The sequence below is a fragment of the Cherax quadricarinatus genome, chromosome 75, assembly GCF_038502225.1.
Source record: "Cherax quadricarinatus isolate ZL_2023a chromosome 75, ASM3850222v1, whole genome shotgun sequence".
NCBI lineage: Eukaryota > Metazoa > Arthropoda > Malacostraca > Decapoda > Parastacidae > Cherax > Cherax quadricarinatus.
In genome coordinates this window covers 1,539,354-1,611,442 of record NC_091366.1, presented here as the reverse complement: position 1 = coordinate 1,611,442, position 72,089 = coordinate 1,539,354, and the positions used below count along the sequence as shown (strand labels likewise).

The following is a 72,089-nucleotide window of genomic DNA, read 5'->3' as shown; positions in this document are numbered from 1 at the left end:
TTTTTTTTTTTGGGGGGGGGTTTACCCTAGGTAATTTACACTTCGTATGATAAACTTGTGTACCTGTGCCTTAATAAACTTATGCTGTGAAGCTTTGGCCATTTCCACTAAGTATGCCTTGGATCACTCTTGTCCCAAAAGACCTCTGTGTTCTTAGCAGTATATTAGATTTGGATCCATTAGTGTCCACAGTAGCAGCTGTGGTTTATCTGGAGTTTACCTGGAGAGGGTTCGGGGGTCAACGCCCCCGTGACTCAGTCATGACTGGTTGATTATGCTGCACCACTACTTGCTCTTGTATCAAACTGGAAGCCTGGAGAGCTGGAAATATTGCAGAAGGAAGCAATAAGGATCATCCTGGGATAATCCCGTTGCACCCAAATTCTAAACATGCAGAAAGAACTTGACAGTGCGACCACTTAAACGTAATGAACCAACATACTGTGTTCCATACCTGGTTAATACCATTTACACCCAGACTATTATACCATGACTGAGAGAGAGAGAGAGAGAGAGAGAGAGAGAGAGAGAGAGAGAGAGAATAAAGACATAACGCAACACATAACAGTGAAAGTGAGAGGCAGGACCGAGACCTGACTACACACACACACACACACACACACACACACACACACACACACACACACACACACACACACACGCACACACACAACCACACGTACACAAAAACAGACACGAACGCACATAAAATACTGACAGGAACTGACAAGGTGGATAGGGACAGGATGTTTGAGAGATGTGACACAGCAACAAGATGCCACAATTGAAAGTTGAAGACTCAGATGAGTCACAGGGATGTTAGGAAGTATTTCTTCAGTCATAGAGTTGTCAAGAAGTGGAACAATCTGGAGAGTAATGTAGTGGAGGCAGGATCCATACACAGCTTTAAGAAGAGGTATGATAAAGCTAATGGAGCAGGAAGAGAGTGGACCTAGTAGCGACCAGCGAAAAGGCGGGGGCCAGGAGCTGAGACGCGACCCCTGCAACCACAATTAGGTGAACACACATACACACACAAAAACATATGCACACAAAAACAGACACAAACACACACAATACACAGACACATACCCCATACACAGCTTTAAGGAGAGGTACGAAAAAGCTCATGGACCAGCGAAGAGGCGGAACCAGGAGCTATGAATCAACCCTGCAACCATAAATAAGTGAGCGCGCGCACACAGCTGAAATAGTGACGAGAAAGTGAGTCAGCAGCACAATAATTAACACACTGACCCACAAGTGCCATAATTCAGATTATTATAATCAAAACAAAGCTCTAACCCCCCATAACTCAGAGCAACACTCCGGCACACACACAACATTAAATCAAGGTACCAGGAATAAAGCGTTGTCTAATATACATTTGTCTTACCTTATATTTTTATTTCATCCCTCAAGGAAGGTTCCTTGATGTTGGAGAGGGGCTCTTGATTTAAGGAATTGGATCTGTGCTCCAGTTCCCCGAATTAAGCCTGAATGCCTTCCACATCCCCCCCCCCCCCAGGCGCCTCCGGGTTTAGCGCTTCCCCTTGATTATACTACTAATAATAATAATATATTTTCTTCCAAAGCCTCGACATTAACATTTTTCCCAGCATTTCACTTTATGTAAATCAAATGTTTGATATGTGAGTTACCCAGAAACACGAGTTAAGTTAGTTTATTAGGTACCCAATACCCATTCTGTGGGCGGTAGTCAAAGAAATTACAGGTACATAATGGGTCCAGGGACTGTACCTCAACATTACAGAGGTACATAATGGGTCCAGGGACTGTACCTCAACATTACAGAGGTATACAATGGGTCCAGGGACTGTACCTCAACATTACAGAGGTATATAATGGGTTCAGGGACTGTACCTCAACATTACAGAGGTACATAATGGGTCCAGGGACTGTACCTCAACATTACAGAGGTATATAATGGGTCCAGGGACTGTACCTCAACATTACAGAGGTACATAATGGGTCAAGGGACTGTACCTCAACATTACAGAGGTACATAATGGGTCCAGGGACTGTACCTCAACATTAGAGAGGTATATAATGGGTCCAGGGACTGTACCTCAACATTACAGAGGTACATAATGGGTCCAGGGACTGTACCTCAACATTACAGAGGTATATAATGGATCCAGGGACTGTACCTCAACATTACAGAGGTACATAATGGGTCAAGGGACTGTACCTCAACATTACAGAGGTACATAATGGGTCCAGGGACTACCTCAACATTAGAGAGATATATAATGGGTCCAGGGACTGTACCTCAACATTACAGAGGTACATAATGGGTCAAGGGACTGTACCTCAACACTACAGAGGTACATAATGGGTCCAGGGACTGTACCTCAACATTACAGAGGTACATAATGGGTCCAGGGACTGTACCTCAACACTACAGAGGTACGGATGGAAGCATAAACACATATGCAGTTTAATGTGATCCTTTGTTGACAACGTTTCGCCCACACAGTGGTCTTTTTCAAGTCACAAACAGAAGGTACGCGAGTATTTATAGTCAGGGTCAGAATGTTGTGGTCAGGTGGAGAATGCTGCATCTGATGATCTACCGAGTGAGGTTATAGAGTCTAAAATCTTGGGTAGCTTGGCAGGGGTACAGCGCTGTATAACCCTTGTGGCTTAGCGCTTCTTTTTGATTATAATAATAATAATAATTGGAAGGGGTATTGGACAAGTTGTGAGTAGACCTTCTGCAGTGTTCTATGTTCTTATGTGGGATAGCGATGAAGAAGTTTCTTGGCGAGTGGTTCAGCTATGTTATAGAAGCCGTTGTTCTGGTTGAAATTGTTGGCTATAGAGATAAGTGATGATTCCAGGATTCTTCGGTATTGAGTGTTGTCTTCTGTGGCGATAAGTCCTCTGGCGAACGTATACATGGAACATCAGTGCCGTCCTGGCTAACTTATACATGGAACATCAGTGCCGTCCTGGCGAACTTATACATGGAACATCAGTGCCGTACTGGCGAACTTATACATGGAACATCAGTGCCGTCCTGGCGAACTTATACATGGAACATCAGTGCCGTACTGGCGAACTTATACATGGAACATCAGTGCCGTCCTGGCGAACTTATACATGGAACATCAGTGCCGTCCTGGCGAACTTATACATGGAACATCAGTGCCGTCCTGGCGAACTTATACATGGAACATCAGTGCCGTCCTGGCGAACTTATACATGGAACATCAGTGCCGTCCTGGCGAACTTATACATGGAACATCTGGAAGCCGAGCGTTTCTCCACCATTATTCCTTCGACTGTCACCTGGCTCCGTTATGTTGACGACATTCTCCTCATAACTCCCAGGCGGTCAGTCCCTTAGCCTGGAGAAGAGTTCAGCTCCATGGTCTGGAACAAGGTGGTCAGTCCCTCAGCCTGGAGAAGAGTCCAGCTCCATGGTCTGGAACAAGGTGGTCAGTCCCTCAGCCTGGAGAAGAGTCCAGCTCCATGGTCTGGAACAAGGTGGTCAGTCCCTCAGCCTGGAGAAGAGTCCAGCTCCATGGTCTGGAACAAGGTGGTCAGTCCCTTAGCCTGGATAAGAGTTCAGCTCCATGGTCTGGAACAAGGTGGTCAGTCCCTCAGCCTGGATAAGAGTCCAGCTCCATGGTCTGGAACAAGGTGGTCAGTCCCTCAGCCTGGAGAAGAGTTCAGCTCCATGGTCTGGAACAAGGTGGTCAGTCCCTCAGCCTGGATAAGAGTCCAGCTCCATGGTCTGGAACAAGGTGGTCAGTCCCTCAGCCTGGAGAAGAGTTCAGCTCCATGGTCTGGAACAAGGTGGTCAGTCCCTCAGCCTGGAGAAGAGTCCAGCTCCATGGTCTGGAACAACATAGAGCTGAGCCTCTGTAGAGTTCACCTCCATGGAGCTGAACTCTACAGAGGTTAAAAAGGCAATATATATAGACGGAGAGTGAGATGCAAGTGACAGATGGTGACCCCCTATGTATGTTAGAAGTGATCAATACCTGGAGAGGATTTCGGGGGTCAACGCCCCCGCGGCTCGGTCTGAGACCAAGCCTCATGGTGGATCAGGGTTTGATCAACCAGGCTGTTACTGCTGCCGCATGCAAACTGACGTAGGAACCCCAGCCCGGCTGGTCAGGTACCGACTTTCGGTGCCTGTCCAGTGCCTTCTTGAAGACAGTCAGGGGTCTATTGGTAATTCCCCTTATGTATGCTGGGAGGCAGTTGAACAGTCTTGGGCCCCTGACATCGTGTCTCACTGTACTCTATAGACAACACAATAAGTGTCAGGGGCCCAAGGACTGAAACTTTTCTAATATATCCTAGTGTCTGCTTACATGTCATTCTAAAGAGTAAACAACAACAAAATCTGAAATTTAATTAATAACCCTGAACAATAACCAGGCAAGACACTGCTCTGGGCAATATACCTCGTAATCAAATCATTAATTTAGAGCTACAGAATATAAGTAATAACTAGGCTGCCTCACGTCAAAATATAGCTCAGGGTTAGTTGCTTTCGTCTCCTTTTTTCTTATTTTCACTTTAAAACTGGTATTGATGTAGATTGTTAATATTTTCTTTTTATGATAATTTCCTTGACCCATATAGTTAATCTTGTTATTAACGGATCCTTGGCCTGGATGTTCTTTATATACAAGATATATGAATACTTCAGTAGGCCTATTGCCTCATGCTAGGTAGGTCTAACACCCACTTATATACCTGTCCAGAGTTCCTGCATCAATGACGCTACCTGGGAACTAGTTCCACTTAACTACAACTCTATTGATAAATTAGACACATGTGCAACTCTTGGGTATCTTTATTGAGGAAACGTTTCGCCACACAGTGGCTTCATCAGTCCATACAAAGGAGAATCTTGAAGAATAGGAGGAGAATGAGGTAATCAGTCCCTCAACCTTGAGTCGATGTGGTCAGTCCATCAATCTATTCAAGATTGATGGACTGACCACATTTATCAACATGTCGGTTCTCTGAACCATTCATCTACAACTCTATTGCCAAACCAATACTCCCCCTACATTCATTCTAAATCAAAATTTGTCTAACTTGAATCTACTGCTGTGAGTCCTGTCATAAATAGATACCTAACACACCATTTCAGTGATAATCCTACAAACTTGGAACTTTCGTGGTTATGTTGCACATGTGGTTAAATTATTACATTATTCCTGTACCTTGAAAAACTAGGTGTCAGTGTAGATATATATTAATCTTGTAGCTTACTACACTAGGTGTCAGTGTAGATATACATTAATCTTGTAACTTACTACACTAGGTGTCAGTGTAGATATATATTAATCTTGTAACTTACTACACTAGGTGTCAGTGTAGATATACATTAATCTTGTAACTTACTACACTAGGTGTCAGTGTAGATATATATTAATCTTGTAACTTACTACACTAGGTGTCAGTGTAGATATATATTAATCTTGTAACTTACTACACTAGGTGTCAGTGTAGATATATATTAATCTTGTAACTTACTACACTAGGTGTCAGTGTAGATATACATTAATCTTGTAACTTACTACACTAGGTGTCAGTGTAGATATATATTAATCTTGTAGCTTACTACACTAGGTGTCAGTGTAGATATACATTAATCTTGTAACTTACTACACTAGGTGTCAGTGTAGATATATATTAATCTTGTAGCTTACTACACTAGGTGTCAGTGTAGATATACATTAATCTTGTAACTTACTACACTAGGTGTCAGTGTAGATATATATTAATCTTGTAGCTTACTACACTAGGTGTCAGTGTAGATATACATTAATCCTGTAACTTACTACACTAGGTGTCAGTGTAGATATATATTAATCTTGTAACTTACTACACTAGGTGTCAGTGTAGATATATATTAATCTTGTAGCTTACTACACTAGGTGTCAGTGTAGATATACATTAATCTTGTAACTTACTACACTAGGTGTCAGTGTAGATATACATTAATCTTGTAACTTACTACACTAGGTGTCAGTGTAGATATACATTAATCTTGTAGCTTACTACACTAGGTGTCAGTGTAGATATATATTAATCTTGTAACTTACTACACTAGGTGTCAGTGTAGATATACATTAATCTTGTAACTTACTACACTAGGTGTCAGTGTAGATATATATTAATCTTGTAGCTTACTACACTAGGTGTCAGTGTAGATATACATTAATCTTGTAACTTACTACACTAGGTGTCAGTGTAGATATACATTAATCTTGTAACTTACTACACTAGGTGTCAGTGTAGATATATATTAATCTTGTAACTTACTACACTAGGTGTCAGTGTAGATATATATTAATCTTGTAACTTACTACACTAGGTGTCAGTGTAGATATATATTAATCTTGTAACTTACTACACTAGGTGTCAGTGTAGATATATATTAATCTTGTAGCTTACTACACTAGGTGTCAGTGTAGATATACATTAATCTTGTAGCTTACTACACTAGGTGTCAGTGTAGATATACATTAATCTTGTAACTTACTACACTAGGTGTCAGTGTAGATATACATTAATCTTGTAGCTTACTACACTAGGTGTCAGTGTAGATATATATTAATCTTGTAACTTACTACACTAGGTGTCAGTGTAGATATACATTAATCTTGTAACTTACTACACTAGGTGTCAGTGTAGATATATATTAATCTTGTAGCTTACTACACTAGGTGTCAGTGTAGATATACATTAATCTTGTAACTTACTACACTAGGTGTCAGTGTAGATATACATTAATCTTGTAACTTACTACACTAGGTGTCAGTGTAGATATATATTAATCTTGTAACTTACTACACTAGGTGTCAGTGTAGATATATATTAATCTTGTAACTTACTACACTAGGTGTCAGTGTAGATATATATTAATCTTGTAACTTACTACACTAGGTGTCAGTGTAGATATATATTAATCTTGTAACTTACTACACTAGGTGTCAGTGTAGATATATATTAATCTTGTAACTTACTACACTAGGTGTCAGTGTAGATATATATTAATCTTGTAACTTACTACACTAGGTGTCAGTGTAGATATATATTAATCTTGTAGCTTACTACACTAGGTGTCAGTGTAGATATACATTAATCTTGTAACTTACTACACTAGGTGTCAGTGTAGATATATATTAATCTTGTAACTTACTACACTAGGTGTCAGTGTAGATATATATTAATCTTGTAACTTACTACACTAGGTGTCAGTGTAGATATACATTAATCTTGTAACTTACTACACTAGGTGTCAGTGTAGATATACATTAATCTTGTAACTTACTACACTAGGTGTCAGTGTAGATATACATTAATCTTGTAACTTACTACACTAGGTGTCAGTGCAGATATACATAAGATAAGATAAGATAAGATTTCGTTCGGATTTTTAACCCCGGAGGGTTAGCCACCCAGGATAACCCAAGAAAGTCAGTGCGTCATCAAGGACTGTCTAACTTATTTCCATTGTGGTCCTTAATCTTGTCCCCCAGGATGCGACCCACACCAGTCGACTAACAACCAGGTACCTATTTGCTGCTAGGTGAACAGGACAACAGGTGTAAGGAAACGTGTCGAAATGTTTCCACCCGCCGGGAATCGAACCCGGGTCCTCCGTGTGTGAAGCGGGAGCTTACTACACTAGGTGTCAGTACAGATATACATTAATCTTGTAACTTACTACACTAGGTGTCAGTACAGATGGTTTAGAAAGACACGTAAGCAAACACTATGACATATTTATTAGAAAACGTTTCGGTCCTGGGACCTTGATCACTTCTAACATGTGATCAAGAAGTGATCAAGGTCCCAGGACCGAAACGTTTTCTAATAAATATGTCATAGTGTTTGCTTACGTGTCTTTCTAAACCAACTTGTCGGTATTTATTACCAAGGTTTATACCGTCAGTACAGATATACATTAATCTTGTAATCTGAGGCAGTGAGTGTACTCTAATACCTGACATTAATCTGGTAGAGTGAGACAGTGTGATGTCAGAGGTCAAGGTCAAGGTCAAGGTGACCACAGAGAAACACTTGACTGAGGTATAAATTGTTAGTGAGAGAGTCAGTATAACTCGTGGTGGCGACGAGACAATTACTGTTCTCCACATTCTCTGGTATTTATTGTCAGTGTCTTTATAGTCATCCCTGGCTCTTGTTCCAGTGTTCTGGTATTAACTCTTAGTACCATCATACACTCTTATTTAAAGTCATCCCTGGTTGTTGTTCCAGTGTTCTGGTATTAACACTTAGTACCATCATACACACTTATTTAAAGTCATCCCTGGTTGTTGTTCCAGTGTTCTGGTATTAACACTTAGTACCATCATACACTCTTATTTAAAGTCATCCCTGGTTGTTGTTCCAGTGTTCTGGTATTAACACTTAGTACCATCATACACTCTTATTTAAAGTCATCCCTGGCTCTTGTTCCAGTGTTCTGGTATTAACTCTTAGTACTATCATACACTCTTATTTATAGTTATCCCTGGTTGTTGTTCCAGTGTTCTGGTATTAACACTTAGTACCATCATACACTCTTATTTAAAGTCATCCCTGGCTCTTGTTCCAGTGTTCTGGTATTAACACTTAGTACCATCATACACACTTATTTATAGTCATCCCTGGCTCTTGTTCCAGTGTTCTGGTATTAACACTTAGTACCATCATACACTTATTTAAAGTCATCCCTGGCTCTTGTTCCAGTGTTCTGGTATTAACTCTTAGTACTATCATACACACTTATTTATAGTCATCCCTGGTTGTTGTTCCAGTGTTCTGGTATTAACACTTAGTACCATCATACACACTTATTTATAGTCATCCCTGGCTCTTGTTCCAGTGTTCTGGTATTAACTCTTAGTACTATCATACACACTTATAGTCATCCCTGGTTGTTGTTCCAGTGTTCTGGTATTAACTCTTAGTATCATCATACACATTTATAGTCATCCCTGGTTGTTGTTCCAGTGTTCTGGTATTAACTCTTAGTACCATCATACACTCTTATTTATAGTCATCCCTGGTTGTTGTTCCAGTGTTCTGGTATTAACTCTTAGTACCATCATACACATTTATAGTCATCCCTGGTTGTTGTTCCAGTGTTCTGGTATTAACTCTTAGTACCATCATACACATTTATAGTCATCCCTGGTTGTTGTTCCAGTGTTCTGGTATTAACTCTTAGTACCATCATACACTCTTATTTATAGTCATCCCTGGTTGTTGTTCCAGTGTCCTGGTATTAACTCTTAGTACCATCATACACTCTTATTTATAGTCATCCCTGGTTGTTGTTCCAGTGTTCTGGTATTAACTCTTAGTACCATCATACACATTTATAGTCATCCCTGGTTGTTGTTCCAGTGTTCTGGTATTAACTCTTAGTACCATCATACACTCTTATTTATAGTCATCCCTGGTTGTTGTTCCAGTGTTCTGGTATTAACTCTTAGTACCATCATACACTCTTATTTATAGTCATCCCTGGTTGTTGTTCCAGTGTTCTGGTATTAACTCTTAGTACCATCATACACTCTTATTTATAGTCATCCCTGGTTGTTGTTCCAGTGTTCTGGTATTAACACTTAGTACCATCATACACTCTTATACCAGCGCCTTTATAAACAATCTATTGTTCTCGGTCTTATAACCCATCTAACTTTTTTCTCTTCAAAGTTTATTCTCTATAAGGATTACAATGCTGAGTTTACAGAAATTTGGTTATTGTTTGGTTTACATGTAGTAAAATTGAGATTACAGAGTGTACCACTAGAACGCTTAGCATGGCTAGGCATTTCGGGCATACTTAGTTTTATTCTTAAATGTAAAATATTACAAATTATGAGGTAAGTTGGTATTATGGCTAAGTGACTAAATACTATTTTGTGAGTTTAGCAATGTGAATGCTTTTGTTTTGGCACAGTATATAGTTTCAGTATTGGAGTATCACAGGATTCATTATTTTAAGACTGAGATTAATATTTCTGTTTATGGTCAAATGAGTGAGCGATTGTAAGTGTGAACCACCAGGTGGTATTCGTGAAGTTAGTTGACGGGGTGTATCAGGGAGATAAGATGTTTTCTAATGGTAGTTTTGAAGGTGATGAATGTGTCTGCAGTTCTAGAGTTCTCAGGTAGGGTATTCCAGATTTTAGGGCCTTTGACATACATTGAATTTTTGTAAAGGTTTAGTCGGACACGGGGAATGTCGTAGAGATGTTTGTTTCTGGTGTTATGCCTGTGGGTTCTGTCACAACTATCAAGAAAGCGTTTTAGGTCAAGGTTGATATTAGAGTTTAAGGCCCTGTAGATATAGATTGCACAGTAGTAAGTGTGGATGTACTGAACTGGGAGTAAGTTTAGATCTTTGAAGAGTGGGGGGGGTGTGCTGCCAGGGATGGGATTTAGTGATTATTCTTACTGCAGCTTTTTGTTGGGTTATTATTGGCTTTAGGTGTGTTGCTGCAGTTGATCCCCAAGCACAAATAGCATAGGTGAGGTATGGATAAATAAGTGAGTGGTATAGTGTGAGAAGGGCATTTTGCGGCACGTAGTATCGTATCTTGGAGAGGATCCCAACCGTTTTGGATACTTTTTTGGCTATATGCTGGATATGGGTGCTGAAATTCAGGTTATTGTCAAGGTATAAGCCTAAGAATTTTCCCCCATTATTTCTGGTAATTAGAGTGTTGTCAATCTTAATGTTAATTTGTGCATCTCCTGCTCTGCTACCAAACATAATATAGTAAGTTTTGTCAGTGTTAAGCGTAAGTTTATTGGCTGTCATCCAAGTCGATATTTTAATCAGCTCCTCATTCACAATGGTGTTAAGGGTGGCAAGATTAGGGTGAGAGATGACATAAGTCGTGTCATCAGCAAAGAGAATGGGTTTCAGGTGTTGGGATACGTTTGGAAGGTCATTGATGTATATGAGGAAGAGCAGGGGACCAAGGACACTTCCCTGCGGAACTCCAGTATCAAGTGGCCGTGTTGCTGATGCTGTGTCTTTAATGGTGACGTACTGATACCTATTAGTAATGTAAGATTTGAAATAAGCAAGCGCATGGCCTCTTATACCGTAGTGGTCAAGTTTGTGGAGTAGGATTTCGTGGTTTACTGTGTCAAAAGCTTTTCTTAGGTCAATAAAAATTCCTAGTGGATATTCCTTATTTTCCAATGCTGTGTAAAGCAGATCTAGCATTTTTATGATTGCATCATTAGTGCTTTTATTTTTCCTGAATCCAAACTGGCAGGGGTTGATGTTGAAGTTTTGTGACCCATAACAATATATTGACTTCTACAAGTACATGTACAAAAGCTTAGCTGACATCAGTGACATACTACTATATACAAAGTCACTTGTTATGCTGACCATTTCAGGCAAATTAGGCCAATTTTTGTACCAGGGTGCGACCCACACCAGTCGACTAATACCCAGGTACCTATTTTACTGATGTGTTAACATGGACAGTAGGTACCTTGAGGAAACACCTAATGTTTCAATGCTATGTAGTTGTTTTTTTATATATCACCATTATCACTCGTAATTATCCAGCCTATATTAGAACTTTTCAGGGTATTTGTCGGCCCTATAAAACCCTCAGTGACTCTGTCAAACTTTTGAAATTGTTCATTGTACATGTCAAACATTATATCAAAGTTGACCAGTCACTTTCAGTCAATTATCTAAATCTAAAGTTTTGTGATTTCTAATTTCGATATCGACACAAAATTATTATACCCTTTAGGGTACACTTACATTATTATTATTATTATTATTATTATTATTATTATTATTATTATTAGATATTTATGAAGGAGCACTAAATCATGGGGAGATAATCAGGTTTGATCCAAGGAAGGGGAGGGGAGGTCTAAGAGATGTTTCAGAGCACTAAGGTAAACCGTGGCCTGGTCATGGACCGGACCACGGGGGCGTTGACCCCCGGAATATCCTCCAGGTAGACTCCAGGTAACCTCTTTGAGAGAAATAATGATAATTAGTTTTAAAGTTGTGGTCTGGAAAAAAGTTATTAATTACTGTAAGTTGGCATTAAATATTGTTAGCAGATGATAACAGTTGTTTGAGGGTTTAGGAAGAGAAACTGGAGGTTGATGGGTGAATCTCAGTGTACACAAACTAAGGAATGGAAAGGAATATTGAAATAAAGATGATTATAAAAATGACTGGAACTGTAGGGAATCTAAGGATTGGCAGATTGGAAGGCATGAACAGGGAGTGGATTAGGTTAGACACATGGCTGCGATTGTGTCAACTTATTCTCCACAGACTCATCTGTTAATTCATGGTATTGATGAAGGTTGAGTAATGTGTGTAAAGGTGTCAGTGAGAAGTTTGTGTGACATTAAAGGATAGAGATTGAGGGAGGCAGGAACTGGAATATCCATATTTGACGTGTTAAGTGGGAGTTTATGGACGAGTGGTTCGTGGGAGTTAATGTGCTGTTGGAGTGTCAGCAATGTTATATCTATAAAGGGATTCAGGGATAGTGCTGGCAGTATGTAAATGGGTCAACAATAGTGTAATATCCGAGGCCTTTTAAGACAGCCAATAACTACCACCCACAGGATGGGTATGGGGTGCATAATAAACATGTTAAACTACTACTAAACTTTTAAGACAGCCAGACGACGAATTATAGTGAAAGTATTTTCTTCTCTGGGGTGATTCTCTTGGTGTTCAACTGTCGATGTAATTACCAGAAAAACAACAATTGAGACTGAAAGGGCAAAACATTGATCATAAACGATAAAAATCAGGTATAATATACGACCTGAACCATGACCTTACCACTACAGGTACCATCTTCATTAACCAACGTTAAAAATAACAAAAAACCAGTTAATAAATAACAAAAAGGCACAATACCGTGACTGGAACGATACACAAATAACCCGCACATAAAAGAGAGAAGCTTACGACGACGTTTCGGTCCGACTTGGACCATTGACAAAGTCACACAGTGTGACTTTGTCAATGGTCCAAGTCGGACCGAAACGTCGTCGTAAGCTTCTCTCTTTTATGTGCGGGTTATTTGTGTAAAAAACCAGTTACCTGGATGTAAGTGGCCTCATGTGGGAGGTGTTCGGGTTAAGGGAGGGTAATAGTATAGGCTAGTGTACACATTAGTGATGAATTTAACAAAGAATTCTGCGTTAGAAGCTCATTAACAACTTTTGGGATACAGGAGATACAGCTCAACAATAATAATATTTCTACCAGTACATGTACAAGGTATACAGACCATAGCTGACATCAGTGACATATTACTATACAGAAAGCCCCTTGTCCTCAGGATGCGACCCACACCAGTCAACTAACACCCAGGTACCTGGTTACTGCTAGGTGAACAGTGACAGTAGGTGTAAGGTGACTAACACCCAGGCACCTACCTACTGCTAGGTGAACAGTGACAGCAGGTTTAAGGTGACTAACACCCAGGTACCTACCTACTGCTAGGTGAGCAGAGACAGCAAATGCCTTAATTAAAGAAACACGCCCCAGTGTTTCCACCCGTACCAGGGATCGAACCATATATCATCATGTTGCAGGTGTACAAGATGGTGGACATCAGTGTGTTGAGGGACTCAATAGTGGGCGCCACAACCAATTTTTTACTGCCAATATTACGTCTGCTGTTGCTGACTGTCTTACCGGAGGCTGGCAAAGATCTCTTCGAGATAAATGGACCTCTGGCTGCTGACTATGACTTTATAATAGGTAAGATTATTGCTTTTGTTGACTAATTATTCTCTTTTTAATATTGATTAGATTGTTGTTTGGGTATTTTTGTTTATTCTTCTCTTCTTATTATTATTAAACAGGACAGAACTTGACACAATTCAATTCAATTCAATTCAAAGTTTATTCTCTATAAGGATTACAATGTTGAGTTTACAGAAATTTGGTTATTGTGTGGTTTACATGTATTGTGTGGTTTACATGTAGTAAAATTGTGATTGCAGAGTGTACCACTAGAACGCTTAGCATGGCTAGGCATTTCGGGCATACTTAGTTTTATTCTTAATTGTAAAATATTACAAATTATGAGGTAAGTTGGTATTATGGCTAAGTGACTAAATACTAGTTTGTGAGTTTAGCAATGTGAATGTTTTGTTTTGGCACAGTATATAGTTTCAGTATTGGAGTATCACAGGATTCATTATTTTAAGATTGAGATTAATATTTCTATTTATGGTCAAATGAGTGAGTGAGTGTAAGTGTGAACCACCAGGTGGTATTCGTATAGTTAGTTGATGGGGTGTATCAGGGAGATAAGATATTTTCTAATGGTAGTTTTGAAGGTGATGAATGTGTCTGCAGTTCTAGAGTTCTCAGGTAGGGTATTCCAGATTTTAGGGCCTTTGACATACATTGAATTTTTGTAAAGGTTTAGTCGGACACGGGGAATGTCGTAGAGATGTTTGTGTCTGGTGTTATGCCTGTGGGTTCTGTCACAACTATCAAGAAAGCGTTTTAGGTCAAGGTTGATATTAGAGTTTAAGGCCCTGTAGATGTAGATTGCACAGTAGTAAGTGTGGATGTACTGAACTGGGAGTAAGTTTAGGTCTATGAAGAGTGGATCAAACAGTAAGGAACTAAGTGACACAGTGGATCAAACAGGACATAACTTGACACAGTGGATCAAACAGTTTACCTGGAGTTTACCTGGAGAGAGTTTCGGGGGTCAACGCCCCCGCGGCCCGGTCTGTGACCAGGCCTCCTGGTGGATCAGCGCCTGATCAACCAGGCTGTTGCTGCTGGCTGCACGCAAACCAACGTACGAGCCACAGCCCGGCTGATCAGGAACTGCCTTTAGGTGCTTGTCCAGTGCCAGCTTGAAGACTGCCAGGGGTCTGTTGGTAATCCCCCTTATGTGTGCTGGGAGGCAGTTGAACAGTCTCGGGCCCCTGACACTTATTGTATGGTCTCTTAACGTGCTAGTGACACCCCTGCTTTTCATTGGGGGGATGGTGCATCGTCTGCCAAGTCTTTTGCTTTCGTAGTGAGTGATTTTCGTGTGCAAGTTCGGTACTAGTCCCTCTAGGATTTTCCAGGTGTATATAATCATGTATCTCTCCCTCCTGCGTTCCAGGGAATACAGGTTTAGAAACCTCAAGCGCTCCCAGTAATTGAGGTGTTTTATCTCCGTTATGCGCGCCGTGAAAGTTCTCTGTACATTTTCTAGGTCGGCAATTTCACCTGCCTTGAAAGGTGCTGTTAGAGTGCAGCAATATTCCAGCCTAGATAGAACAAGTGACCTGAAGAGTGTCATCATGGGCTTGGCCTCCCTAGTTTTGAAGGTTCTCATTATCCATCCTGTCATTTTTCTAGCAGATGCGATTGATACAATGTTATGGTCCTTGAAGGTGAGATCCTCCGACATAATCACTCCCAGGTCTTTGACGTTGGTGTTTCGCTCTATTTTGTGGCCAGAATTTGTTTTGTACTCTGATGAAGATTTAATTTCCTCATGTTTACCATATCTGAGTAATTGAAATTTCTCATCGTTGAACTTCATATTGTTTTCTGCAGCCCACTGAAAGATTTGGTTGATGTCCGCCTGGAGCCTTGCAGTGTCTGCAATGGAAGACACTGTCATGCAGATTCGGGTGTCATCTGCAAAGGAAGACACGGTGCTGTGGCTGACATCCTTGTCTATGTCGGATATGAGGATGAGGAACAAGATGGGAGCTAGTACTGTGCCTTGTGGAACAGAGCTTTTCACCGTAGCTGCCTCGGACTTTACTCTGTTGACGACTACTCTCTGTGTTCTGTTAGTGAGGAAATTATAGATCCATCGACCAACTTTTCCTGTTATTCCTTTAGCGCGCATTTTGTGCGCTATTACGCCATGGTCACACTTGTCGAAGGCTTTTGCAAAGTCTGTATATATTACATCTGCATTCTTTTTGTCTTCTAGTGCATTTAGGACCTTGTCGTAGTGATCCAGTAGTTGAGACAGACAGGAGCGACCTGTTCTAAACCCATGTTGCCCTGGGTTGTGTAACTGATGGGTTTCTAGATGGGTGGTGATCTTGCTTCTTAGGACCCTTTCAAAGATTTTTATGATATGGGATGTTAGTGCTATTGGTCTGTAGTTCTTTGCTGTTGCTTTACTGCCCCCTTTGTGGAGTGGGGCTATGTCTGTTGTTTTTAGTAACTGAGGGACGACCCCCGTGTCCATGCTCCCTCTCCATAGGATGGAAAAGGCTCGTGATAGGGGCTTCTTGCAGTTCTTGATGAACACAGAGTTCCATGAGTCTGGCCCTGGGGCAGAGTGCATGGGCATGTCATTTATCGCCTGTTCGAAGTCATTTGGCGTCAGGATAACATCGGATAGGCTTGTGTTAATCAAATTTTGTGGCTCTCTCATAAAAAATTCATTTTGATCTTCGACTCTCAGTCTGGTTAGCGGCTTGCTAAAAACTGAGTCATATTGGGACTTGAGTAGCTCACTCATTTCCTTGCTGTCATCTGTGTAGGACCCATCTTGTTTAAGTAGGGGCCCAATACTGGACGTTGTTCTCGATTTTGATTTGGCATAGGAGAAGAAATACTTTGGGTTTCTTTCGATTTCATTTATGGCTTTTAGTTCTTCCCGCGATTCCTGACTCCTAAAGGATTCTTTTAGCTTAAGTTCGATGCTTGCTATTTCTCTGACCAGTGTCTCCCTGCGCATTTCTGATATATTGACCTCTTTTAGCCGCTCTGTTATTCTTTTCCGTCGCCTGTAAAGGGAGCGCCTGTCTCTTTCTATTTTACATCTACTCCTCCTTTTTCTTAGAGGAATAAGCCTTGTGCATACATCGAGTGCCACCGAGTTAATCTGTTCTAGGCATAAGTTTGGGTCTGTGTTGCTTAGTATATCTTCCCAGCTTATATCGGTTAGGACTTGGTTTACTTGGTCCCACTTTATGTTTTTGTTATTGAAGTTGAATTTGGTGAATGCTCCCTAATGCTCCTGAATGCTCCAGTAAGGAACTAAGTGACACAGTGGATCAAACAGGACAGAACTTGACACAGTGGATCAAACAGTAAGGAACTAAGTGACACAGTGGATCAAACAGGACAGAACTTGAAACAGTGGATCAAACAGGACGGAACTTGACACAGTGGATCAAACAGGAAGGAACTTGACACAGTGGATCAAACAGTAAGGAACTAAGTGACACAGTGGATCAAACAGTAAGGAACTTGACACAGTGGATCAAACAGGACGGAACTTGACACAGTGACTCAAAAAGGAGGAACATGGCACACTGGATCAAACAAGAAGGAACTTGACACAGTGGATCAATTAGACACATGTGCAACTCTTGGGTATCTTTATTGAGGAAACGTTTCGCCACACAGTGGCTTCATCAGTCCATACAAAGGAGAATCTTGAAGAACAGGAGGAGAATGAGGTAATCAGTCCCTCAACCTTGAGTCGATGTGGTCAGTCCATCAATCTTGAATAGAATACGGCATACGTGCGGAGAAGGAGCTTATAAACCGTTGGTAGGAGAGGTGTAGCAGTCGTAGGTGGTGTCACATTTGTTGAGGTTGAGGGACTGATTACCTCATTCTCCTCCTGTTCTTCAAGATTCTCCTTTGTATGGACTGATGAAGCCACTGTGTGGCGAAACGTTTCCTCAATAAAGATACCCAAGAGTTGCACATGTGTCTAATTTATCAACGTGTCGGTTCTCTGAACCATTCATCTACAAACAGTGGATCAAACAGGACAGAACTTGACACAGTGGCTCAAAAAGGAAGGAACTTGACACAGTGGATCAAACAGGAAGGAACTTGACACATTAGATCAAACAAGAAAGAAATTAACACAGTGGATCAAACAAGGATGAACTTGACACAGTGGATCAAACAAGGAGGAACCTGACACAGTGGATCAAACAAGGAGGAACCTGACACAGTGGATCAAACAAGGAGGAACCTGACACAGTGGATCAAACAAAGAGGAACTTTACACAGTGGATCAAACAAAGAGGAACTTTACTGCCTCCCAGCACACATAAGGGGGATTACCAACAGACCCCTGGCAGTCTTCAAGCTGGCACTGGACAAGCACCTAAAGTCAGTTCCGGATCAGCCGGGCTGTGGCTCGTATGTTGGTTTGCGTGCAGCCAGCAGCAACAGCCTGGTTGATCAGGCTCTGATCCACCAGGAGGCCTGGTCTCAGACCGGGCCGCGGGGGCGTTGACCCCCGGAACTCTCTCCAGGTAAACTCCAGGTAAACAGTGGATCAAACAAGGAGGAACCTGACACAGTGGATCAAACAAAGAGGAACTTTACACAGTGGATCAAACAAGGAGGAACCTGACACAGTGGATCAGACAAAGAGGAACTTGACACAGTGGATCAAACAAGGAGGAACCTGAAACAGTGGATCAAACAAGGAGGAACTTGACTCAGTGATCAAACAAGGAGGAACCTGACACAGTGGATCAAACAAGGAGGAACTTGATACAGTGATCAAACAAGGAGGAACCTGACACAGTGGATCAAACAAGGAGGAACTTGACACAGTGATCAAACAAGGAGGAACTTGACACAGTGGATCAAACAAGGAGGAATTTGACACAGTGATCAAACAAGGAGGAACTTGAGACAGTGGATCAAACAAGGAGGAACTTGACACAGTGATCAAACAAGGAGGAACTTGACACAGTGGATCAAACAAGGAGGAACCTGACACAGTGGATCAAACAAGGAGGAACTTGACACAGTGATCAAACAAGGAGGAACTTGACACAGTGGATCAAACAAGGAGGGACTTGACACAGTGATCAAACAAGAAGGAACCTGACACAGTGGATCAAAAAAGGAGGAACCTGACACAGTGGATCAAACAAGGAGGAACCTGACACAGTGGATCAAACAAGGAGGAACCTGACACAGTGGATCAAACAAGGAGGAACTTGACACAGTGGATCAAACAAGGAGGAACTTGACACAGTGATCAAACAAGAAGGAACCTGACACAGTGGATCAAACAAGGAGGAACCTGACACAGTGGATCAAACAAGGAGGAACCTGACACAGTGGATCAAACAAGGAGGAACCTGACACAGTGGATCAAACAAGGAGGAACCTGACACAGTGGATCAAAGAAGGAGGAACCTGACACAGTGGATCAAACAAGGAGGAACCTGACACAGTGGATCAAACAAGGAGGAACCTGACACAGTGGATCAAACAAGGAGGAACCTGACACAGTGGATCAAACAAGGAGGAACCTGACACAGTGGATCAAACAAGGAGGAACCTGACACAGTGGATCAAACAAGGAGGAACCTGACACAGTGGATCAAACAAGGAGGAACCTGACACAGTGGATCAAACAAGGAGGAACCTGACACAGTGGATCAAACAAGGAGGAACCTGACACAGTGGATCAAACAAGGAGGAACCTGACACAGTGGATCAAACAAAGAGGAACTTTACACAGTGGATCAAACAAAGAGGAACTTTACTGCCTCCCAGCACACATAAGGGGGATTACCAACAGACCCCTGGCAGTCTTCAAGCTGGCACTGGACAAGCACCTAAAGTCAGTTCCGGATCAGCCGGGCTGTGGCTCGTATGTTGGTTTGCGTGCAGCCAGCAGCAACAGCCTGGTTGATCAGGCTCTGATCCACCAGGAGGCCTGGTCTCAGACCGGGCCGCGGGGGCGTTGACCCCCGGAACTCTCTCCAGGTAAACTCCAGGTAAACAGTGGATCAAACAAGGAGGAACCTGACACAGTGGATCAAACAAAGAGAAACTTTACACAGTGGATCAAACAAGGAGGAACCTGACACAGTGGATCAGACAAAGAGGAACTTGACACAGTGGATCAAACAAGGAGGAACCTGAAACAGTGGATCAAACAAGGAGGAACTTGACTCAGTGATCAAACAAGGAGGAACCTGACACAGTGGATCAAACAAGGAGGAACTTGATACAGTGATCAAACAAGGAGGAACCTGACACAGTGGATCAAACAAGGAGGAACTTGACACAGTGATCAAACAAGGAGGAACTTGACACAGTGGATCAAACAAGGAGGAATTTGACACAGTGATCAAACAAGGAGGAACTTGAGACAGTGGATCAAACAAGGAGGAACTTGACACAGTGATCAAACAAGGAGGAACTTGACACAGTGGATCAAACAAGGAGGAACATGACACAGTGGATCAAACAAGGAGGAACTTGACACAGTGATCAAACAAGGAGGAACTTGACACAGTGGATCAAACAAGGAGGGACTTGACACAGTGATCAAACAAGAAGGAACCTGACACAGTGGATCAAAAAAGGAGGAACCTGACACAGTGGATCAAACAAGGAGGAACCTGACACAGTGGATCAAACAAGGAGGAACCTGACACAGTGGATCAAACAAGGAGGAACTTGACACAGTGGATCAAACAAGGAGGAACTTGACACAGTGATCAAACAAGAAGGAACCTGACACAGTGGATCAAACAAGGAGGAACCTGACACAGTGGATCAAACAAGGAGGAACCTGACACAGTGGATCAAACAAGGAGGAACCTGACACAGTGGATCAAACAAGGAGGAACCTGACACAGTGGATCAAAGAAGGAGGAACCTGACACAGTGGATCAAACAAGGAGGAACCTGACACAGTGGATCAAACAAGGAGGAACCTGACACAGTGGATCAAACAAGGAGGAACCTGACACAGTGGATCAAACAAGGAGGAACCTGACACAGTGGATCAAACAAGGAGGAACCTGACACAGTGGATCAAACAAGGAGGAACCTGACACAGTGGATCAAACAAGGAGGAACCTGACACAGTGGATCAAACAAGGAGGAACCTGACACAGTGGATCAAACAAGGAGGAACCTGACACAGTGGATCAAACAAGGAGGAACCTGACACAGTGGATCAAACAAGGAGGAACCTGACACAGTGGATCAAACAAGGAGGAACCTGACACAGTGGATCAAACAAGGAGGAACCTGACACAGTGGATCAAACAAGGAGGAACCTGACACAGTGGATCAAACAAGGAGGAACCTGACACAGTGGATCAAACAAGGAGGAACCTGACACAGTGGATCAAACAAGGAGGAACCTGACACAGTGGATCAAACAAGGAGGAACCTGACACAGTGGTTCAAACAAGGAGGAACCTGACACAGTGGATCAAACAAGGAGGAACCTGACACAGTGGATCAAACAAGGAGGAACCTGACACAGTGGATCAAACAAGGAGGAACCTGACACAGTGGATCAAACAAGGAGGAACCTGACACAGTGGATCAAACAAGGAGGAACCTGACACAGTGGATCAAACAAGGAGGAACCTGACACAGTGGATCAAACAAGGAGGAACCTGACACAGTGGATCAAACAAGGAGGAACCTGACACAGTGGATCAAACAAGGAGGAACCTGACACAGTGGATCAAACAAGGAGGAACCTGACACAGTGGATCAAACAAGGAGGAACCTGACACAGTGGATCAAACAAGGAGGAACCTGACACAGTGGATCAAACAAGGACTGCCATTAGTGTTCGTTTTCATTCACGTCTGTTCAAACTTCCTTCATAGTAGACCAGACCCAGCACCAACAGCCTGGTTGATCAAGCCAGTAAGCAGAAGACCTGGTCTGGGATCGGGCCGAGGGGGCGACGACCCGTCACTCCAGTTAATACTAATAAAAACTAATAATACAAAGCTTTCAAAACATAAAAATCGCTGAAGACATATTAAAAAGAATGAATATTCTATTTAAACCATCGTATAATTTAAAACTATCATATAAAATGTATGTTTTGTTAATATTTCCCATAGGAAATAATGTAAATCCAATTAAACCATTCCAGACACCCTAAAATATTAACAAAAAATACATTTTATAGATAATAAAAATAGTCTTGCATACTTTTTTGGGTTATCCCAGGTTCTCTACACATATGCTGCTATGTATGATAATTCTATGTAACTGTATTTGTGTATACCTGGATAAACTTACTAGAAAAGGCAGGACTAAATTCGAGGGTCCACTGTATATGCGAGTCGAGGGTAAACTAAAGCAAAATGTCGAAGAATAAGTTAACTAGAAGGTTATTATATATACGCCTAGAACTGTGTACTATATATAAGATCTTAAGAATTATTCTTTGGTGGTGAAAATGTTGGTTAATGACCCATTAACCAATCATTAACATTGTCAGGAGAGATGTGAGTAAATTATTCATGTAAATAAGCCAGATATTCTGATGACAGTGGCTTTACTGGGTTATCCTGGATTACTACTAACCCTCCGGACTAATAATCAGAATTAAAATATTTTTTCAACCTCGCTCAAGATAAACACAAGGTGAAAATAATACTTATAGGAAATAAAAACTTAGTGAAACCATTTAAAATCCATGAGATGCCTGGAAATAGAAGTATGTCTGACAGCTTTCACTCTGGACCTAGCTAGTCTCTGGTCTCTAACCTAGTGAGGTACTCACGACCTAGCTAGTCTCTGGTCTCTAACCTAGTGAGGTACTCACGACCTAGCTAGCCTCTGGTCTCTAACCTAGTGAGGTACTCACGACCTAGCTAGTCTCTGGTCTCTAACCTAGTGAGGTACTCACGACCTAGCTAGTCTCTGGTCTCTAACCTAGTGAGGTACTCACGACCTAGCTAGCCTCTGGTCTCTAACCTAGTGAGGTACTCACGACCTAGCTAGCCTCTAGTATCTAACCTAGTGAGGTACTCACGACCTAGCTAGCCTCTGGTCTCTACCCTAGTGAGGTACTCACGACCTAGCTAGTCTCTGGTCTCTAACCTAGTGAGGTACTCACGACCTAGCTAGTCTCTGGTCTCTACCCTAGTGAGGTACTCACGACCTAGCTAGCCTCTAGTATCTAACCTAGTGAGGTACTCACGACCTAGCTAGTCTCTTGTCTCTAACCTAGTGAGGTACTCACGACCTAGCTAGCCTCTGGTCTCTAACCTAGTGAGGTACTCACGACCTAGCTAGTCTCTGGTCTCTAACCTAGTGAGGTACTCACGACCTAGCTAGCCTCTGGTCTCTAACCTAGTGAGGTACTCACGACCTAGCTAGCCTCTAGTATCTAACCTAGTGAGGTACTCACGACCTAGCTAGCCTCTGGTCTCTACCCTAGTGAGGTACTCACGACCTAGCTAGTCTCTGGTCTCTAACCTAGTGAGGTACTCACGACCTAGCTAGACTCTGGTCTCTAACCTAGTGAGGTACTCACGACCTAGCTAGTCTCTGGTCTCTACCCTAGTGAGGTACTCACGACCTAGCTAGCCTCTAGTATCAAACCTAGTGAGGTACTCACGACCTAGCTAGCCTCTGGTCTCTAACCTAGTGAGGTACTCACGACCTAGCTAGCCTCTGGTCTCTAACCTAGTGAGGTACTCACGACCTAGCTAGCCTCTAGTATCTAACCTAGTGAGGTACTCACGACCTAGCTAGTCTCTGGTCTCTAACCTTGTGAGGTACTCACGACCTAGCTAGTCTCTAGTCTCTAACCTAGTGAGGTACTCACGACCTAGCTAGTCTCTGGTCTCTAACCTAGTGAGGTACTCACGACCTAGCTAGCCTCTGGTCTCTAACCTAGTGAGGTACTCACGACCTAGCTAGCCTCTAGTATCTAACCTAGTGAGGTACTCACGACCTAGCTAGTCTCTGGTCTCTAACCTTGTGAGGTACTCACGACCTAGCTAGTCTCTAGTCTCTAACCTAGTGAGGTACTCACGACCTAGCTAGTCTCTGGTCTCTAACCTAGTGAGGTACTCACGACCTAGCTAGTCTCTGGTCTCTAACCTAGTGAAGTACTCACGACCTAGCTAGTCTCTGGTCTCTAACCTAGTGAGGTACTCACGACCTAGCTAGCCTCTGGTCTCTAACCTAGTGAGGTACTCACGACCTAGCTAACCTCTAGTATCTAACCTAGTGAGGTACTCACGACCTAGCTAGTCTCTGGTCTCTAACCTAGTGAGGTACTCACGACCTAGCTAGCCTCTAGTATCTAACCTAGTGAGGTACTCACGACCTAGCTAGTCTCTGGTCTCTAACCTAGTGAAGTACTCACGACCTAGCTAGCCTCTAGTATCTAACCTAGTGAGGTACTCACGACCTAGCTAGCCTCTAGTATCTAACCTAGTGAGGTACTCACGACCTGCCTAGCCTCTAGTATCTAACCTAGTGAGGTACTCACAACCTAGCTAGCCTCTAGTATCTAACCTAGTGAGGTACACACGACCTGCCTAGCCTCTAGTATCTAACCTAGAGAGGTACTCACAACCTAGCTAGCCTCTAGTATCTAACCTAGTGAGGTACACACGACCTACCTAGCCTCTAGTTGGTTGGTTGATCAGGCTCTGATCCACCAGGAGGCCTGGTCACAGACTGGGCCGCGGGGGCGTCGACCCCCGGAACTCTCTCAGGTAAACTCCAGGTAGTATCTAACCTAGTGAGGTACACACGACCTACCTAGCCTCTAGTATCTAACCTAGTGAGGTACAACCTAGCTAGCCTCTAGTATCTAACCTAGTGAGGTACACACGACCTACCTAGCCTCTAGTATCTAACCTAGTGAGGTACACACGACTTACCTAGCCTCTAGTATCTAACCTAGTGAGGTACTCACAACCTAGCTAGCCTCTAGTATCTAACCTAGTGAGGTACTCACGACCTGCCTAGCCTCTAGTATCTAACCTAGTGAGGTACACACGTCCTACCTAGCCTCTAGTATCTAACCTAGTGAGGTACACACGACCTACCTAGCCTCTAGTATCTAACCTAGTGAGGTACTCACGACTGTGGGTCGTAAATAAATAAAATCAGAGAAAAGCCTCACATTTACTACCAGAACTGTCACTTGATGTGTTGCTGGGTGTGTGACCTAATTAACGTCTGCATAAATAAATTATTATTGACTGTAAATAGTTCGTTAGCATTATAACTTAAGCTATCAAAACTTTGTGGCCCAGTACCTAGATCCATTATGTGCCTCTAATGTTGAGGTATAGTTCCTGGACCCATTATGTTCCTCTGTAATCTTTTGACTACTGCCCATAAGATGGGTATGGGGTGCATAATAAATATATTAAACTAACCCAGTATACTTCCCACAGTGGGTGGAGCTAACTCAATATACTTCCCCACAGTGGGTGGACTAACCCAATATACTTCCCCACAGTGGGTGGAACTAACCCAATATACTTTCCCACAGTGGGTGGGCTAACCCAATATACTTCCCCACAGTGGGTGGACTAACTAACCCAATATACTTCCCCACAGTGGGTGGACTAACTAACCATATATACTTGCCCACAGTGGGTGGAGGAGCAGCAGGATGTGTGATGGCTGCCAGACTCTCTGAAGTACCACACTGGAGGATACTCTTACTGGAGGCAGGTCCTCCTCCACCCTTGGAGACCAACATACCAAGCTTCACTCCCATAGCTTACATACCAAGGTACTCCTTGGACTGGGGGTACAGAACGGTACCACAGAAATATGCCTCCCAAAACTTTATTAATAAGGTATGATGTCCTGTTTGATTCATAATTAACTTTATTTAAGCACAGGTACACATAATTACAATTATCATACATAGTGTAAATTACCCACTAGAATAATACTAAGAAAAGTCAGTGACTTATTTCTACTGGTGTTAGATTTACCACTGTATATACACTGAGAGACACATCTCAGTGTATATACACTGAGAGACACATCTCAGTGTATATACACTAAGAGACACATCTCAGTGTATATACACTAAGAGACACATCTCAGTGTATATACACTGACATACACATCTCAGTGTATATACACTGAGAGACATGAACCTCCCAGTGTATATACACTGAGAGACATGAACCTCCCAGTGTATATACACTGAGAGACATGAACCTCCCAGTGTATATACACTGAGAGACACTGTAAATTGACACGACAGATATAAATATGTCATGGTACGACCTCTGAACTGTGTCAAGTTTTAACACCTGGTATACCGTATAAATACCTGCACCTGGCTGACCTTGTACCCACACTTATTGTAACATATCTGCAGAAACTGGTAGAAACAACTTTTATCGCTTGATCCATTATAATGGTATACTATCCTAGTTCAATATTATCCATTATAATGGTATACTATCCTAGTTCAGTATTATCCATTATAATGGTATACTATCCTAGTTCAATATTATCCATTATAATGGTATACTATCCTAGTTCAATATTATCCATTTATTTATTTACTTATTTATTTATTTATTTACAATTTGAGCACACATACAGAGGTACAAAAAATACAGATAAGAGCAGCATGCCAAAGCCACTTGTACTATGCATAGCATTACGGGCTGGCTTAAAATTAACTTAAGATTAACTAAGCAATGATGAAATCAGTGATAAAACATTAATGTAAACAGATTACTATAAAGATGATCGACACCATGCCTAACCCTTCTAGGGTAGGGTAGGTGCCTGAGCCCGAGCCTTTAGCTCATAAGACTGTCATTCCCATTTGTCCCCTTGGGGCGGGGATGGCAGACCAGAGAGGCCTAGCTTGTGGCTAGGCCTGGGGACAGTTGGTCCCAAAGATGAGGAGGTACTTGTGACTCCTCCCATGGGAGACTTAGGTCTCAGACACTCCCTAAAGAGGGAGCCAAGGCCGGGCCACCACTTGGAAAAGGCCCGGGCCGGGAGAATACCGGCTAATCTTTAACTAACTAAGATGATCGACACCATGCCTAACCCTTCTAGGGTAGAATAGGTGCCTGAGCCCGAGCCTTTAGCTCATAAGATTGTCATTCCCATTTGTCCCCTTGGGGCGGGGATGGCAGACCAGAGAGGCCTAGCTTGTGGCTAGGCCTGGGGACAGTTGGTCCCAAAGATGAGGAGGTACTTGTGCCTCCTCCCATGGGAGACTTAGGTCTCAGACACTCCCTCAAGAGGGAGCCAAGGCCGGGCCACCACTTGGAAAAGGCCCGGGCCGGGAGAATACCGGGTAATCTTTAATAATAATAAGCACAAGATAATAAAGTTAGTTTGGGGTTTAGGTTTAACATTTATGATATAATTGTGAGAAACATTTAAGATATACAATTTATAAGGTTCAGTTATTCAGTATTTATTTGGTTTTGGGTGAGTAAGTGATCTTTGAGAAGAGACTTGAATTTATAAACAGGTAGTGTTTCTTTTATATTTACAGGTAATGAATTCCAGATTTTAGGGCCTTTTATGTGCATTGAGTTTTTGCATAGTGTGAGATGGACACGAGGAACATCAAAGAGTGATCTGTGCCTTGTGTTATGGTCATGTGTTCTGTTGAGGTTGGCAAGGAGATGTTTGAGGGGAGGGTTAATATCAGAGTTAAGTGTTCTATGTATGTAATAAGTGCAATAATAAGTATGGATGTTTTGTATGGTGAGTAGGTTGAGTGTTTTGAATATTGGTGGAGTGTGCTGCCTGTAGTGGGAATTTGTTATCATTCTAACTGCAGCCTTTTGTTGGGTAATTAGTGGTCTGAGATGGTTAATTGTTGTTGAGCCCCATGCACAAATTCCATAGGTGAGATAGGGGTAAATAAGAGAGTGATAGAGGGCCAGGAGTGCTGACTGTGGAACATAGTACCGTATCTTCGATAGTATGCCTACAGTCTTGGAAATTTTCTTAGAAATTTGTTGTATATGTTTACCTGGAGAGAGTTCCGGGGGTCAACGCCCCCGCGGCCCGGTCTGTGACCAGGCCTCCTGGTGGATCAGAGCCTGATCAACCAGGCTGTTGCTGCTGGCTACACGCAAACCAACGTACGAGCCACAGCCCGGCTGATCCGGAACTGACTTTAGGTGCTTGTCCAGTGCCAGCTTGAAGACTGCCAGGGGTCTGTTGGTAATCCCCCTTATGTGTGCTGGGAGGCAGTTGAACAGTCTCGGGCCCCTGACACTTATTGTATGGTCTCTTAGCGTGCTAGTGACACCACTGCTTTTCATTGGGGGGGATGGTGCATCGTCTGCCAAGTCTTTGTGTATGAAATTTGAGTCTATTATCAAGGTGGATTCCTAAGAATTTTCCCTGTTAGCTTTGTGATAGGTGATCCGTTTATCGTAATGTTAAGAGGGACATCTGTAGCTCTGTTACCAAACTGAATGAAGTAGGATTTGTCAATGTTTAGTGTAAGTTTGTTAGTCCTCATCCAGGTAGATATTTTCTGTAATTCGGTATTTACAGTATTGGCTAGCGTGACTGGGCTCGTGTGAGAGAAGACGTATGTAGTGTCATCTGCAAAAAGTGTGGGTTTGAGTAATTGCGAAGCATTTGGTAGGTCATTTATGTATAGGAGAAAGAGAAGAGGGCCAAGGACACTTCCCTGTGGGATACCAACTGTAATTGGTTGTGCGGAAGAGTTTGCCCCATTTGCGTACACATATTGGCTTCTGTTGCTGAGGTAAGACTTGAGGTAGTTGAGGGAGTGCCCTCTTATACCATAGTGTGACAATTTTACGTGGAGCAAGTCATGGTCAACTGTATCAAAAGCTTTACGTAAGTCAATGAAGATCCCCAGTGGGACTTCTTTTTTCTCTATTGCAGTGTATATATGTTCTAGCATGTGTATAATAGCATCATTAGTATTTTTATTAGGCCTGAATCCAAATTGGCAGGGGTTGAGTATGTTTTGGGAGATGAGGTAGGAGTAGATTCGTTTATGAATTAATTTTTCGAAGATTTTTGAGAGAGGGTGTAAGTTGGATATTGGCCTATAGTTATTCAACTCTGTTTGGTCTCCTCCTTTATGGATCGGGGTGACCCTTGCTATTTTGAGTACTGTAGGGAAGGTGGAGGATTCAATGGATTTGTTAAAGAGTGTTGCAATGATTGGTGATAGCACTTGTGACAGTTTTTTGTATATAAAGGGTGGTAAGGTATTTAAATCTCCTGCCTTGTTTTTCAGTGCGTTGATAATAAGGGAGACTTCGTATGGGTTAGTCGGAGCTAGGAACAGTGTGTTCGGGTAGTTGCCGGTGAGGTAGTCATTTGGTGGGGTATCTGAGCTTGGGATTTTATTGGCAAGGTTTTGTCCTATAGTGGAGAAGAAATCATTGAGTCTGTTTGCTGTTTCTGTTGGTGGGAGTTGGGGTTCATCTGATTTTGCTAATTTTATTTCGCTATTTCGTTACATCTTTTTTGTTCCCAGAATTTCTGATAGGGTATACTATCCTAGTTCAATATTATCCATTATAATGGTATACTATACTAGTTCAATATTATCCATTATAAGGTATACTATCCTAGTTCAATATTATCCATTATAATGGTATACTATCCTAGTTCAATATTATCCATTATAAGGTATACTATCCTAGTTCAATATTATCCATAATAAGGTATACTATACTAGTTCAATATTATCCATTATAATGGTATACTATACTAGTTCAATATTATCCATTATAATAGTATACTATCCTAGTTCAATATTATCCATTATAATGGTATACTATACTAGTTCAATATTATCCATTATAAGGTATACTATCCTAGTTCAATATTATCCATTATAATGGTATACTATCCTAGTTCAATATTATCCATTATAATGGTATACTATACTAGTTCAATATTATCCATTATAATGGTATACTATCCTAGTTCAATATTATCCATTATAATGGTATACTATACTAGTTCAATATTATCCATTATAATGGTATACTATACTAGTTCAATATTATCCATTATAATGGTATACTATACTAGTTCAATATTATCCATTATAATGGTATACTATACTAGTTCAATATTATGAGTATCAGTTAGCCATTATTATTTTATTATTATTAAAGATTCGCCAATACTTCCGGCCCGGGCCTTTTCCAAGTGGTGGCCCGGCCTTGACTCCCTCTTTAGGGAGTGTCTGAGACCTAAGTCTCCCATGGGAGGAGGTACAAGTACCTCCTCATCTTTGGGACCAAGTGTCCCCAGGCCTACCTCCTCATCTTTGGGACCAAGTGTCCCCAGGCCTACCTCATCTTTGGGACCAAGTGTCCCCAGGCCTACCTCCTCATCTTTGGGACCAAGTGTCCCCAGGCCTAGCTCCTCATCTTTGGGACCAAGTGTCCCCAGGCCTACCTCCTCATCTTTGGGACCAAGTGTCCCAAGGCCTAGCTCCTCATCTTTGGGACCAAGTGTCCCCAGGCCTACCTCCTCATCTTTGGGACCAAGTGTCCCCAGGCCTAGCTCCTCATCTTTGGGACCAAGTGTCCCCAGGCCTACCTCCTCATCTTTGGGACCAAGTGTCCCCAGGCCTACCTCCTCATCTTTGGGATCAAGTGTCCCCAGGCCTAGCCACAAGCTAGGCCTCTCTGGTCTGCCATCCAAGCCCCAAGGAGGCTAATGGGAATGACAGTCTTGTGAGCTACAAGCTCTGGCTCAGGCACCTATCCTACCCTAGAAGGGCTGGGCATGGTTTCGGTCAGTTATCCATTATAAGATATACTATGATGGTTTTTGTAAGGCTACAGCAACAACTGGGCTATTGAACTAGTTAGATAAGATTTTGTTGGGATTTTTAACCCCAAAGGGTTAGTCACCCAGGATAACATGGGACAAGGTGGACTAGTCACCCAGGGTAGGGAGTGTTAGCCACTCAGAATAACCCAGGGTAGGGAGTGTTAGCCACTCAGAATAACCCAGGGTAGGGAGTGTTAGCCACTCAGGATAACCCAGAGTAGGGAGTGTTAGCCACCCAGGATAACCCAGGGTAGGGAGTGTTAGTCACCCAGGATAACCCAGGGTAGGGAGTGTTAGTCACCCAGGATAACCCAGGGTAGGGAGTGTTAGCCACTCAGGATAACCCAGGGTAGGGAGTGTTAACCAGCCAGAATAACCCAGGGTAGGGAGTGTTAGCCACTCAGAATAACCCAGGGTAGGGAGTGTTAGTCACCCAGGATAACCCAGGGTAGGGAGTGTTAGCCACTCAGGATAACCCAGGGTAGGGAGTGTTAGCCACCCAGGATAACCCAGGGTAGGGAGTGTTAGCCACTCAGGATAACCCAAGGTAGGGAGTGTTAGCCACTCAGGATAACCCAGGGTAAGGAGTGTTAGTCACCCAGGATAACCCAGGGTAGGAAGGGTTAGCCAGCCAGGATAACCCAGAGTAGGAAGGGTTACCCAGCCAGGATAACCCAGGGTAGGGAGGGTTAGCCAGCCAGGATAACCCAGGGTAGGGAGTGTGTGATGAATGGTTTGAAAAACCGACAAGTTGAAGATTGAGACACTTATGCAGCATATGGGAATCTTTATTCAGGAAACGTTTCGCCACACAGTGGCTTCATCAGTCCAATACAAAGAGGAAGGCGTAAGGAGAGGAGGAGTATGAGGTAATCAGTCCCTCAGCCTGGAGTCGATGTGTTCAGTCCATCAATCTTGTAGAATGTACAGCATAGGGCCGTAGACGTGGCTTATATACTGCAGGGGTGGTAGCACTTGCAGACTCGATTGAGAAGGCCATTGGTGAAATGCCTATGATTTTAAACTGATGGAAGATAGAGGTATGGGTGTGTGTGGGAAACAAGCAGGTTGCAACACTAGGGTTGGAAACATTAAATGTATAAAAGGCATTCAGCATGAAGTTATAAATAAAGACAATAGAACAGGTCAGCAAACAAAGGGGGACAGCAGAGGGCAGCAAGGGACTAGCTCCCTTAAGGTTTACTATACTAATAGCAGGAGTGTTAGAAATAAGATAGATGAGCTAAGATTAATTGCAAGTGCAGGAAACATAGATATTATTGCTATAACAGAGACCTGGCTCAATCTGAAAGATAGAGAGATGCCCTCTGAATGTCACATACAAGGCTATAAGTTATTCCACACTGACAGGGTCAACAGGAAAGGTGGTGGAGTAGCGATGTATGTCAGAGACAATTTAAATTGTTGTGTTAGACAAGATATTAAATTAGAAGCGCCAGCCACTGAATCTGTTTGGTTACAGCTTCTCGAGGGCCGAGAAAAACTAATTTTGGGTGTGATTTACAGGGCCCCAAATCTTGATAGGGAGTGCAGTAAACTTCTATGGGACGAAATTCGTAAGGCATCTACATACGAAAATGTTGTGCTAATGGGAGATTTCAACTATAGACAGATTGACTGGAGCAATTTGACAGGAAATTTAGAGTCGGGTGACTTTCTTGATACGATCCAGGATTGTTTTTTAAAACAGTTTGTGACAGAGCCAACTAGGGGAAATAACCTCCTTGACTTGGTTCTTGCCAGTAGGGAAACACTAATTAATAATCTTGAGGTTAATGATGAGCTTGGGGAGAGTGATCACAAATCACTCAGTTTTAACATATCATGGAATTCCCCTAATAATGGCAATCAAGTCTCCGTCCCTGACTTTCGCTTGGCTGATTTCATAGGACTGAAAAATTACTTAGGTGGGCTGAACTGGAATGACCTGACTAGGGGTCAGGTAGGTGGTGATGGTTGCCGATATGATGCTTTCCAGGGCATAGTTCTAGCTGCTCAGTCAAATTATGTTCCAAATAGGGAAATCAGATCAAACAAAAATGATCCTAAATGGATGAACAATAGATTAAAATATCTGATTGGTCAAAAGAGAGGCATATATAGGCAAATCAAAAGAGGAGAGGGGCAATTAAGAAATCGATATATTCAGTTAAAGAGAGAAATAAAAAAGGGAATTAGAAAAGCAAAAAGAGATTATGAGGTTAAAGTTGCAAGAGAATCGAAGACTAACACAAAAGGATTCTTTCAGGTATACAGAAGTAAGATCAGGGACAAGATAGGCCCACTCAAAAGTTCCTCGGGTCAGCTCACTGACAGTGATAAGGAAATGTGTAGAATTTTTAACACATACTTCCTCTCAGTTTTTACACAGGAGGATACCAGCGATATTCCAGTAATGATAAATTATGTAGAACAGGACGATAATAAACTGTGCACGATTAGGGTCACAAGTGACATGGTCCTTAGGCAAATAGATAAATTAAAACCTAACAAATCCCCAGGCCCTGATGAACTGTATGCAAGGGTTCTAAAGGAATGTAAAGAGGAGCTTAGCACACCTTTGGCTAATCTTTTCAACATATCACTACAAACTGGCATGGTGCCAGATAAGTGGAAAATGGCAAATGTGATACCTATTTTCAAAACAGGTGACAGGTCCTTAGCTTCGAACTATAGACCAATAAGCCTAACCTCCATAGTGGGAAAATTTATGGAATCAATAATTGCCGAGGCAGTTCGTAGCCACCTTGAAAAGCATAAATTAATCAACGAATCTCAGCATGGTTTTACAAAGGGGCGTTCCTGCCTTACGAATTTATTAACTTTTTTCACTAAGGTATTTGAGGAGGTAGATCATGGTAATGAATATGATATTGTGTATATGGACTTCAGTAAGGCTTTTGACAGGGTCCCACATCAGAGACTATTGAGGAAAATTAAAGCACATGGAATAGGAGGAGAAATTTTTTCCTGGATAGAGGCATGGTTGACAAATAGGCAGCAGAGAGTTTGCATAAATGGGGAGAAATCAGAGTGGGGAAGCGTCACGAGCGGTGTTCCACAGGGGTCAGTGTTGGGCCCCCTGCTGTTCACAATCTACATAAACGACATAGATGAGGGCATAAAGAGCGACATCGGCAAGTTTGCCGATGACACCAAAATAGGCCGTCGAATTCATTCTGACGAGGACATTCGAGCACTCCAGGAAGATTTGAATAGACTGATGCAGTGGTCGGAGAAGTGGCAGATGCAGTTTAATATAGACAAATGCAAAGTTCTAAATGTTGGACAGGACAATAACCATGCCACATATAAACTAAATAATGTAGATCTTAATATTACGGATTGCGAAAAAGATTTAGGAGTTCTGGTTAGCAGTAATCTGAAACCAAGACAACAGTGCATAAGTGTTCGCAATAAAGCTAATAGAATCCTTGGCTTCATATCAAGAAGCATAAATAATAGGAGTCCTCAGGTTGTTCTTCAACTCTATACATCCTTGGTTAGGCCTCATTTAGATTATGCTGCACAGTTTTGGTCACCGTATTACAGAATGGATATAAATTCTCTGGAAAATGTACAAAGGAGGATGACAAAGATGATCCCATGTATCAGAAACCTTCCCTATGAGGATAGACTAAGGGCCCTGAAACTGCACTCTCTAGAAAGACGTAGAATCAGGGGGGATATGATTGAGGTTTATAAGTGGAAGACAGGAATAAATAAAGGGGATGTAAATAGTGTGCTGAAAATATCTAGCCTAGACAGGACTCGCAGCAATGGTTTTAAGTTGGAAAAATTCAGATTCAGGAGGGATATAGGAAAGTACTGGTTTGGTAATAGAGTTGTGGATGAGTGGAACAAACTCCCAAGTACCGTTATAGAGGCCAGAACGTTGTGTAGCTTTAAAAATAGGTTGGATAAATACATGAGTAGATGTGGGTGGGTGTGAGTTAGACCTGATAGCTTGTGCTAACAGGTCGGTTGCCGTGTTCCTCCCTTAACTCAATGTGACCTGACCTGACTAGGTTGGGTGCATTGGCTTAAGCCGGTAGGGACATGGACCTGCCTCGCATGGGCCAGTAGGCCTTCTGCAGTGTTCCTTCGTTCTTATGTTCTTATGAGACACTTATGCAGCATATGGGAATCTTTATTCAGGAAACGTTTCGCCACACAGTGGCTTCATCAGTCCAATACAAAGAGGAAGGCGTAAGGAGAGGAGGAGTATGAGGTAATCAGTCCCTCAGCCTGGAGTCGATGTGTTCAGTCCATCAATCTTGTAGAATGTACAGCATAGGGCCGTAGACGTGGCTTATATACTGTAGTGAGGTGACTTGAAGCAGACGGAGGCGGGATCATAGTGGTACCATCCACTAGTCGAAGTAGGTCTTTGTCCAAAGGTTGAACAAGCGTTGAAGAATTCTTTGTAAGAAGATCCCAGGAGTGTTTGTCACCCAGGATAACCCAGGGTAGGGAGGGTTAATAGCCCAGGATAACCCAGGGTAGGGAGGGTTAGTCACCCAGGATAACCTAGGGTAGGGAGGGTTAATAACCCAGGATAACCCAGGGTAGGGAGGGTTAGTCACCCAGGATAATCCAGGGTAGGGAGGGTTAATAACCCAGGATAACCCAGGGTAGGGAAGGTTAGTCACCCAGGGTAACCCAGGGTAGGGAAGGTTAATAACCCAGGATAACCCAGAGTAGGGAGGGTTAGTCACCCAGGATAACCCAGGATAGTCAGTGCATCATCAAGGACTGTCTGTCTTGACTTAAGAAATCGTAATGACACGATTGCAAATAAACCATACCCCCGGCCGGGATTGAACCCGCGGTCATAGAGTCTCAAAACTCCAGCCCGTCGCGCTAGCCACTAGACCAGCTAGCCACAATAAGATTCATCCAACTAGGTATATTTCTACACCATAGGAAGGTTAGCACAGGCACCTCTGTGACCACAAATGCAAGTTTTTACAGACGAATCTCCAGCTAGCGTGGCCGTGACGAACTCTAGCTCAAGTCCCTTCACTGCCGTCAACATGACTTAAGAAATCGTAATGACACGATTGCAAATAAACCATACCCCCGGGCTGGAGTTTTGAGACTCAATGACCGCGGGTTCAATCCCGGCCGGGGGTATGGTTTACTGTCTGTCTTATTTCCATTGTGGCCATTCAATCTTGTCCCCCAGGATGCCACCCACACCAGTCCACTAACACTCAAGTACAGTAAGTAAGTAAGTTTATTTGTTTATTTATTTATTTATTAATTTGAACATGATACAGAGAAGTACAAGGAATACAATTTTTAAAGTGCAGCATGCCAAAGCCACTTGTATGCAGAGCATTATGGGCAGACTTAAAATTAACTTAAGATTAACTAAGCAATGATATATTCAGTGGTACAAAAATTATTGTAAAACAGATAACAATTTAGTACAAATGAGTATTACAAAGACAGGTCATATGGTCATTTACTGTGTTGCTGTGTAATCAGTAGAATGGAGTATTATGTTAGGTAATGAAGTGAAATAGTAACAAAGTTTGTTTATTCAGGTATATACAAATACAGTTACATAGAATTATCATACATAGCAGCATATGTGTAGAGAACCTGGGATAACCCAAAACAGTCAGACAGAGTGACTTACTTCCATTGGGGTCCTTTTACTTCTAGGTGAACAGTGACAGCAGGTGTAAGATAACTAACACCCAGGTACTTACTTACTGCTAGGTGAACAGTGACAGCAAGTGTAAGGTAACTGACACCCAGGTACCTACTTATTTCTAGGTGAACAGTAACAGCAGGTTTTAGGAAACATGCTCAATGTTTCCACCCATGCTGGGGATTGAACCCTGGACACTCAGTAAGTGAGGCAAGTGTGCTGCCAACCATGCCATGGAACATTTGAATTTCCAAGTGAAATTCTATCCACATGATCAGCAAAAAGATTTTGACACTTGAACGAGAGCCTCAGTGCAAATAAATCTGACTTTCTTGTACCTGTACTTAAATTCAAATTCCTTTATTCTTTTATCTTGCAACACCGCAGGCGGCGAGGCAGCACCAGGGGCGGGTGTTGGGTGGTGGCTCCACGGTCAACTCTATGATATATGTGAGAGGTAACAGGAGGGACTTTGACCAGTGGGCAGCAGTGGGCAACCCAGGCTGGGACTACCTCAGCGTCCTCCCGTACTTCATTAAACAAGAGGATTATCGGGGGCCTGTCCGGGAAACTGGTAAGTTATAACCCGCGTATTACTTTCCAGTGTTCCACTGCACAAGCACCTAAAATCAGTACCTAACCAGCCGGGCTGTGGTTCATACTTTGGATTGCATGCGGCCAGTAGTAACAGCCTGGTTGATCAGGCCCTAATCCACCATGAGGCCTGGTCACAGACCAGACCATGGCGGCGTTGAACCCCAGAACTCTTTCCAAGTAAACTCCAGGCAGATTTATAGGTGCATTCTCTATCTGATTAGTGTCAGGCTGTTTTTATTTTATTGGGTTGCAGGAGTTGAGTCACACCTCCTGGACCAGCTTTGCTGGTTGTTACTAGGTCCACTCTCTCCCTGCTCCAATAGCCTTATCGTACCTCTTCTTAAAGCTATGTATGGATCTTACCTCCACTACTTCACTCTCCAGATTGTTCCTCTTCCTGATAACTCTGAGACTAAAGAAATACTTCCCAACATCCCTATGACTCATCAACTTCTAACTATGTCCCCTTCTTGTGTCCCATCACTGAAACTTTCTAACTCTGTCCACCTTGTTAATTCTTCTCAGTATTTTATACATTGTTATCATGTTCCCACCTATCTTCTAGTGTCATCAGGTTGATTTCCCTTAACTGCTCCATATTAGACATGTCCTTTAGCTCTGGAACTAGTCTTGTTGCAAACTTTTGCACTTTCTCCAATTTCATGATATGCTTGATCAGGTGTATTGTGTAGGTTCCATACTGGTGCTGCATACTCCAGTATGGGCCAGACATACATGGTGTATAGTGTTTTAGGTTTGCCAGGCACCTATATGCTGCAGGAGTTATCTGGTTGATGTGCACCTCAGGAGATTTGCTCTATATTATACTCAGCCCAGGATCCTTGAGTGAGGTTTGCAGTCTTTGGCCCCCTAGTCTATACTCTGCCTGTAGTCTTCTTTGACCTTCCTCAATCTTCATGACTTTTCACTTAGTGGGGGTCAAACTCCAGGAGCCATTTGTTGGACTAGGCTTGCAGCCTGTTCAGATTCCCTTGTAGTCTTACCTAATCCTCATCCACTTGAATTTTCTGCATTAACTTCACATTGTTTGCAAACATGGACACCTCTGAATCTATCCTTTCTGTCATGTCATTCACATAAATCAAAAACAGCACTGGCTCTAGGACTGACCCTTGGGGAATCCCACTAGTCACAGCCACCCACTCTGACACCTCACCACATACCATCACTCGTGGTTTCCTTCTTGTCAGGTATTCTCTGATCCATTCAGTGCCCTTCTTGTTATTCCTGCCTGCTCCTCTAGTTTTTGCACTAATCTCTTGTCCTGAACTATGTCGAAAACTTTCTTACAGTCCAAGAAAATCCAATCTACATACTCTCCTTTCTCTCTCTCATCTTACTTCTGTCACTTTGTCGTAAAACTCCAGTAGGTTTGTGACACAGGATTTTCCTTCCCTGAAACCGTGCTGGTTATCGTTTATAAGCTTGTTCCTTTCTAGGTGCTCCACCACTCTTCTGATAATCTTAGCTATGACTGCATATTATACATGTCATTGACACTGATCTGTAGCTTAATGCTGTCTGTTTGTCTCCTTTCTTAATGATTGGGACTACTTTTGCTGTCTTCCACACCATAAATAAATGCCTGTTTAGATAGCTGTGTTGAAGATTGTTATTAATGGCTCACACAGTACTTCTGCTCTCTCTCTCTCTCTCAGGAGCCATGGAGAGGTGTCCAGTCCCATTGCCTTTGTGGTATCTAGCTCACTTAGCAGCCTCTTCACCTCCTTCTTGGTTGTGTAGTGTGTCCAGCACTTGTTGGTGTTCCCTTCCATCCATGTATGTGTGTGTGCCCATGCACACACACACACACATTCACCTATATGTAGTTGCAGAGGTTGAGTCACTGCTAGTGTGTGTGTGTGTGTGTGTGTGTGTGTACTCACCTAACTGTACTCACCTAATTGTGGTTGCAGGGGTCGAGACTCAGCTACTGGACCTGCTTCTTCACTCTGTGTGTGTGTGTGCTTGTATGAGATGCATATACAGAAGTAGAGTGGCAGACACTAGCTATGTTCCTACCATGGATGCCAAGAGCAGTGGTGTCCTCACTAGTAACTGAATTTACCTATGATCAACTATTCCAGGCATCATCAAAATTATTTCTAAGGGTGAAGGATCGTTTATATACTTACATAATTACTGCTCTGTATTATGTTCACGAGGAGCCACAAGAGCTACATTAGCTATACAGCACCTGGGAAATTAAAAGTATAATAAGGTTTGATTCGAGGAAAGGAAGGTTAGTTTAGGTTACGGTAGGTAAGGTACGGTTTGTCAGGAACCAGGACAAGTGTTTCCGAACGCGGGTCTTAGTCATATGATGACCCACATCTGGAGCTTTTGGTCATCTGACCGAGGCCTTCCACTGGCTTACCTCTCCACCCCTTTAAAAGTTAACATTACCATACCAGTATTTTGGTGGTGGAAAGGAAGGATGGCTCCAATTCCTTGAATCAAGGCTGTGTGAGCATCAAGGCATCTCCTTGAAGGGAAAAATGAAGTTCAAAAGGGAGAAAAAGTTGATCCAGAGGAAGATATTTGCCATATTTAATTTTACAATACAATATTTGTACTCTATTTTGACAATAAAAGACTATCTTGTATTATACTATGTATGAATGTAATAAAATCACAGTGAACAGGTAATATCTCTATCATATATTAAGTGAGCAACAGAGGTAGGCCTAAAAAATACATATACAGTGGACCCCCGCATAACGATTACCTCCGAATGTGACCAATTATGTAAGTGTATTTATGTAAGTGCATTTGTATGTGTATGTTTGGGGGTCTGAAATGGACTAATCTACTTCACAATATTTCTTATGGGAACAAATTCGGTCAGTACTGGCACCTGATCATACTTCTGGAGTGAAAAAATATCGTTAACCGGGGGTCCACTGTACAGTACACACATTACTTACCTTAAAATATTTTCATCCTTAGCTTATGGTGAGTCATGAATATATTCATTGTAGGAAGTCTGAATAAATGAAGAATGACTGTAACTGACAACTGGTGCATTAGCGAAACTCCTTAAAGTGAAGTGCTGTAAAGCAGGGCCTGCCTGTATACAGGTTGGCCATCGCTAATCCAGCAATCAGCTATCCAGTTCCATCAGTAATCCAGCACTAATTTCAGCTAGCTTAGTAATTTCTAATTTCATTATTGTACTGACTCAAATTTCATCATGATACTGACTCAAATTTCATCAGTGGAGGAGAAAGCAGTAATGAAAATGAGGAAGATTTAGCAAAAAGTGTCTATTGATAGGTTAATTAAGTGTATTCTAACTCTGTAATCTGGCAAACTCACTAATCCGGCACAATACAAGTCCAAATGATGCTGGATTTGTGATGGCCGACCTGTATTATGTTCTGTTATTAATCCAATTCTATAACTGGTAGAGGCCTTCCATGGTCGTGGTGGACCCATTGGAGTCACCCCATCACAAATAACAGGCACTATAGAGGCTTTCGTAAAGGGGGGTCAAGAACTCGGCTACTCCAATATCGACTACAATGGCCCAGAACAAACTGGTACAGTATGCCTTTTTTATTTAATAATTTATTGATAAATATTACTTGTGTAAAATATGCTATGAGGTATAATAAGCTGGACTTGCAACTACAGCCTGTTACTAAATGGAGAAAATACCTTAATGGAGAAACAGAAGAAACCATTTTTGTTTAATGTGCAGGTTAGTCAACAAATTTTAAAAATTCAATACAAAAGTGATCTAAACAATGATTAACAGTAAAAAGAAACTCACATGAAAAAACAAGTGAAGGTCTCTTCAGGAGAATGACAGAAAAAACAGGGTACACGTATATGGAAAATCCTCCAGACCTAAGTCACTTGATTAAAGTCATACCCATAAACTAGATCCAGTGTGGAAACCTGGTCAGGTACATGAACCAGCCTAGATGCAAAAGACATGACTAACCTTGTCTTTAAGTCCCTTCTTTCTACACCTAACTTGATTCCTCCACCTGACAGCTCTTGGACCTGACTTACATCACATAGTCCTTATACATATTAAGCATCACTTGTACACCAAGTCCAACACCACTAAGACAGCAGTTAATAAGTTTATTTAGGTACAGATATACACAAATACATATTAATATTAGGTCACTGCTACCCACCTTACACTATATCTTAGACCAGTGGTCCTCAACCTTTCTACACAAGTGGGTCACATTTGATGGTCAAATGTGTGATGAGGGCCACATAATTTTGTTAGCACTACAGTGTAGAACCTACATTAAATATGAATTTGTAATTTCATGTAAGGGCCACATCTACTTCCTAGAAGGGCCACATGTGGCCCATGGGCCATAGGTTAGGGACTCCTGCCTTAGACACACCATCTAGTCACACTTCCCACCCAGAACCACTGAATGGCTGATATTATGACAAAATTTCCCTAACAAATAAACACTTCTTAGTCTACTAGAGTATCATTTGTAAAATAAAACATAAAACACTTCACTTACCTTCTATTTTAATTTCTGTGTGTGGGTTTGTTTAAATCACTTTTTAAAATGAATTCATTTTTTAATAAAACACGGTTTCACTCCCCAGGATTTCCCATTTCAACTTTTTCAATTAAAGACGGGCTTAGATCTTCGACAGCCATGGAATATCTAAGACCAGCAAACAGCAGACCAAACCTTCATGTTCTGCACAGTGCTACTGTTCACAAGGTCAGTCCATAGTGTTACTGTCCTGGTCAAGTATGTAGTGTTACTGTCCTGGTCAAGTATGTAGTGTTACTGTCCTGGTCAAGTATGTAGTGTTACTGTCTTGGTCAAGTATGTAGTGTTACTGTCCTGGTCAAGTATGTAGTGTTACTGTCCTGGTCAAGTATGTAGTGTTACTGTCCTGGTCAAGTATGTAGTGTTACTGTCTTGGTCAAGTATGTAGTGTTACTGTCCTGGTCAAGTATGTAGTGTTACTGTCTTGGTGAAGTATGTAGTGTTACTGTCTTGGTCAAGTATGTAGTGTTACTGTCTTGGTCAAGTATGTAGTGTTACTGTCCTGGTCAAGTATGTAGTGTTACTGTCTTGGTCAAGTATGTAGTGTTACTGTCCTGGTCAAGTATGTAGTGTTACTGTCCTGGTCAAGTATGTAGTGTTACTGTCCTGGTCAAGTATGTAGTGTTACTGTCCTGGTCAAGTATGTAGTGTTACTGTCCTGGTCAAGTATGTAGTGTTACTGTCCTGGTCAAGTATGTAGTGTTACTGTCCTGGTCAAGTATGTAGTGTTACTGTCTTGGTCAAGTATGTAGTGTTACTGTCCTGGTCAGTATGTAGTGTTACTGTCCTGGTCAAGTATGTAGTGTTACTGTCTTGTCAAGTATGTAGTTACTGTCTTGGTCAAGTATGTAATGTTACTGTCCTGGTCAAGTATGTAGTGTTACTGTCTTGGTCAAGTATGTAGTGTTACTGTCCTGGTCAAGAGTGTAGTGTTACTGTCCTTGTCAAGTATGTAGTGTTACTGTCCTGGTCAAGTATGTAGTGTTACTGTCCTGGTCAAGTATGTAGTGTTACTGTCTTGGTCAAGTATGTAGTGTTACTGTCCTGGTCAGTATGTAGTGTTACTGTCCTGGTCAAGTATGTAGTGTTACTGTCTTGTCAAGTATGTAGTTACTGTCTTGGTCAAGTATGTAATGTTACTGTCCTGGTCAAGTATGTAGTGTTACTGTCTTGGTCAAGTATGTAGTGTTACTGTCCTGGTCAAGAGTGTAGTGTTACTGTCCTTGTCAAGTATGTAGTGTTACTGTCTTGGTCAAGTATGTAGTGTTACTGTCCTGTTCAAGTATGTAGTGTTACTGTCCTGGTCAAGTATATAGTGTTACTGTCCTGGTCAAGTATGTAGTGTTACTGTCTTGGTCAAGTATATAGTGTTACTGTCCTGGTCAAGTATGTAGTGTTACTGTCCTGGTCAAGTATATAGTGTTACTGTCCTGGTCAAGTATGTAGTGTTACTGTCCTGGTCAGGTATATAGTGTTACTGTCCTGGTCAAGTATGTAGTGTTACTGTCCTGGTCAAGTATGTAGTGTTACTGTCCTGGTCAAGTATGTAGTGTTGCTGCCCTGGTCAAGTATGTAGTGTTACTGTCTTGGTCAAGTATGTAGTGTTACTGTCCTGGTCAAGTATGTAGTGTTACTGTCCTGGTCAAGTATGTAGTGTTGCTGCCCTGGTCAAGTATGTAGTGTTACTGTCTTGGTCAAGTATATAGTGTTACTGTCCTGGTCAAGTATGTAGTGTTACTGTCCTGGTCAAGTATATAGTGTTACTGTCCTGGTCAAGTATGTAGTGTTACTGTCCTGGTCAGGTATATAGTGTTACTGTCCTGGTCAAGTATGTAGTGTTGCTGTCTTGGTCAAGTATGTAGTGTTACTGTCCTGGTCAGGTATATAGTGTTACTGTCCTGGTCAAGTATGTAGTGTTACTGTCCTGGTCAAGTATGTAGTGTTACTGTCCTGGTCAAGTATGTAGTGTTGCTGCCCTGGTCAAGTATGTAGTGTTACTGTCCTGGTCAAGTATGTAGTGTTACTATCCTGGTCAAGTATGTAGTGTTGCTGTCTTGGTCAAGTATGTAGTGTTACTGTCTTGGTCAAGTATGTAGTGTTACTGTCCTGGTCAAGTATGTAGTGTTACTGTCTTGGTCAAGTATGTAGTGTTACTGTCCTGGTCAAGTATGTAGTGTTACTGTCCTGGTCAAGTATGTAGTGTTACTGTCTTGGTCAAGTATGTAGTGTTACTGTCCTGGTCAAGTATGTAGTGTTACTATCCTGGTCAAGTATGTAGTGTTACTGTCTTGGTCAAGTATGTAGTGTTACTGTCCTGCACCTGTCATATAGTATCGTACCTAGGCAATGGGAGACAATCAGGTTTGATCTGAGGAAAGGAAGGGTAACTTCAGCTCCTTGGATCAAGAGCCCTTCACCAGCATCAAGGCACAACCCCACTTCAAGGTAACATCACCATAATTCTGCTCCTGCAATACAATTAATGTGTAATCATAAACAGGTACTAATCACATCCGTGTATGATACATGAACATACAAAAATATTTATTTTTTCTTTTAACATGTCAACCATTACCCACTGAGGCAGGGTGACCTAAAACAGAAGAAACACTGTCATCATCACTCACGCCATCACTCTTGCCAGAGGTGTGCCAATACTACAGTTCAAAATCCACTACATATCTCCACCTGTCCTTCAGAGTGCAGGCACTATAACAACTACCACTGCATCAAACTTACACTTTAGTCACCTCATAACTCACTTCAGTATTATTATTATAATCAAAACTAAGTATACGTACATTACTTTTACCATATCTTATTTTCTTCAGGTTCTCTTCGAAAACAAGAGAGCTGTTGGTGTCAAGTTTGAACACAAAGGAAGAGTGAGTAACTTTGTTGTCTTCTGTAAACTTAAATGGTAAACTATGTTATTACTTATTATGCATCATTAATTTTTCACTGTTTGATACTATATATCAGTAATGTTACTATAAAGCATAAAAAGAGAAGATTGGTTTTGAGAAGGACCTGCCTTGTATGGGCCAGTAGGCCTAGTACTAGGCTGAGGGACTGACTAACTCATCTTCCACTGTCTTCTGTGTATATTTTTATTCTTCATATTATAACCATGTAATGTAGTTTGCATGTAATAAAATATAGTCAGGCACATTAATAATAATAATATCAATATCTTTATTTCTACCAGTACATGTACAAGGTATACAGACCATAGCTGACATCAGTGACATACTACTATATAGAAAGCCGCTTGTTATACAAAGCATTTCCTGCAAATTAGGTAAATTTTGTCCCAGGATGTGACCCACACCAGTCCACTAACACCCAGGTACCTATTTTACCGATGGGTGAACAGGGACAACAGGTGTAAGAAAACATGCCCATTGTTTCCACCCTTGCCAGGAATTAAACCTCAGTGTGTGAAGTGAGAGCTTTATGAACCAAGGCCATGGGCCATTATTATTATTATTATAATCAAAACCAATCACTAAACCCATCGTTAAACACAAAAGCCACTAGCATGTAGTGCACAGAGGTTTAATAATGCTTAGGGAGTGGGAAGTAATGTGGCTTGACTCAAGGCAAGGATAACTCTTAATACATTGAATCATAAAACCTTCACTAGCATCAAGTGGTGAAGGGATGAGACAGAAAAAACATTGATTCCTGTCTTTGATTTTCAAAAATCATAAGACTGACAGAAAAAATGCTGATTCCTGTCTCATTAATTTTCAAAAAATCCTAAGACTTCTGGGGATAGGTCAAGCCATCATTTAATTTTCCAAAATCACCACGTGGGTAATTTATTAAATACTAATTTCAGCGATTTTCTGATAAGCAGTATTGTCCAGAGTTAATGAGGTATCCCGTGGCCTGGTAGGCAACTCAATTCAATTCAATTCAATTCGAAGTTTATTCTCTATAAGGATTACAATGTTGAATTTACAGAATTTGGTTATTGTGTGGTTTACATGTAGTTAAATAATGATTACAGAGTGTACCACTAGAATGCCTAGCATGGTTAGGCATTTCGGGCAGACTTAGTTTAATTCTTTATTTTAAAATATTACAAATTATGAGGTAAGTTGGTATTATGGCTAAGTGACTAAATACTAGTTTGTGAGTTTAGCAATGTGAATGCTTTTGTTTTGGCACAGTACATAGTTTCAGTATTGGAGTATCATAGGATTCATTATTTTAAGATTGAGATTAATATTTCTGTTTATGGTCAAATGGGTGAGTGGGTGTAAGTATGAACCACCAGGTAGTATTCGTGTAGTTAGTTGATGGGGTGTATCAGGGAGATAAGATGTTTTCTAATGGTAGTTTTGAAGGTGATGAATGTGTCTGCAGTTCTAGAGTTCTCAGGTAGGGTGTTCCAGATTTTAGGGCCTTTGACATACATTGAATTTTTATAAAGGTTTAGTTGGACACGGGGAATGTCGTAGAGATGTTTGTGTCTGGTGTTATGCCTGTGGGTTCTGTCACAACTATCAAGAAAGCATTTTAGGTCAAGGTTGATATTGGAGTTTAAGGTCCTGTAGATGTAGATTGCACAGTAGTAAGTGTGGATGTACTGAACCGGGAGTAAGTTTAGATCTATGAAGAGTGGGGGGGTGTGTTGCCAGGGATGGGATTTAGTGATTATTTTTACTGCAGCTTTTTGTTGGGTTATTATTGGCTTTAGGTGTGTTGCTGCAGTTGATCCCCAAGCACAAATAGCATAGGTGAGGTATGGATAAATAAGTGAGTGGTATAGTGTGAGAAGGGCATTTTGCGGCATGTAGTATCATATCTTGGAGAGGATCCCAACCGTTTTGGATACTTTTTTGGTTATGTGTTGGATATGGGTGCTGAAATTCAGGTTGTTGTCAAGGTATAGGCCTAGGAATTTGCCCTCATTATGTCTGGTAATTAGAGTGTTGTCGATCTTAATGTTAATTTGTGCATCTCCTGCTCTGCTACCAAACATAATATAGTGGGTTTTGTCAGTGTTAAGCGTAAGTTTATTGGCTGTCATCCAAGTCGATATTTTGATCAGCTCCTCGTTAACAATGGTGTTGAGGGTGGCAAGATTAGGGTGAGAGATGACATAAGTCGTGTCGTCAGCAGAGAGAATGGGTTTCAGGTGTTGGGATACGTATGGAAGATCATTGATGTACATGAGGAAGAGCAGGGGACCAAGGACACTTCCCTGCGGAACTCCAGTATCAAGTGGCCGTGTTGTTGATGCTGTGTCTTTAATGGTGACGTACTGATACCTATTAGTAAGGTAAGATTTGAAATAAGCAAGCGCATGGCCTCTTATACTGTAATGGTCAAGTTTGTGGAGTAGGATGTCGTGGTTTACTGTGTCAAAAGCTTTTCTTAGGTCAATAAAAATTCCTAGTGGATATTCCTTATTTTCCAATGCTGTGTAAAGCAGATCTAGCATTTTTATGATTGCATCATTAGTGCTTTTATTTTTCCTGAATCCAAATTGGCAGGGGTTGAGTATGTTTTGTGCTGTTATAAATGAATATAGTCTCCTGTGCACGAGTTTCTCAGAGATTTTGGATAGCAATGGTAAGTTTGATATTGGCTTATAGTTGTTTAAGTCTGTAGGGTCACCACCTTTATGTATTGGTGTAACCCTTGCCATCTTGAGTAGTTTCGGGAAGGTGCTAGTTTCTAGTGACTTGTTAAAAAGTAATAAAATAGCGTGCGAAAGGACATGGGCCACTCGCTTGTACAGTAATGGTGGGACATGAGACAGATTCCCTGAGTTATTTTTAAGTGACTTTATAATCTCGGTGACTTCCGAGGGCTCAGTTGGTGCAAGATAGAAGGAATTTGGGAAATTCCCATCTAGGTAGTCCCCGGCATGGGCATTGGTATGTGGGATTTTATTGGCGAGATTAGATCCTATGGTTGAGAAGAAGTCGTTTATCTTGTTAACTGTGTCAGTGGGATGTAGTGGTGTTTCATTAGGTTTAGTTAGGACAATATTCTTGGTTTTTTTCAGTTTGTGGGTCCCTAGAATCTGAGAGAGTGTTTTCCAGGTCTTTTTTATATCTCTAGTGTCTGTGAATCTACTGTAGTATAGTTGTTTGGCTTTCTTTATTACTTTGGTGAGAACTGATGAATAGTGTTTAAGAATATCTTTGTGTATTAAGCCCTGTCTATATTGCTTTTCATATTGGTGTTTCTTGTCAATGGATTTCAGAATGGTGCTGGTTAGCCATGGGCAACCAAGCCGTTTGTTTGTGATCTGTTTCGTTTTTATAGGACAATGTTTGTTGTATAGTCTAAGTAATTTGTTAAGAAAAATGTCTGTCCAGTCATCAATACCATTGGCCTTGGAGAATTCTGTAGGCCAGTCAACAGTCTCTAGGTCAGCTGTGAACTTCCTTATTGAGGCCTCGTCATGGAGTCTAAATGAGACTTTGTTGTATTCAAGTGGTGGTTTACTAATGTTTGTCAGGAGGAAGGTAGGGTAGTGGTCTGTAGTGCTATCTGTGATTATCCCTGATTTAAGGGGGGCTAGTATATTGGTCCATATGTGGTCTATTATGGTTGCACTTGTCTCAGTGAGCCTGGTTGGTTTAGTTATTGTTGGTATGAGAAGTGTGTTGTTCATATTGTTGATGAAATCAGTTACAGTCTGATCATCTAGTAAGCCAAGGTTGATGTTGAAGTCTCCAGCTCTCGCCTCACATACTGAGTGTCCGTGGTGTGATACCCATCCGGTTGGAAACATTGGGCGTGCTTCCTTTCACCTGCTGTCTCTGTTCACCTAGCAATAAGTAGATACCTTGGTGTTAGTCACCTTACACCTGCTGTCTCTGTTCACCTGGCAGTAAGTAGGTACCTTGGTGTGAGTCACCTTACACCTACTGTCCCCATTCACCTAGCAAAAAGTAGGCATCTGGGTGTTAGTCACCTTACACCTGCTGTCTCTGTTCACCTAGCAGTAAGTAGGTACCTCGGTGTTAGTGGACTGGTGTGGGTGGCATCCTGAAGTTAGTTAGTTTAATATGTTTATTATGCACCCCATACCCATTTTTGCCATACTCCTTGCACTGAAATGCATCTATGTATCAAAGATTGACAGTTTAATTGTAACTGATTCTCTGTCATCCATAAATGCTCTCAACTCATTAAGCATAAATTGTGGCATGCTTGTGTCAGAAGCCAGACATAGGTATGGTAGGATTGTGGACAGTGGAGTCAGAGTGCACATGCTGTGGATTCCATCTCACATTGGTCTTCAGATGCATGATAGAACTGATAAATTGGCTAAGCTGTATGCTTTCAAAGAGGGAGTAGATTACAATCTTGGCTTGTCAGGTAGTAGTTTGAGAACAATAATACGAAAAGAACTTCAGCTGAATTTTATGGACTTAAGGCTCAGGGAGATTGACACCAGTGAGTCCATCTATCATCATTCTATCATGCAGGAGGAGCCACATGTCTATGGTGCATCCAACAAAATAAGCAGACTCTTGGATGTCACTACCGCCCGGCTCCGGCTGGGTTACAAGTATCTTTGGCAGGTTAAATCACCACCACCAGATGTAGACCAAACGAAATGTAAACTTTGCCAGATGGATTATTGTCACACCTTGCGTCATTATGTACTGGAGTGTGATAAAATTAATGAATTTAGAAACAACTCACTCAGAAGTGTGCATCCTGAAGGACAAGGCTAAAGGACCTCAATGGAAGACAGACAGTCCTTGATGATACACTAACTTTAAGTTATCCTGGGTGAGTAACCCTCCCTACTCTAGGTTATCCTGGCTGGCTAACCCATTGGGGTTTAAAATCCAAACAAACTAATCTTATACATGTATTAAATTCTACAGTTGTTGACGGTGAGGGCGCGTCGCGAGGTCATTATGTCTGCTGGGTCAGTAGCATCCCCCAAACTACTCATGTTGTCAGGAGTTGGACCCAAGGAACATCTCCACCAGCATAATGTGAGTACCAACTTTCATTTTAACCCTTAAACGGTCCAAACGTATATATACGTTCACTCGCGTAGAGCCCCAACATTTTTGAGGAAAAAACAATCTTTTCTTTTAAAAGGAAAAAAGAGCATATGGTACCCAGGCATCCCCAATTATTTTAATATGGAACACAGTGAGTGCACACACCCATTCTCTTATGTCTAGGTGACTCAGGCTTAATGTGGCAATGTTGAATGAATGACAAAGAAAACGTATATATATGTTTGGGGCGCTACGTGCGTGGACGTATATATATGTTTGGACCGTTTAAGGGTTAAGTTAGAACTCAGGATTGACACAATAGTTAGAAATATTTATAAATCTAGAATAGAGCTACAGAAGAATAGGTTTGTTATGGCTGGTAATGAGTCAGATGGTTTTTGCTAATAATTTATAAGTTATATTATTTTATGAATCAAATGCATGTACTGAGAGTACTCTGGTTTAAGAAGAAAGCTGTTACAAGAATATGTACTCTGGTTTACGAAAGCTGTTACAAGAATATGTACTCTGGTTTAAGATGAAAGCTGTTACAACAATATGTACTCTGGTTTTAGAAAGCTGTTACAACAATATGTACTCTGGTTTAAGAAGAAAGCTGTTACCTGGAGTTTACCTGGAGAGAGTTCCGGGGGTCAACGCCCCCGCGGCCCGGTCTGTGACCAGGCCTCCTGGTGGATCAGAGCCTGATCAACCAGGCTGTTACTGCTGGCTGCACGCAAACCAACGTACGAGCCACAGCCCGGCTGGTCAGGAACCGACTTTAGGTGCTTGTCCAGTGCCAGCTTGTTACAAGAATATGTACTCTGGTTTAAGAAGAAAACTGTTACAACAATATGTACTCTGGTTTAAGAAGAAAGCTGTTACAACAATATGTACTCTGATTTAAGAAGAAAGCTGTTACAACAATATGTACTCTGGTTTAAGAAGAAAATTTACAACAATATGTACTCTGGTTTAAGAAGAAAGCTGTTACAACAATATGTACTCTGGTTTAAGAAGAAAGCTGTTACAACAATATGTACTCTGGTTTAAGAAGAAAGCTGTTACAACAATATGTACTCTGGTTTAAGAAGAAAACTTACAACAATATGTACTCTGGTTTAAGAAGAAAACTTACAACAATATGTACTCTGGTTTAAGAAGAAAGCTGTTACAACAATATGTACTCTGGTTTAAGAAGAAATCTGTTACAGGAATATGTACTCTGGTTTAAGAAATCTGTTACAAGAATATGTACTCTGGTTTAAGAAGAAAGCTGTTACAACAATATGTACTCTGGTTTAAGAAAGCTGTTACAAGAATATGCACTCTGGTTTAAGAAGAAAGCTGTTACAACAATATGTACTCTGGTTTAAGGAGAAAGCTGTTACAACAATATGTACTCTGGTTTAAGGAGAAAGCTGTTACAACAATATGTACTCTGGTTTAAGAAAGCTGTTACAACAATATGTACTCTGGTTTAAGGAGAAAGCTGTTACAACAATATGTACTCTGGTTTAAGAAGAAAACTATTACAATATGTACTCTGGTTTAAGAAGAAAGCTGTTACAACAATATGTACTCTGGTTTAAGAAGAAAGCTGTTACAAGAATATGTACTCTGGTTTAAGAAGAAAACTGTTACAACAATATGTACTCTGGTTTAAGAAGAAAACTGTTACAACAATATGTACTCTAGTTTAAGAAGAAAACTGTTACAACAATATGTACTCTGGTTTAAGAAGAAAGCTGTTACAACAATATGTACTCTGGTTTAAGAAGAAAACTGTTACAACAATATGTACTCTGGTTTAAGAAGAAAGCTGTTACAACAATATGTACTCTGGTTTAAGAAGAAAACTTACAACAATATGTACTCTGGTTTAAGAAGAAAACTTACAACAATATGTACTCTGGTTTAAGAAGAAAGCTGTTACAACAATATGTACTCTGGTTTAAGAAGAAATCTGTTACAGGAATATGTACTCTGGTTTAAGAAATCTGTTACAAGAATATGTACTCTGGTTTAAGAAGAAAGCTGTTACAACAATATGTACTCTGGTTTAAGAAAGCTGTTACAAGAATATGCACTCTGGTTTAAGAAGAAAGCTGTTACAACAATATGTACTCTGGTTTAAGGAGAAAGCTGTTACAACAATATGTACTCTGGTTTAAGGAGAAAGCTGTTACAACAATATGTACTCTGGTTTAAGAAAGCTGTTACAACAATATGTACTCTGGTTTAAGGAGAAAGCTGTTACAACAATATGTACTCTGGTTTAAGAAGAAAGCTATTACAATATGTACTCTGGTTTAAGAAGAAAGCTGTTACAACAATATGTACTCTGGTTTAAGAAGAAAGCTGTTACAAGAATATGTACTCTGGTTTAAGAAGAAAACTGTTACAACAATATGTACTCTGGTTTAAGAAGAAAACTGTTACAACAATATGTACTCTAGTTTAAGAAGAAAACTGTTACAACAATATGTACTCTGGTTTAAGAAGAAAGCTGTTACAACAATATGTACTCTGGTTTAAGAAGAAAACTGTTACAACAATATGTACTCTGGTTTAAGAAGAAAACTGTTACAACAATATGTACTCTGGTTTAAGAAGAAAGCTGTTACAACAATATGTACTCTGGTTTAAGAAGAAAGCTGTTACAACAATATGTACTCTGGTTTAAGAAGAAAACTGTTACAATATAGAATATAAAAAGCTTTTTAAAAGTTAATAAATAAATCTTTATTTTCAGTCAATTGTATTTGTCATTTTATTTATATATCTACTGAACCATACCCCTCAAAGGAGGTGTCTTGATGCCAGTGAGGGGATCTTGATCCAAGGAATTGGACCTAACCTACCCTTCCCTGCATCAAATCTGTTTTCCCAGGTGTTGTATACCCATGTGGGTTTAGCTCTCCCCTCCATCAGTATTTGGTAATAATATTATACAAAACTCAAAATCCCACACTTGCATTGCTAATAAGATTTAATATATTGAGACAGCGGGAATTAACAAAACCCAACTTGTAATTTATGCAAATAATTGAATATTTTGTAAGTTATGTAATTAGTATATGATGCATTTATTTTTTTGCCGAGTGTAAATAAGTACGTCAACACTTGGCTCTGCTTTAATCTCGTAAAATGTCATGTAAATTAGGGTAGACATACACTGTGGTGCATCCACTTTTCTTGTAGACACACACTTTTTTGGGTTATCCCAGGTTCTCTACACATATGCTGCTATGTATGATAATTCTATATAACTGTATTTGTGTATACCTGAATAAACTTACTTACTTACTTACTTACTTAATCCACTTTTCCTGTAGACACACACTGTGGTGCATCTACTTTTCCTGTAGACACACACTGTGGTGCATCCACTTTTCCTGTAGACACACACTGTGGTGCATCTACTTTTCCTGTAGACACACACTGTGGTGCATCCACTTTTCCTGTAGACACACACTGTAGTGCATCCACTTTTCCTGTAGACACACACTGTGGTGCATCCACTTTTCCTGTAGACACACACTGTAGTGCATCCACTTTTCCTGTAGACACACACTGTGGTGCATCCACTTTTCCTGTAGACACACACTGTAGTGCATCCATTTTTCCTGTAGACACACACTGTGGTGCATCCACTTTTCCTGTAGACACACACTGTAGTGCATCCACTTTTCCTGTAGACACACACTGTGGTGTAACCACTTTTCCTGTAGACACTGTGGTACATCCACTTTTCCTGTAGACACACACTGTGGTGCATCCACTTTTCCTGTAGACACACACTGTGGTGCATCCACTTTTCCTGTAGACACACACTGTGGTGCATCCACTTTTTCTAATATATTCAGGAAGTTTAACCTTAAACCAGTTAGCTGGACTTGAGTCCTGGAGGTGGGAAGTACAGTACTTACACTCTGAAGGAGGGGTGGTGATATTTGCAGTTTTGAACTGTAGTATTGGCACCCCTCTGGTAAGACAGTGATGGAGTGAGTGATGGTGAAAGTGTTTCTTCTTTCTGGGTTGCCCTGCCTCAGTGGGAAACAGCCAGTTTGTTGAAGAAAAACGAAATATAACCTTAATTTAACAGGCTCATGAAGGGGGGACGGTGGCCGGTAATGACAGTTGTGGCGGACAGAGATGACACTGTTTTACTCCAATCATAATAGACAAGTGAGAAGCCAACAGACCTCTCCGTTCTTTCCGAATAAGCTGACCTAGCAGATTTTATCCCATATTTCTGAGGTTCTTTAAATTAAGGGTTTACTGTATGTGTGAGAAACTTACAGGCAGCATTACCTTTTTCAAAGTAGATTATAGTCTGGATTCCTTTGCTACTGTGTACATTATATCAAGTTAATGCAGCATATTTTACTGCAGTATATCTCAAAGAGATGAGGTTAATTTTTCTTCTACCACTTCTGAATTCAGTCTTATTTAGTATAATACCAAAGTTCTCCTCAACACACCAACTGAAGTTTATTATTTTTTACAGCTGAAGGTGGTGGCAGACATACCAGGAGTCGGACAGAATGTGCACGATCATGTTGAAATTTTAGGTCTCAGCTGGTTGGGTGTTAGAGGCACATCTTTCCCAAGTTTAATAGAAACATTCAGCCCCAGCTCTATCCATCTGTTCAGGTTAACCAGACAAGGCTAGTATTTACATTTTATTAATTGATGCTACATATACATGCATGTGTAATGTGAACTAAGTGTAAGTAGAGGTAGCAAGATGTACCTGTTATCTTGTATATTTAGTATTTATATCACAGCCTCTATTTATTTATTTATTTATTTACGTCTTCGCAAATAGTACATTGAGATTTTGTATTTACAATAGTGGGTTGCAATGCAAAGAGAGCCTCTATTATGCCTAGGTATTATGGGCCGACTTAACATTATTGGCTTACAGTCTACTTAACACTAAGAATTATGTCATACTGTACAGCAGAATATTAATTATATCATAGTTGTACAGTAGATTATTAATTATAAGTGAATCTAATTTATATAAGACAAAAGATATATTCATTTTTTTTTATTATCACACCGGCCGATTCCCACCAAGGCAGGGTGGCCCGAAAAAGAAAAACTTTCACCATCATTCACTCCATCACTGTCTTGCCAGAAGGGTGCTTTACACTACAGTTTTTAAACTGCAACATTAACACCCCTCCTTCAGAGTGCAGGCACTGTACTTCCCATCTCCAGGACTCAAGTCCGGCCTGCCGGTTTCCCTGAATCCCTTCATAAATGTTACTTTGCTCACACTCCAACAGCACGTCAAGTATTAAAAACCATTTGTCTCCATTCACTCCTATCAAACACGCTCACGCATGCCTGCTGGAAGTCCAAGCCCCTCGCACACAAAACCTCCTTTACCCCCTCCCTCCAACCCTTCCTAGGCCGACCCCTACCCCGCCTTCCTTCCACTACAGACTGATACACTCTTGAAGTCATTCTGTTTCGCTCCATTCTCTCTACATGTCCGAACCACCTCAACAACCCTTCCTCAGCCCTCTGGACAACAGTTTTGGTAATCCCGCACCTCCTCCTAACTTCCAAACTACGAATTCTCTGCATTATATTCACACCACACATTGCCCTCAGACATGACATCTCCACTGCCTCCAGCCTTCTCCTCGCTGCAACATTCATCACCCACGCTTCACACCCATATAAGAGCGTTGGTAAAACTATACTCTCATACATTCCCCTCTTTGCCTCCAAGGACAAAGTTCTTTGTCTCCACAGACTCCTAAGTGCACCACTCACTCTTTTTCCCTCATCAATTCTATGATTCACCTCATCTTTCATAGACCCATCCGCTGACACGTCCACTCCCAAATATCTGAATACGTTCACCTCCTCCATACTCTCTCCCTCCAATCTGATATTCAATCTTTCATCACCTAATCTTTTTGTTATCCTCATAACCTTACTCTTTCCTGTATTCACCTTTAATTTTCTTCTTTTGCACACCCTACCAAATTCATCCACCAATCTCTGCAACTTCTCTTCAGAATCTCCCAAGAGCACAGTGTCATCAGCAAAGAGCAGCTGTGACAACTCCCACTTTGTGTGTGATTCTTTATCTTTTAACTCCACGCCTCTTGCCAAGACCCTCGCATTTACTTCTCTTACAACCCCATCTATAAATATATTAAACAACCACGGTGACATCACACATCCTTGTCTAAGGCCTACTTTTACTGGGAAAAAATTCCCCTCTTTCCTACATACTCTAACTTGAGCCTCACTATCCTCGTAAAAACTCTTCACTGCTTTCAGTAACCTACCTCCTACACCATACACTTGCAACATCTGCCACATTGCCCCCCTATCCACCCTGTCATACGCCTTTTCCAAATCCATAAATGCCACAAAGACCTCTTTAGCCTTATCTAAATACTGTTCACTTATATGTTTCACTGTAAGATATATTCATATATTCAAAAAATGTTTTTGTGAAAACAATGATTCAATTATATTCCTGTCAACAATGGATAAAGGTTCAAAGTGGTTGTAAAAATTATGATGTGGGAGTACATAAGTGAGTATGTGTGTACTGAGTATTTAGCGTTTAGTCTAAGGTGATTAAGTGGCTTTTGAGAAGAGTCTTAAATTGATTTTCAGACTTTAGTATCTTCTGGTAATGAATTCCATATTTTGGGGCCCTTTATGTGCATAGAGTTTTTACACAGTGTGATATGGACACGAGGTATATCAAAAAGAGATCTTTGTCTTGTGTTATGGTCATGTGTCCTGTTTAGGTTGGTGAGGAGAAGTTTGAGTGGAGGGTTTATATTTGTGTGTATTGTTCTGTGTATGTAGTAGGCACATGAATAAGTATGGATGTTCTTAATGGTGAGCAGATTCAGACTTTTGAAAATTGGTGGAGTATGCTGGTGAGTGGGAATTTGTTATCATTCTGACTGCTGCCTTTTGCTGGGTTATTAGAGGTCTTAGGTGATTGAATGTTGTTGATCCCCATGCACAAATTCCGTAGGTGAGGTAAGGTTATATGAGTGAATGGTACAGTGCCAGGAGAGCTGATTGTGGAATGTAGTACCTTATCTTTGATAGTACAGTGGACCCCTGCATAACGATTACCTCCGAATGTGACCAATTATGTAAGTGTATTTATGTAAGTGCGTTTGTACGTGTATGTTTGGGGGTCTGAAATGGAATAATCTACTTCACAATATTTCTTATGGGAACAAATTCAGTCAGTACTGGCACCTGAACATACTCATGGAGTGAAAAAATATCGTTAACCGGGGGTCCACTGTATACCTAAGACCACGTCGGTAAATGAATTTGTTGCTAAGTGAGGAGCATACTATAATGGTAGTGGGTTTGTGTCAGTCATCTTTGATATTGTTGTAATGTCACCTTTGCACCATTTATAACATTTCTGGTATATTTTTAAATGTTTATACAGTGGAGTACTGTATATTGTAATAAACAGAATGGAGAAAAATCAGCTCTATTATACATTATTTAGGTATGCATGCTGCTCAGAGAGCCCGTCATAAGTACGAGTTGTCAGTAAACGAGTACATTGCTAAGTGAGGAAAGGCTGTATTTCATATCTCTCAATCTCCTGCATTTATGTAACTGTGTGGCTGGTAACTGATTTTCACTTTAGCAGGATTGCTGTTTTTTTTTCCTGTTTCACTGTTGAATAAGATGGCAGGTAACTCTTAAAAAAATTCTTAAAAAATCTCTTAATCACATTCAGAGTACACTTATCTTTACTGTCCTGTATTTCTGAGTCCACTAATATTTCCTATCCAATTTAGGTCTGGCCTAGATATTATTATTATTATTATTATTACAGTGGACCCTCGACCAACGATATTAATCCATTCCTGAGAGCTCATCGTTAATCGAAATTATCGTTAGTCGAGTTAATTTTCCCCATAAGAAATAATGGAAATCAAATTAATCCATGATACAATGTCTGTAGAGATGTGTGATATTTAGTAATACATGCAGAAGGTCCATAGTTGTGTGGAACATTTTGGGCAAACTTAGTCTAACTGAAGATTTCGATGTCAGTATCGAATTAGTTCCTTATATACAAGGACATTAAGAGCTCATACACAGGAAAATTACAAATTACAGTTTTTTTTTTAACTGTAGTGTAGGCACACTACAGTTTTTTGGGTTATCCCAGGTTCTCTACACATATGCTGCTATGTATGATAATCTATGTAACTGTATTTGTGTATACCTGAATAAACTTACTTACTTAAACCTCTAGCAAGACAGAGACGGAGTGAATGATGATGAAGGTGTTTCTTCTTTTTTGGGTCACCCTGCCTTGGTGGGAAATGGCCAATGTGTTGATAAAAAAAGAAGAACACACAAGCAGTCAATTATTACTTAAGGTTGGATTGTGATTACAAGCAATAGAGTCCTGGAAAACTTGTAATTCCTTAAGAAGTATTCACATTTTATTAGTCTTTTGATTACATCATACAAACATATCTAAATAGCTTTAGAAGCTATGTCCAATAATATGACACTTTGGTATTAATTTCATTTTAGGAGATTGAGAGTATTTAAATAAAAAGCTTCAGTAAATAGTCAGTAACTGAGAATGAACAAATACCCAAGAACTTGCCATTCCTGGAACAGTTAACATATATAATCAGGCCATTTCCCACCATCCCTCTTGCCAGAGGGATGCTTTACACTACAGTTATAAAACTGCAACATTAACACCCCTCCTTCAGAGTGTAGACACTGTACTTCCCATCTCCAGGGCTCAAGTCTGGCCTGCCGGTTTCCCTGAATCCCTTCATAAATGTTACCTTGGTTACACTCCAACAGCACATCAAGTCCTAAAATCCATTTCTCTCCATTCACTCCTGTCTAATATGCTCACGCACACTTGCTGGAAGTCCAAGCCCCTCGCACACAAAACCTCCTTTACCCCCCTCCCTCCAACCTCTCCTAGGCTGATCCCTACCCCACCTTCCCTCCACTACAGATCTGTATACTCTGGAAGTCATTCTATTTTGTTCCATCCTTTCTACATGTCCAAACCATCTCAATAACTGCTCCTCAGCCCTCTGGATAATTTATTTTTTTTATTTATTTATAATTTGAGCACACTTACAGAGGTACAAAAAAAATACAGATAAGAGCAGCATGCCAAAGCCACTTATACTATGCATAGCATTACGGGCTGGCTTAAAATTAACTTAAGATTAACTAAGCAATGATGAAATCAGTGAAAAACATTAATGTAAACTGATTACTATAAAGCACAAGTGAGTATTACAAAGACAGGTCATATGGTTGCATGCATTGTTATAAATTCAGTAGAATGGAGTATTCTGTTAGGTAGTGTATTTAAAAAATAATAAAGTTAGATTGGGTTTTAGGTTTAACATTTATGTGATATAATTGTGAGAAACATTTAAGATATACAATTTATAAGGTTCAGTTATTCAGTATTTATTTGGTTTTGGGTGAGTAAGTGATCTTTGAGAAGAGACTTGAATTTATAAACAGGTAGTGTTTCTTTTATATTTACAGGTAATGAATTCCAGATTTTAGGGCCTTTTATGTGCATTGAGTTTTTGCATAGCGTGAGATGGACACGAGGAATATCAAAGAGTGATCTGTGCCTTGTGTTATGGTCATGTGTTCTGTTGAGGTTGGCAAGGAGATGTTTGAGGGGAGGGTTAATATCAGAGTTGAGTGTTCTATGTATGTAATAGGTGCAGTAATAAGTATGGATGTTTTGTATGGTGAGTAGGTTGAGTGTATTGAATATTGGTGGAGTGTGCTGCCTGTAGTGAGAATTTGTTATCATCCCACACCTCCTCCTAATCTCCAAACTATGGATTCTCTGCATTATATTCACACCACACATTGCCCTCAGACATGACATCTCCACTGCCTCCAGCCTTCTCTTTGTTGCAACATTCACAACCCATGCCTCCCACCCATACAAGAGTGTTGATATAACTATACTCTCATGCATTCCCCTCGGCTTTAATGGATAAAGTTCTTTGTCTCCACAGACTCCTCAGTGCACCACTCGCCTTTTTCCCCTCGTCAATTCTATGATTCACCTCATCCTTCATAAACCCATCTGCTGACACATTCACTCCCAGATATCTGAACACATTCACCTCCTCCATACTCTCTCCCTCCAATCTGATATCCAATATTCCGTTACCTAATTTTTTTATCCTCATCACCTTACTCTTTCCTATATTCACTTTTAACTTCCTTCTTTTACATACCCTACCAAACTCATCAACCAACTTCTGCAACTTCTCTTCAGAATCTCCCAAAAGCACAGTGTCATCAGCAAAAGAGCAACTGTGACAGCTCCCACTTTGTGTTAGATTCTTTATCTTCTAACCCCACTCCTCTTGCCAAAACCCGAGCATTCACTTCCCTTACTACTCCATCTATAAATATATTGAACAACCATGGTGACATCACACATCCCTGTATAAGGCCTACTTTTACTGGGAAATAATCCCCCTCTCACTTACATACTCTACTCTGAGCCTCACTATCCTCATAAAAACTTGTCACTGCCTTCAATAACCTACCCCCTATTCTATACATTTGCAACATCTGCCACATTACCTCCCTATCCACCCTATCATATGCCTTTTCCAAATCCATAAATTCCACAAAAACCTCTTTACCCTTATCCAAATACTGTTCAACTATGTGTTTCACTGCAAACACTTGGTCTACACACCCCCCCTACCTTTCCTAAAGCCTCCTTGTTCATCTGCTATCCTGCTCTCTGTCTTACTCATAATTCTACCAATAATAACTCTACCATACACTTTACCAGGTATACTCAACAGACTTATTCCCCTATAATTTTTACACTCTCTTTTGTCCCCTTTGCCTTTATACAAAGGAACTATGCATGCTCTCTGCCAATCCCTAGGTACCTTACCCTCTTCCATACATTTATTAAATAAAAATACTAACCTCTCCAAAACTATATCCCCACCTGCTTTTATCATTTCTATCTTTATCCCATCAATCCCAGCTGCTTTACCTCCTTTCATTCTGCTCACTGCCCCACACACTTCCCCCACACTCACAACTGGCTCTTCCTCACTCCTATAATATGTTATTCCTCCTTGCCCTATACACGAAATCACAGCTTCCCTATCTTCATCAACATTTAACAATTTCTCAAAATATTCCCTCCATCTTCCCAATACCTCTAACTCTCCATTTACTAACTCTTCTCTCATATGTTTAGCTAACAAATCCATTCTTTCTCTAGGCTTTCTGAACTTATTAATCTCACTCCAAAACTTTTTCTTATTTTTAACAAAATTTGTTGATAACGTCTCACCCACTCTCTCATTTGCTCTCTTTTTGCATCTGTCTACGAATATTTTTGACTGATACTGGTGCATTTTCTTTTTATAACTTGCTCTTTGCTCTTATATTTGTAGTTTCCAGATTACATGAAAGCCGTTTTTTATTAATTTTGAGTACTAAATGCAATATGCCCATTCATTCCATTCACTATACATTAGCATTTAAAAACCATGAAATTGTGAAAAATTCATTACTGTAGAATAAAATAACTTCACTTGAAGCATTGAGGAATGCTAACATTTTGTCTGTTGTAATTTTGACTCTTCCCATTACAGGCCCTATTGGCACAGTACCTCTGAATTTCGGGAATGCTTGGATCACGGTGTCAGAGGGAGGTGATCCATTATGGCCAGACATACAGTTGTTTTTTAACAGTATAACTATAGCACGTGACTTGGGTGCTGTGAATCCTGCCTTGTATGGTTTGGAAAAACCGGTTAGTACACTGCTAGTTCTCAGTGTACTACGTTACTACTTACTTTGAATCCTGGTATATTATTGTCCTTTATTTAAATACATAAATGCCAAATGACCATGCATGTCGTAAGAGGCTACTAAAATGCCGGGAGCAAGTGGCTAGTAACCCCTTCTCCTGTATACATTACTAAAATTAAAAAGACGAACTTTTGTTTTTCTTTTGGGTCACCCTGCCTTGGTGGGATATGGCCAGTTTGTTGAAAGAAGAAAGAAATACCAAATGAATAAATAATTTCATGCTTGGAAATTAGACAAATGTACAACATCTGGGTATCTTTATTGTAGATTCTGATTGAAGATTCTGAAGAATCTTCAAGACTATGGTGCTCTTCACCAACTCCAAGGATGAGGGACTGATTACCTCATCTTTTGTATATAGTTCTACTATATACAAAAATTTGTATTAATAAAGCCACTGGATGGTAAAACATCTACAATGCAGATGCCCAGATGTTGCACATGTGTCTAATTTCCATCTTGTCAGTATTGTATACCATACATGTACAGTTTTATGCTTATTAAGAAACATTTAAATGCAACTCAAAATCAACTGCAAACAAATCACCTGCCATGGATTCAAGTCTCACTCATTCTGTGATTTATAAATGTGACACTGTAATTTATACATACAGTGGTACCCTGAGTTTTGTGCAGCAACCAACTCGAACAATTATGTAAGTGTATTATTGTAAGTGTATTATTGTAAGTGCTTTTGTAAGTGTATTTTTTGGGGTCTGAAATGGACTAATGAAATTTACATTATTCTTTATGGGAACAAATTCGTTCGGTAACAGCACTCGAACAGTCTTCTGGAACGAATTATGGCTGAAACTTGGGGTACCACTGTATATGTATCTTGTTCTAAGCATAAGGAAAGTTTTTTTTATGATCAATAGTATGGAAAAATGAAACTTCTGAGTCTTTCAAATGTTCTGAATTTTCAGCCTTGCTATGTTATAAACCACACAAGTGTTGTAGCTCTAACCTGCAACATTGTAATAACACGATTGTAAACAACTCACAGAATGATACATAAATAACTTGCATGTGGGAGAAAAATGTAAAATGTACGTACAGTGTGTTGGTCAGAGAGCTGGTCGAAAGCCCGAGCAGTTGTTAAACAGGTAGGTCGTTAAGTGAGAAGTACCTGTACTTAAAGACCACTTAACTCTAGACAGGTTAAGAGTGGTAAAATTTAATCATTCATTATTTTACCTTATTACTACTGTGAGGTAGCCAAAAAAGTTTTATAGTTAGATAAGATACGATAAGATTTCGTTCGGATTTTTAACCCCGGAGGGTTAGCCACCCAGGATAACCCAAGAAAGTCAGTGCGTCATCGAGGACTGTCTAACTTATTTCCATTGGGGTCCTTAATCTTGTCCCCCAGGATGTGACCCACACTAGTCGACTAACACCCAGGTACCTATTTGCTGCTAGGTGAACAGGACAACAAGTGTAAGGAAACGTGTCGAAATGTTTCCACCCGCCGGGAATCGAACCCGGGCCCTCCGTGTGTGAAGCGGGAGCTTTATCCACCAGGCCATACATAACTAATAACAGTATTACAAGTAGTGTAATTTATAATGATACAACAATACAATTGTAAGTTTTTTTTTTTTTCAACAAGTCAGCCATCTCCCACCGAGGCAGGGTATGTATTAATATTTTAATAGATTAGAGATCATAAAATATTTGGGAGAGTTGCTTCAAGCTGGTTAGATGATTTAGCATAGTTTTGATATGGTTAATTATGTATGTACATGAAGTTTTCATTAAAATATCACAGGTCATTAATTATGTCCTGAGTACAAACATTATTTTCTTTTTTCTGCAGATGTTTCAAGAGTACTTTAGTGAGATATATGGAAGAGAAGGGTTCACAATCCGACCCATCCTGGTGCGACCAAAGAGTCGAGGAACGATCACCCTCAGGTCTACGGACGTACATGAACAACCAAACATTGATCCTCAACTTCTGTCACATCCAGATGATGTCACAACTCTTGTCAAGGGTGAGACAAATGCTTTTATAACACTACAACAGTTTCTGACTCAGGAAATCATAATGACATGATTGTAAACAAACCACGGAACAGTTGGTGTTCAGACCCCCCACCAGTTCAGTGTTTTTAATTTTTTTTAGAACAATTTCTATAATGGATGAACAGGCAGCTGCATATTATGAGCAAGGGGTTTTTCAGTGGTTGTTCTACACAGTAATACATGTATACATAAATGATTATAATTGTAACCTTAATTTTTAAAGGGGTGGAGTGGTAAGCCAGTGGAAGGCCTCAGTCAGATGACCAAAAGCTCCAGCTGTGGCTCATCATATAACTAAGACCCGCATCAGGAAACACTTGTCCTCTTTCCTGACAAACCTTACCTAACCTATCCTACAGTACATTTATATGTGGACACAGAGTGTCTGTAGTTATGCAGAGCATTTCGGGCAATATCTTGTGATGCTCTAGTAAACAGACATTTTTGAGACTGGAAGCTTTATCCTAGGTAATTTACACTATGTATGATAATTGTACTTATGTGTATCTGTGCCTAAATAAACATAATAACTCTTATAACTATGTCACTAAAGTTTATTCTTCTTTTGAAGGCATAAAGCTTTCTTTGGCACTGGGCAACACCTCACTCTTCGTCAACAGTTATGGAGCCCAGTTCTATGATAAGGTAAATAGAAATATCTATGCTATTATGATTTAAACTTAAGACTTTCTTGACCATAAAAATTTAAACAAATTCTACACAATGCTTTTTTAAAATTTAGAGAGAATAAGTTTTCTGATATAAAAATTTACAGTATAATGAATATTAACTCATATAGAAGATAATCTGGTAACCAGGGTTACTGCTAATCTATGGCAAGAGTATTTATCATTTCCCTTTTCTCTCCAGCCTCTTCCTCAGTGTGCTCATACAGTATTCGGTTCTGATGCCTACTGGGTTTGTTATGTACGTCACATGTCCACTACCTTCTATCATCTTGCTGGCAGCTGTAAGATGGCACCAGCCTCCGATCCTTATGGTGTGGTGGATCATAGACTGAGGTAAGTTCACTTCTGTATAACAATATATAGCACTGGGGTCCTTTGATCCTTGTCCCCAGGATGTGACCCACAATGTATAGCTAACACTCAGGTACCTACTGAGTGCTAGGTGAACAGGGGCAACAGGTGTATGGAAACATGCTCAACATTTCCATTTGTGCCATGATCAAACTTGGGTCCTTCAGATGAGAGCCAAAAGTACTCCACTTGTGCCATGATGAAACCTGAGTCCTTCAGATGAGAGCCAAAAGTACTCCACTTGTTCCATGATCAAACCTGAGTCCTTCAGATGAGAGCCAAAAGTACTCCACTTGTTCCATGATCAAACCTGAGTCCTTCAGATGAGAGCCAAAAGTACTCCACTTGTTCCATGATCAAACCTGAGTCCTTCAGATGAGAGCCAAAAGTACTCCACTTGTTCCATGATCAAACCTGAGTCCTTCAGATGAGAGCCAAAAGTACTCTACTAGAGCCAAGAGCTCCAGTTTCAGATCTTATACCCTTTTTTTCTCTTCTTCATTGAGTATTCTTATTATTTTCCCATCATCTGCAAAGATACATAAGAGTTATTTTTATTATCAGATCACTAATATACAGTAGACCATCGTTTAACATGGTTTTGTTTGGCATGTTTTGGTTATAGCACTATTGAAGAATTGCGGCATATTTTTGTATAACACTTTGTAAAATTAACTTAATACGGTTCAGTTTGCGGGAGCGGGGAAAAATTTGTAGTGCACGTCGCCCATGGGATACATTCTGCTGGCTATGGGTTAGACCACTGAGTCAATGGGGGAAACCTGCCGCCATCCCCCGCCACCCTCCGCCACCTCCACAATCCTCCACCACTCCCATTACGTACCTCTGTAATCTGTAAATTCCTTGATGCTGGTGAGGGGCTCTTGATCTAGGGAATTGGATTTGTGCTCTGGTTCCCTGAATTGAGCCTGAATACCTTCTATCCCCCTCACATGCGCTGTATAATCCTACGGGTTTAGCGCTCCCCTATGATTATAATAATAATAATGTAATCTGTAAATACCTTTGTAACTTGTCATGATTGTGACCAGACCTACCTGGAGTTCATTACCTTTGTAAATTGTGAGTTCATTACCTCTGTAACTTGCTCAGCTATCAAAACTTTGGATTCCAGTCCCTGGACCAATTATGTACCTCTGTAATCTTTTGACTATCACTCACAGGATGGGTATGGGGTGCATAATAAACATATTAAACTAACTCCCACCACCCTTGTTCCAGTCTTTGGTTCATATGCGTGTGGAACAATCCTCTGTTAGGAGCTAGCTGTGTTCATTTTTGTTTGTGGATTGTGTTTAGATCTTTTAATTGCCATATCTTAAATCGGCCAAGAAATCATGGCACCCAGTAGGCATAAAAGTGTTGCTGAAAGTGGCAAGAAAAGGTAGAAGCATTTAAGTCTTAGAATTAATGAAGAAAATTGAGATATTAGACAAGAGATAGCCTGTGGCCGTAACGAAGTGCCACTTTGTGCAATTAAAAAGAATGAGGTGAATATGAGTTTGTGTGATGAACAACTGACTGACTTGACAAACTGACTTACTTGACTGACTGACTTACTTGACTGACTGACTTACTTGACTGACTGACTTGATTGACTTGCTTGACTTACTGACTTGACTGACTGATTTATTTTGCTGACTTACCGACTTACTTGGCTGTGCTTTGAAACGGGGTCTGGACCAGCTGATGATGCTTTACCGTCAGCTGTATAATGTACTGCAGGGTAAAAGAACCCAGAGATCCATTACATACTCCAATACAACCATCAACTTTAGTACCAGAACCTCTACCATCCACTTCTTCCGACAACCATCCACTTCAGCCCAGTAGGACCACACCATGCATATGCACTTTCTTCACAGTCATTCACAAACACCATTACCCACAATTTAAGATAAAAAATACGTTGTATTTGTAGTCTTAAGCAGTAATATATCATGACAATTTAGTACAGTTACATATTCACTTTCATTTTTGTAAGATCTGTTGGTCTACAAAAAAGGAATGCAGAGATAGACAGTATAATAACCTATGTGACATGTCAAGATATCTTATTAATGAAAATAAGATACCAGATATACTAAGCAAATTTCCTAAATTTGCTTGTAACAGATAAGTGAACTATATATTTTTTTTTTTTTTTTTTTTTTTTTTTTTCAACAAGTCGGCCGTCTCTCACCGAGGCAGGGTGACCCAAAAAAAGAAAGAAAATCCCCAAAAAGAAAATACTTTCATCATCATTCAACACTTTCACCACACTCGCACATTATCACTGTTTTTGCAGAGGTGCTCAGAATACAACAGTCTAGAAGCATACACACATAAAGATACACAACATATCCCTCCAAACTGCCAATATCCCAAACCCCTCCTTTAAAGTGCAGGCATTGTACTTCCCATTTCCAGGACTCAAGTCCGACTATATGAAAATAACCGGTTTCCCTGAATCCCTTCACTAAATATTACCCTGCTCACACTCCAACAGATCGTCAGGTCCCAAGTACCATTCGTCTCCATTCACTCCTATCTAACACGCTCACGCACGCTTGTAGATATAAATCCATATGTATTCCTGTTAACCCTTTGGGGCCTAGTTCCTAGGCCTTTTGTGTATACATATACTCTTGTGCTACCGTCCACAGGATGGATATGGGGTGCACAATAAACTAGCCACTTCAGTGGCAAAATCTAATCTTCAGGTATACACAAATACAGTTACATAGATTATTATACATAGCAGCATATGTGAAGAGAACCTGGGATAACCCAAAAAAAAGTCAGTGACTTATTTCCATTGGGGTCCTTTTATTTCAATAGGGAATGTAACTACTGTGTTAAACGACGGTCTACTGTACACTAAAAACAATGTTGGTACCAACACTGATCCCTATGGAACTCCACCAGTTCAACATTACCATCTTGATGTTTTATCCTTTAGTGAGTCCTAGCTTTTTAATCTTCATGTATGCAGTCTTATATTAATGCTTAAAACAAGCAAGTTCATTGTTGTAATCAATAAAATTCAGCCAGAACATAAAATTATTTATTGTATAATGATCAATAATACTCATTCACTTTTTTTTTTTTTTTTTGGTCATCTGACTCAGTGGGAGATGACCATTGTGTTAAAATACATAATAATATTAACTAAATGTAAGCTGATTAAGCAAGATTAGAATAAAAATTACAAATTTATTTATAATCTTATTCACAAAAATTGATCTGTCAAGATAATAGAGGACAGTTTGAGTTGTTTGACTGACTCTGTCTTCAAAGTACAGCAGTAATAGACTTCTTTATAATGTATTTGTAGTTTTACTGGGCCAGAATCGTGAACTATTTCTTGTATTATATAACTCTAGGCTTTTGGCTTAAAAATATGAGCCAGAAAATAACTACCATTAATTCTGCACTTATTTTTGGCAGGGTCCGGGGACTGAAAGGATTCCGAGTGGTGGATGCCTCTATTATGCCTTTTGTCACCAATGGTAATACTAATGCCCCCACTATTATGATTGCTGAAAAGGCCAGTGACATGATCAAGGAAGAGTGGAAGATATTGGAAGGGCATATATAACACCAGAACTGAGAGCCAAAATTTTTATGAAGATAAAACTATCATGCTAATCAAGAATTGCAGGAAAATTCAAGCATACCCAAGTTTATCAAGCAATTCTATAAGAACCATTGTGTTTTAATCTCATCAATCAGAACCACTAAAGAAGCCTCACCTACTGAACATAAGAATGGAGGAGCACTGCAGCAGGCCTACTGGCCCATACAATGTATGACTCACGAAATCGTAATGACATGAGTGCAAACGAACCATACCACAGGTGGGGTTAGAACCATACAAAGCATGTTCTTACTGAAACCACGTATTCTCACCCACGTATTGATGCATGGAGTTTTACGACTCGTGCCATGGATTCAAACCCCAACCAGTCTGGGGTTCGATTGCAGTTGTGTTATTATGATTTCATGAGTTAAAAATAATAATGAAAGTAAAAACTAAACTCAAAAGTCATACAGCAGAGAATTTATAATTTTATTATAATTTATTTCTGCTTTCTTTGCCTCTTTTTTTGAGATATTCTATATGTTTTTAACAAAATTTTTATAAATGATTTCATATACATATTTACTACTAACAAGTTAAAATAAAAAACAACCTTTATTGAAAATATTTTAATATCCTAAGTGTATATAAAATATCAAAATGGCTTACAAGTGTATTGAATACTGTAGGGCCCTACTTATACAGCAGGTTAGGTTCTGGGCTACTGTAGGGCCCCACTTATACAGCAGGTTAGGTTCTGGGCTACTGTAGGGCCCCACTTATACAGCAGGTTAGGTTCTGGGCTACTGTAGGGCCCCACTTATACAGCAGGTTAGGTTCTGGGCTACTGTAGGGCCCCACTTATACAGCAGGTTAGGTTCTGGGCTACTGTAGGGCCCCACTTATACAACAGGTTAGGTTCTGGGCTACTGTAGGGCCCCACTTATACAGCAGGTTAGGTTCTGGGCTACTGTAGGGCCCCACTTATACAGCAGGTTAGGTTCCAGGCTACTATAGGGCCCCACTTATACAGCAGATTAGGTTAAAGGCTAGTGAAGGGGCCCCACTTATACAGCAGGTTAGGTTCCAGGTTACTGATGTCAAGTAAAAATTGCTGTAAAGAGAATCATAGCCATTTTTCACTTTAAAAAAAATAGTCTGATAACATGTTTTCAATATCAACAGAGGTAGGCCTAAAAAATGCATATACAGTATACACATTACTTATCATAAAATATATTCATCCTTACATCCTAGATGCACTAGAAGACAAAAAGAATGCAGATGTAATATATACAGACTTTGCAAAAGCCTTTGACAAGTGTGACCATGGCGTAATAGCGCACAAAATGCGTGCTAAAGGAATAACAGGAAAAGTTGGTGTATGGATCTATAATTTCCTCACAAACAGAACACAAAGAGTAGTAAACAGAGTAAAGTCCGAGGCAGCTACGGTGAAAAGCTCTGTTCCACAAGGCACAGTACTCACTCCCATCTTGTTCCTCATCCTCATATCCGACATAGACAAGGATGTCAGCCACAGCACCGTGTCTTCCTTTGCAGATGACACCCGAATCTGCATGACAGTGTCTTCCATTGCAGACACTGCAAGGCTCCAGGCGGACATCAACCAAATCTTTCAGTGGGCTGCGGAAAACAATATGAAGTTCAACGATGAGAAATTTCAATTACTCAGATATGGTAAACATGAGGAAATTAAATCTTCATCAGAGTACAAAACAAATTCTGGCCACAAAATAGAGCGAAACACCAACGTCAAAGACCTGGGAGTGATTATGTCGGAGGATCTCACCTTCAAGGACCATAACATTGTATCAATCGCATCTGCTAGAAAAACGACAGGATGGATAATGAGAACCTTCAAAACTAGGGAGGCCAAGCCCATGATGACACTCTTCAGGTCACTTGTTCTATCTAGGCTGGAATATTGCTGCACTCTAACAGCACCTTTCAAGGCAGGTGAAATTGCCGACCTAGAAAATGTACAGAGAACTTTCACGGCGCGCATAACGGAGATAAAACACCTCAATTACTGGGAGCGCTTGAGGTTTCTAAACCTGTATTCCCTGGAACGCAGGAGGGAGAGATACATGATTATATACACCTGGAAAATCCTAGAGGGACTAGTACCGAACTTGCACACGAAAATCACTCACTACGAAAGCAAAAGACTTGGCAGACGATGCACCATCCCCCCAATGAAAAGCAGGGGTGTCACTAGCATGTTAAGAGACCATACAATAAGTGTCAGGGGCCCGAGACTGTTCAACTGCCTCCCAGGACACATAAGGGGGATTACCAACAGACCCCTGGCAGTCTTCAAGCTGGCACTGGACAAGCACCTAAAGTCGGTTCCTGAACAGCCGGGCTGTGGCTCGTACGTTGGTTTGCGTGCAGCCAGCAGTAACAGCTTGGTTGATCAGGCTTTGATCCACCAGGAGGCCTGGTCACAGACCGGGCCGTGGGGGCGTTGACCCCTGGAACTCTCTCCAGGTAAACTCCAGCAACAGAGGTAGGCCTAAAAAATGCATATACAGTACACACATTACTTATCATAAAATATATTCATCCTTACAGGGTGGTGAATATACTGTTATGGGGTTATATTACCCAAAATATATTTATGTAACTAAAAGTAACAGTTAAAGACAAATTATTTGAAGAACCTAATTATATTATGTTGCTGAGGGACACAACTGCCATCATTCTGTCATGAGAATTAATCATTTTTATGTAGAGAGGCCAGATGAGTCAACACTTCATTTCAATACACAAATAACCCACACATAGGAGAGAGGAGCTTACGATGACGTTTCGGTCCGACACCGAAATGTTGTCGTAAGCTCCTCTCTCATATGTGCAGGTTATTCATGTATCATTCCAGTCATGGTATTGTGACTGTTATTTACTGTATGGTGGCCAGGTGGCTAAAGCTCCCGCTTCACACACGGAGGACCCGGGTTCGATTCCCGGCGGGTGGAAACATTTCGACACTGGACAAGCACCTAAAGTCAGGTCCTGATCAGCCGGGCTGTGGCTTGTATGTTGGTTTGCGTGCAGCCAGCAGCAACAGCCTGGTTGATCAGGCGCTGATCCACCAGGAGGCCTGGTCACAGACCAGGCCGCGGGGGCGTTGACCCCCGGAACTCTCTCCAGGTAAACTCCAGGTAAACCTGTTGTCCTGTTCACCTAGCAGCAAGTAGGTACCTGGTTGTTAGTCGACTGGTGTGGGTCGCATCCTGGGGGACAAGATTAAGGACCACAATGGAAATAAGTTAGACAGTCCTCGATGACGCACTGACTTTCTTGGGTTATCCTGGGTGGCTAACCCTCCGGGGTTAAAAATCCGAACGAAATCTTATCTTATCTTATCATACCTTTCAGTATAAAACAGGTTCTGTTGTAAATCAAAACACAAAATAAGTATTTTATAAAGACTGACTTGACTGACTGAAATTGTAATGACACGATTGCAAACAAACCATACCACGGGCGGGATTTGAACCCGCGACAGTCTGGAGTTTTGAGACTCTGACCGCGGGTCCCCTCAAGGAAGGTTCCTTGATGAAAATAAATGGTATGAAATACCGACACACTGGAAAAATAAACACATATGCAGTTTAATCTGATCCTTTATTGACAACGTTTCGCCCACACAGTGGGCTTTTTCAAGTCATACACAGATCTGTGTATGACTTGAAAAAGCCCACTGTGTGGGCGAAACGTTGTCAATAAAGGATCACATTAAACTGCATATGTGTTTATGTTTCCAAGGTTCCTTGATGTTGGTGAGGGGCTCTTGGTTTAGGGAATTGGATCTGTGCTCCAGTTCCCTGAATTAAGCCTGAATGCCTTCCACATCTCCCCCCCAGGCGCTGTATAATCCTCCGGGTTTAGCGCTTCCCCCTTGATTATAAAATAATAATCTGACCGCGGGTTCAAATCCCACCCGTGGTATGGTTTGTGCATAGTGATGTTCTGTTGTTTGTGGGTATAAAAGCATCAGAACTTGGCTGCCCCTTTTTGACCGGGTGTGGAAGTGTGAATGGCTCATTACTCTATAATTTGTTCATGATTGTAGC

At 40.9% G+C, this 72,089-nt stretch overlaps 1 protein-coding gene across 6 annotated transcripts; it reads left to right on the top strand.

Moving 5' to 3' along the window:
• Positions 1-13,599: 13,599 nt before the first annotated feature.
• LOC128691878 (glucose dehydrogenase [FAD, quinone]) lies at positions 13,600-68,829 on the top strand. Of its 6 annotated transcripts, XM_070100878.1 has the most exons (13): positions 13,600-13,792; positions 25,403-25,611; positions 36,663-36,849; positions 40,304-40,435; positions 41,484-41,605; positions 44,269-44,322; positions 49,306-49,419; positions 53,945-54,104; positions 61,116-61,276; positions 63,155-63,332; positions 63,935-64,008; positions 64,234-64,385; positions 67,854-68,829. In XM_070100878.1, exons 1-13 carry the CDS (start codon positions 13,615-13,617, stop codon positions 68,002-68,004), a joined length of 1,872 nt encoding a protein of 623 aa, XP_069956979.1. In that variant the 5' UTR covers positions 13,600-13,614; the 3' UTR covers positions 68,005-68,829. The 6 variants fall into 6 exon arrangements, with proteins under 6 accessions (XP_069956979.1, XP_069956980.1, XP_053636814.2 ...); XM_070100879.1 differs by lacking the exons at positions 13,600-13,792; positions 25,403-25,611 and adding an exon at positions 34,875-34,995 and having other exon boundaries at positions 67,854-68,650; XM_053780839.2 differs by lacking the exons at positions 13,600-13,792; positions 25,403-25,611 and adding an exon at positions 35,566-35,838 and having other exon boundaries at positions 67,854-68,650.
• The last annotated feature ends 3,260 nt before the right edge of the window (positions 68,830-72,089 follow it).

Bases quoted from the DNA above. Each gene is read 5' to 3' on its own strand.
- LOC128691878 (XM_070100878.1), top strand. From the start codon at position 13,615: ATGTTGCAGGTGTACAAGATGGTGGACATCAGTGTGTTGAGGGACTCA. The intron at 25,612-36,662 runs GTATGATGTCCT...GCAACACCGCAG, and splicing joins CCCAAAACTTTATTAATAAG to GCGGCGAGGCAGCACCAGGG. The intron at 64,009-64,233 runs GTAAATAGAAAT...TTTTCTCTCCAG, and splicing joins GAGCCCAGTTCTATGATAAG to CCTCTTCCTCAGTGTGCTCA.